The sequence below is a fragment of the Anomaloglossus baeobatrachus genome, chromosome 2 (genome assembly GCF_048569485.1).
Source record: "Anomaloglossus baeobatrachus isolate aAnoBae1 chromosome 2, aAnoBae1.hap1, whole genome shotgun sequence".
Taxonomy (NCBI): domain Eukaryota; kingdom Metazoa; phylum Chordata; class Amphibia; order Anura; family Aromobatidae; genus Anomaloglossus; species Anomaloglossus baeobatrachus.
In genome coordinates, this window is record NC_134354.1 from 333,147,005 (window position 1) to 333,219,093 (window position 72,089).

At 47.1% G+C, this 72,089-nt stretch overlaps 1 long non-coding RNA gene across 1 annotated transcript; it reads left to right on the plus strand.

The window, feature by feature from the left end:
* The first annotated feature begins 14,706 nt into the window (after positions 1-14,706).
* On the plus strand, positions 14,707-53,010 carry LOC142289980 (uncharacterized). Its single transcript, XR_012750194.1, has 3 exons — positions 14,707-14,764; positions 16,270-16,338; positions 52,720-53,010. It is a non-coding gene; the product is annotated as an uncharacterized LOC142289980 (long non-coding RNA).
* The last annotated feature ends 19,079 nt before the right edge of the window (positions 53,011-72,089 follow it).

Below are 72,089 nucleotides of genomic sequence, written 5' to 3' on the forward strand. Positions count from 1 at the left end.
CCTGTTTCTTTCTGTTTAGCTCTTCCAGAGTCTTTCAAGATTCACAATGTTTTTCATAAGTCTTTGTTGAAAAAGTATGTTGAACCGGTAGTTCCCATGACTGCGCCTCCTGATCCTGTGTTGGTTGAAGGGGATCTGCAATATGTTGTGGAGAAGATTTTGGATTCCCGTCTTACTAGACGGAAGCTCCAGTGTCTGGTCAAGTGGAAAGGTTATGGTCAGGAGGATAATTCTTGGGTGTTTCCTTCTGACATACATGCTGATCGCTTGGTCCTTGCTTTTCATCGGGCCCATCCTGACAAACCCGGGGGCTCTGGTGAAGGATCGGTGACCCCACCTCAAGGGGAAGGGAGGGTACTGTTTTGAACACATTTGGACTGGGTTCTGGTTTGGGACTCCCTCTTGTGACCAGTGCTGGTAGTGGAGTTGGTCTGCTTAACAGAAGCCAGACAGCTGATGATGATTGGAAATCAGGTTCTTCAGACTGGGCCTATATAACTGAGTAGTTTTCTCTTGGTTTGGGCTGGTGATCAATGTTGCTTCCTGTGGTGCTGTGACCATTCTGACATCTGCCCTATCTTCTGTTTCTACCTGAACTCCTAACAGATAAGTTTGGTCTTGTACCTCTGCTGGTTTTGTTTCCATTTTTCTGTTGTTTAATTTGGAGGTACTAAGGCTTGTTCCCTGATTTTGCTCGTGGAGTTTTGGGTGGAGTTGGATCATTCCCTGCTGGGAATGTCTGTGTACCTTGCTCCATATTCTGCAATGTATTTGTGTTTTGTCATGCTTCGTATTAATTTTAGTCCTGCCTCTATATTAGTGTTTTGCTTGGATCCCAGTAACACCAGAGTACTGATATAGTGGGGGAGAGGCCGTGTGGTCTCAGCTTTTTTCCTATCAGGTGTGTTGGTTCTTTTAGGGTTTTGCGCGGTTGCAGACAGTATTATTTTCTGTCCTTTCCTATGTAGATAGTTTAGGCCTCATCTTTGCTGAATCTGTTTTCTGCCTGTGTACTGTGTTTCATCTTGTCTCACCGACTTTATATGTTTGGGAGCTATTTATATCTTGGGGATCTGCTCCGAGGCAGATTAGCTTTCCGTGTTTTCTCCCTTTAGGAAGAATTAGTTCTCCGGCTGTGTCGAGGCGACTAGGTCATCGTAGGCTCGTCCCACGGCTACTTCTAGTTGTGTTGTCAGTGTGAGGTCTGCAGTCATCTAATATTCCAACCACTCTGGTGACACTCTAGATTTCCTAGTTTTTGCACTCTTTTTGATCCTCCTCGGTTACTGAATCATTACAGAGGGGCCATTATTTATTCAGGGGCACAGTGTAGGGCAGATATTTTTATATAGGAGTATGCTAATCAATCTGCTATTTTTAAGGGTATCATGCCACGATGTGCTGCAGAAGAGAGGATGGACGTCTGCAGAGACTAGGTGTGGATGGGAAAAGTCATCATGGCGTCAGGACAAGATGAAGAATAGAAAGAAATGACTGCGATCAGAGACAATGTCATCCATAAGATACCTGTATGTAAATGTTTATTTCTGATACTAATTCTCATCATTAGGCTCAGTCCCCCTTGCGTATCACTTTCAATGTGAGAGCATCAGATGCAATATGCTAATGACCCTCGGCTCAGGCTCTGCTCCGAGCGTAATCTGAGTGTCATTCGACTGTGATCCGATCCTGCAGTCGGATTACAGCTGCGGACAAGAGGGAGGGAGCACTTTCTCCCTCTTCTCCCCGGTCTATCTATGCATACATCGCACTGCACTCTGATGACATCCATGTGCAGTGCGATATTTCACACTCTCCCATAGACTTGTATGGGTGCATGTGATCCGAGACTCGTTGAAATTCGCAACATGCTGCAATTCTTTTCTCATGCTAATATGTCATGAGAAATCAGTCGCAGATGGACACTGCCTCCAAAATTTACACCGGTGCTAGTGCAATCCGATGTTTTATTGGATTGCACTTGTGCGTGCATAACACAAGTGGAACTGAGGCCTTACTGTGGGTCCTGTATGGTCCACAGTCTGATGATGACTGATAATTCCCAAGTATCTCCTTACCATTGGTAAAAGGATCTGTCACCAGGTTTTTGCTCCCCCATCTGAGAGCAGCATAATGTAGAGACAGAGATGCTGATTCCAGTGGTGTCACTTACTGAACTGTCTGGCGTATCCTCCACTACAGATCTAGCAATTATACAGAGCTCATGAATATGATGGACTACCTGCAGCACGCCAAGTACTCCTTTATTGATAATCTCCTGCTGATTAATCTGTGATTTTATCAAAACTACACCAGTGACACATCACTGGAATCAAAGTCTCTGCCCAAACATTATGTTACTCTTAGATTAGGTGTTAAAAACCTGGTGACAGATTCCCTTTAAGGATGTTCTGGAAGTTGTACGTATATGTACATGTATATGGGCCTGAAATTACAATTGATGTACCATGTACTCCTTGTCATGCTGATTATGTATTTCTCTACCTATGAGGGTTTTGATGCTGTTTCTGAACTGATGGAGTAATATTGGTGTATTTCTGTACTACTGGTGGTTCTGATGATGAATTTCTGTACTGCTGGTAGTTGTGATGCTGTGTTTCTGTACTGATTGGGATTTTAATTATGTATTTCTGTACCTCTGCTGGTTCTGTTGCTGTTATTACTTCTGATCCTGTACACAAGTAGCAATTCATAAATTGTAAGATTAAACAACCCCTTTACTTAGAATTGGGCTACACTGCTTAATTTTATAATTAAAGGGCTTGTCCAAATTTGAGATGTAAATCTAGGTAACTGCAGGCTTCTGAATTCTCACAGTGCTTGCACTGCACACTTTTAGGACTATTTAATGCCAATGGAGAGAGTGGATGTCCAGGTCATGTAAGCATAAGTATGAGATTTTAATATTTCTGGCCACATTCTGACTAGACGTGCCAGTGCCCGTGGACCCTGTTGGGGTGACGTGAAGCTCTATCCCTTGGTCCTTTTGGGTCACCTTCCAGCGAATTTGTGTTCGGATGTGGCTGCGGTGCTTGAAGTCACCTCAGCCGCTGGTTTTGCTAGTGGAGTACGTAGGTTCTCCTCAAGCCTAGGGACCAGTTCCCTTGTTGCGACCTAGTACTTCCACCCGTAGATTCTATGTGGAACAAGGCCACGGAAGGTTATCTCCCGTGGTCTCTAGGACCCCTTCTGTCTGTGTCCGGGCCGAGCTAAACCAGCTCCAGGCTGCAGGTCTTTGGTCTTCCACTGCTCCTCTCCAACTTCCCGACTCCACACTTCACGCTGTGTTCCCACTTGTACTATTGTGTTCCCACTCCTACGACTCCATCCCCCCAGCCTGGCTTCGGGTATAATCACGCTCTCTGCCATGTCTGATGAGGTGTTTCTGAGCCTGGGTGTTGTGCTTTTATGTCAACCGGTGTTGACCTCCTCCTTACCCAGGATGGAATACCACACCTCTGGATGAGGTGCAGTACCTCTGTGGCGACTAGAGCTTCAGGGGCACCACATCTATCCACACCAGGTGTTTTTTGCATTAAAAAGTCTCAAAAGCTGATGCAATTCATAGTTGCACAAAATATTGCGACCTTTAGCACTTTATCACTTTTTGTTAAAAAAGAGTGTTTGGTTCACAAATTGAGGCACGGCCAAGCACTGTGCAAAAATGTATGATAATGTGTCCTAAAACATAGAACCTGAAATTTATTTACTTGTGCCAAATGTCTTAATAAGTTTTCCACGCCTCACTGCAGCCAGTTTTAATTTGACACTGATGTGAAATGCCAGTCTAAATAAATTTCCTTCACTTATTTTCAGAATATTTACACAAAATTATGTAATTGAAAAATCGAAAAACGGGAACCATAAAAGGAGTGGTCAAAAAACAAAGGTGAAGTTGGTACTAAATGTCAGTTTATTTAATTTAATAATTTAATCACTTTTCTAATAAACTTCAATTTAAAAATTCCCTATTTTTTTTTTTTTATTTCTGATGACGTTTAATTCGAGATTCCCCAGTGAAAAATGGGATACTCACAGGGGCTGGACTAGGCCGTGCTCTACTGAGTATGCGCCAGTTGTCAACTCCTGCACCATAGTCCTTTCAATGCACACTGACAAAACTTAGGGGTACTTTGCACGCTGCGATATCGCTAGCCGATGATAGTGATGCCGAGCGTGATAGTACCCGCCCCCGTCGCACATGCAATATCTTATGATAGCTGCCGTAGCGAACATTATCGCTACGGCAGCTTCACACGCACTTACAGGCCCTGCGACATCGCTCTGGCCGGCGACCCGCCTCCTTCCTAAGGGGGCGGGTCGTGCAACGTCACAGCAACGTCACACGGCAGGCGGCCAATAGAAGCGGAGGGGCGGAGATGAGCGGGACGTAAACATCCCGCCCACCCTCTTCCTTGCGCATTGCTGGTGGAGGCAGGTAAGGAGATGTTCCTCGCTCCTGCGGCTTCACACACAGCGATGTGTGCTACCGCAGGAACGAGGAACAACATCGTATCTCCTATTGGTGCGTCATTATGGAAATGTCCGACACTACACAGATCACCGATTTTCGACGCTTTTGCGATCGCTTAACGGTGCATCTACGTCGTTACTGGCGCCGGATGTGCGTCACTTTCGATTTGACCCTGACTATATCGCAGTAGCGATGTCGCAACGTGCAAAGTACCCCTTAGATCTCATCTCTTTTCTGCAGCACTCTGATGATTTATATTGTGTCTCTTGTTATTATAGGCACCTATTTACATGACCCTCTCTGAATTCATAAGGAGTTTTTTTTATCTGTTGGAACCTTATTCTATTGTCCTCATTATTAATTATCTTAACTTCCTGGAGAAGTCCCCTGTTACAGGTGGAAAAAACGAGTCGGGAGGGTAAACTAAGGACACTTTTTTAGTGGGAAAGAACTACACTTAAGCTGCACATTATATCAGCCCCAGCAAAATGTACAGCGGCGGCTCCCTACACTTAGCCGCATCACCGCAAGTGGCGTCACAAATAACTTTATTCACAAATCCCCTGTAAATATCCCCCCATTACAAAAAGGGCCCAGGGCACGGAACTGGGAACTGCCACCACTGTGACACTCCCAATAGAGACACTGCCCGGAACCGAGTACCCCATATCCCTGGGTGCTACATTATTCTGATACACAACCATGATAAAGCCCGACAGCGGGGGGCTGCAGCTGTGGGCTTTATATGTGCTGGTATCAAGATATGGGGACCCTTCACTGATTCTTTTATTTATTCATTTATTTTAATTATATACCACTATACAGACCCGTAGACAGCTGCACTGCTTTCCCTGCTCACTGGCCTGTGATTAGTTGCAGTCAGCTGACACGCTGACACTCAGGGTGGGGGTGTATCTAACTGCAACCAATTACACGCGCCAGTGGGTGAAGAAAGAGTGAATATTCAATTAGCGTTGTCAGCTCCGGAAGGGAAAGTGTTACCTGGAAGTAGCTTGCCGCCATGACGGAGGTTCAGTGAGTACACTGTGCGCACTCTTACCCCCCTATCCCTTCTACCAACATTTTTAATCTCCGGACTCTGGTTCCCATAGACTTACATGGGTACCAGATTTCGGACCGGATCAGGGTTTTTTCAAAAATTCAGCAGAGACCCACCGATCCCGCTTTTCTGTGAGCTCTACTTATAACGTAGAAAGCAGACAGAATCAAGACCAGCCCAGCACCCGAAACAAACATCACTGACGTGTATTTCAGGGCGCTGCATGTTTCGGACCACCTGTAGAACTTTTAGGTTATATGTTTAAACTATTTTATTGCCATTTGAAAACCTTTTCCCAAAAAGTGTACAGCAAAGTGTAATGTACAGGCCTCGTACACAGACTAAAGTTGTCCAACACCCCTCCACCCTCCAATATCGGCCAACTCTCTCTCAAAAGTTGATGTTGGGGACTTTAAGGATCTGGACTGTTGAATTTCAATAGAAGATTCTTTAATTTTCCTTGGAGAAGTTACTGACAGCGGCTCCCTCATAGAGAACACAGGAGCCCTGTGCAAAGTGTGCCAAGATAGCTATCCCATACTCATCTAATGTGTATGACAACCTTTTAGAACCTGGGAATTAGTTTTTCCATTGTGACAAGCTTTTTCAAGTAATATTATTATTATTTTTATTTATATAGCACCAACATATTCTGCAGAAGTTTACAATTCAGAGGATACTTGTGCAAACTAGATACAGAGTAACAGAGTGACACATAGTCCAGCTCATATCAGCTCATATCAGGTGGAGTGCATATGTGGCGCCCTGGACAAGCCAGGGGCCACAGAGCACAACACCCACACACCCCACACTCCCAGCAAGCACACCGAAGTCAGACACAAAACCCTTGTTGCCTTCCTCCAGGGGCTGATGATCACACCAGGGGGTGGGCCAGGCGGTTGGTCCCGCCCACCGAGGAGTTCACAGTCCTGGAGGCGGGAAAACCAGGCAGATAGAGTTTGGAAGTGAAAGTGAGCAGAAGGAAGTAGTAGTTGAGCAGCCTGAAGTTGGTCCGGGTGTGTGGCCCGGACAGATCAGCAAGGTTGGCAGACGGTGGTGACCGTCTGCAGGAGTGGCCTATCCGAGTTACCGTAAGGACCGTGGACGGGCGGTGGCCCGGCGGTACCAGACCGGTACACAAAGAGAAGCCAGCACCACCTGGCAGGGGCTTTTCGGACCCCGGCAAGGCTAGGAGTCGCCGTGAATTTGCCGAATCCGTTAGTGAAGGGGACCTCCTGGGTTTCCAAACAGTCAAGTCCCGACAGAAGGCAACAGTCCAACCAACAGAGGGAGACACCGCCACCGCCAAGGCAACCGTTTCTCAGGGCCAGCGCCTGCGGGCAAAGAGGGGCTCCTCCAGCCCATATCCAAGCTCGGGAGCGGGTTACCGGTGGGAACCCATCGGAACCATCAACCGTACTTAGGTGCAGGGAAAGGCAGTCACCATCAACCTGCCAGGAGAAACAACACCGCAGCCGTCTGTGGGACCCGTCCATCCAGCCGAGTGTTTTACCGAGAACTGTGTCTTCATCATTGGGCTGAGTGAGTACCACCGTGCCGTGCGGCACAGCGCTGCCCCTGCGACCCTGCACCTCACCAGGCCCCGTAACCCGCCTGCCATCCATCCCTACCCCATCACCGGGCCCCGGGACAACCAACCCCCTACCCACGGAGGGGAGAACTAAAAACAAAGCTGCTCCCTGTCACCGCTCCCGGGATCCCCGTCCAGAGCAGCGGTGGTGTCACCATTATCACCACAGCCGTGGGTGGCGTCACGGACAATAACAAATCCCTACAATCAATCCAATCCCCCCCTTTTCACTCACGGGCGAGGAGCGCCGCTCGAGTCCCCAGGATCCGGCCCACCGCTCGAGCCACCACCGAGCAGCCGCAGCAGCAGCGGCCGGACCCGAGCAGTGGGAGAGCGCAGCGTCCCCTCCTCCACCCGCGACACGTACTCTGCTCGCATGCTTATGTAGCGCCATCATCATGAAGTCATCAGGAGCTACAAGGTACTGCATCCTGTCAAAGATACAGGGCTTACTACCAGGAACCCAGCAGACCAGTGCCAGTAACACCAAAACATGCATATGTGTTGCCCAGGGAAGGGGGTACTCGGTCCCGGGCAGTAACAAATGGGAATGTCACTCTGGTGGCCGTTGCCCGATCCTGTGCCGTGGGAACGCTTAATGAAATGGCAGGGGCTATTTACAAGGGATAATAAAGTTAATGTTCGTGACGCCACCTGCGGTAGTGCGGCAAGGAAACAGGTGCCGCCGCTGCTGCTTATGAAGGACTGGGGCTGATGGAATCAGCAGCGAGTGTGTTAACCCCCTCCGCAGGTAGGGTAAACCCCAGTGTCCTCTAGGTGCTGGATGAGGTGCAGCCTGAAAGGAATGCAAACAGGCAAAGTCCGAGTGGAACAGGGAGTCATTATTATTATTATTATTATTTATTATTATAGCGCCATTTATTCCATGGCGCTTTACAGTGAAAGAGGGTATACATACAACAATCTTTATCTTTACTGATGATTTACTCACAGGTTACACTCCCCTGGTGCTGGGGACAGATTCCTGGTTCCCTTTGTCCCGGCTCTGTCTGTGTAGCCTGGCTAAGGCCCCCTCCGTGCACTTCTCTTGCACAGCTCTGTCAGAGTCCCCTGTAGACCCCGCAGCCAGCTTCTTCTCACATTGGCATCGTGCGATCGATCCTCAGACCTCGCCCCCAGACCTGACACCCAGCCGGGTGTCCTCCTGCTTCCTTTTCCTTCTCTCTCTCTGTCTGGACTTGTCTGATTTTCTCCTCCACTTCACTCACCAACCCTTCCCCTTCCCTCTAGGGACCTAGCTACAGGAGGGTTGCATTTATACCTCCTAGGCAACCTACACTTCCTGGACAAGATTTACACCATAGGACGGCCAACCCTCTTGTGGTTCAGGGTTGTGTGAGTGTTTTAGGTGTGTGCGGGTTTAGCCAGAGCTAGGACTCCAGGAACCAGGTTGCAGATCTTAGTAGCATGACCGCAGGGGCACTACACATATAATCCCTGTTTTTGCCTTCCCCAAAGACTGGTGACAGACTAGGGTTGGACCCAATGGATGGCCACTTAGGGGTGGAGCCGATTTTGTCCACTAGACGATATCCAGAGGAGAAGGGGTCAGACAGTCAGTAAGTGGAAGTGAAAGGAGACGGACGTAACCGTACTGACAAGAGTGTGTAACAGTGACCTGTCAGACATAGGCGTGTGGTTGCCGAAGGAGTATGGTGGATTACTGTCGGAGCCATAGCACTGATGAAGTACAGAGCCCTAGGTCAGGCAAACGCTCCAGGCAGACTTGATAAAATCTGCACAGTGAGGGGACCATCCAGGACCTCACTGACCGTACAGTCCGGGGGCACCAGCAGTGACGGGAGACCCAGGGACCGGACCAGAACACCGACCCTACAGGGTTCAAACTGCCGCCGTACGGACTAAAGACTGAAAGGCTACCAGGAGGGGACCCACAGATGCTCCAAGCCACAGGGACCCACCAACCCACCAAGAAGCCACCAGGTTACCACACCGGCATTGGGACTAAGGGGACCAGTGGTGAGGACCAGCCTTCTTCGGGTTAGGTTGCTTTCACACCCACTTTTTGCCATCAGGCACGATCCGGCGAAAAAACTGATGAGACGGATGCGGTGAAAAAGCGGATCTGTCACATCAGTTTTTTCCGTGCGTTCCTTCTGTTTTTTGACTGATCCGTTGTGATACTGAGCATGCTCAGTTCAAAAAAACTGATCCGTCGTTGGATTCCGTCATATGCCGGATGACGACGGATCAGGTGCCCATATGCTTCCATTATACAACATGCCGGATGGCGTAGTCCGATTTTTTGCCGGAGACAAAAACGTTCCATACTGCGTCCTTTCCGGCATTCGGACAAAGAAATTTCGCCGGATCCGGCGGACACCGCATGCAACGCAAGGCCATCCGGCGCTAATACAAGGCTATGGGGAATAACACAGACGCCGGATCCATTTTATCCACAATTTGCCGGATTGTGCCTGACGGCGAAAACCGGATGTGTGAAAGAGGCCTTACCAGCCATCACAATGCTGTGAGTAAAGAAACCAGTTACACTGCAATCCCTTGTGTGGCCTACTTTATTTCTGCACCTAACTCTATCACCTACCCCCTGGGGCCCTGGCCCTACTTGCGGAGGGCCCAACAACATCAGCTCCAGTGGTGAGAAACTGTGCAGCAGCGGATCCATTTCCAAAGCCGCAACCCGCAAGTGGCGTCACGACAAAAACTTTATATATGCCAATGTGTGTAAAGCACTGTGGAATTAATAGCGCTATATAAATGAATAAATATTATTACTATTACTATTTTATCCCCTGTACATAACCCCCTTCAAGCGACCCCCAGAGTCACGGAACCGGGCAACGACCACCCAGTGAACTGTCCCCGTAAATATATGGCCCGGGACCCCATAGCCCTGGGGCGAGTCACTTACAATCTATGAAGAAGTGGGGGACACAAAAGGTGAAAATAAAGTAACCGTCATGTGACCACGGCACACACCGAAGGATGGTCTAAGCCTGTGACTGCACTACTGATGTCATTCTCTAGTATTGTACTTCAGCCAAATAGAAACATTGGCACTATTATTTGGGGACGTGGGCTCTCCTAAGCACTGTATATGGAGCTTTGTTTCCCAGAGACTGACTGGAGACAGGAGATATACATAGGAAAACATCTATGCCTATTATATGGTTACATTTCCTATACACAAAACATGATGGAGATGTATAGGCTCTGTTATGTAGGGTCACAACCCATAAAGCAAGGCAGAAAGTGTTTGGGGTTTTTTTCCACATCACTAGCAGAATCTCTTTGCATCTGAGTCTTCCCGCCTTCTCTCTCCATCACACTCTCCCTCCTTTCAGGAAACACTGGGTGGGATCAGGACACAGACCACTCTCCCTGGCGTCTCTTATGTCCGGCTCAGACACCATGGCGTCTCCCTGCCTTCTTCCCACTAAAAACCTTATTAAGGATTTCCCAGAATTCAGAAGCAGTCAGCCATGCAGCTGAGAGGAGGGGGTGGAGGGGGGAGTCCCACAACATTCACTACAGCAGTGTACACATGTCATACAGGAGATCTCTAACAACAGCCATTCTGATGCTGTTTGGAGAAAGAGAGTTTACTGATATATTAATCTGTATATAATATTCTATTTTTATATTCCCTCAGATGTGGTAATGCTGAATTTGTCATTAGAAACAACTTGTCAACAGGACTTTTCCAGTGGTCTCCGAGAAAGCCTTATACACAACAGCGTAGCTACCGGGGGGGCAGAAGGATCAGTCACCCCAGGCACCGCGATCAGAGGGGCCCACCCGGAGCCATACCTCCCAACTTTTAAAGAAGGAAAAGAGGGATAAAGTTTGCGGCGCGCGTAGCGCGCCGCGGCAAATTTTTAGGCCACGCCCCCTAACCACACCCATTTCACAGTCACGCCCATATCCACTCCCCATCCACACCCATTCAGCACAAACACGCAGGCAGCCGGCGGGCCTCCAGCACGGACACGCAGGCAGCCGGCGGGCCTCCAGCACGGACACGCAGGCAGCCGGCGGGCCTCCAGCACGGACACGCAGGCAGCCGGCGGGCCTCCAGCACGGACACGCAGGCAGCCGGCGGGCCTCCAGCACGGACACGCAGGCAGCCACAGTGAGGCGGCCGGTCGCCTTCACAGACAGGCGGCCGGCCGCCTTCACAGACAGGCGGCGGGCCGCCCGCACAGAGAGGCGGCCAGCCGCCCGCAGAGAGAGGCGGCCGGCCGCCCGCAGAATGAGGCGGCGGGCCGCCCGCACAGACAGGCGGCGGGGCGCGCCCGCACAGACAGGCGGCAGGGGGGCGCCCGCACAGACAGGTGGCGGGCCGACCGCACAGACAGGCGGCCGGCCGACCGCACAGACAGGCTCCGGCCGGGGGTGAGGGGGGAGGGAAATCAGCGCTGGGGAGATTAGTTTACTGTACCAGCAGCAGCACAGGCAGCGCTCCTCTCTATGCCACGTCTACTAGGATGGTAGGAGGGAAAAGCAGGGAGGCGGAGAGAGAGTGGGTGGGCGGAGCCCGGGAGCCGGCCGTCCCGCCCGTGGCAACGGGACAAACAACGTAAAGCGTGAAAGTCCCGCTGTATCCGGGACGGTTGGGAGGTATGCAGCATGTTAGAATGTGTACATAAGATCCCGCTGGTGGTGGCCGCAGCTTATAGGCCCCAAATCTGGTGACAGGTTCCCTTTAAAGTGAACCTGTCAGGTGCAATCTGCACTCAGAGCCAGGAGCAGTTCTGGGTACATATTGCTAATCCCTGCCTAACCGTCCCTGTATACACTAGCATAGATAAAGAGATCAAGAACAAATATTTTTAAAGATCTTATATCTTATGCTAATGAGCGCGGGGACTAGTCACAAGGGCGTTACTTCACTTGGCTAGTCGGCTCGCATAGCATGTTAGCATGTTATTACGCCCCTGTGTGAGTACTAACACGCTATGTGAGCCGACTAGCCAAGTGAAGTAACGCCCTTGGGACTAGTCCCCGCGCTAATTAGCATAAGATATAAGCTCTTTAAAAATACTTTTTCTATAGATGCCTTTATCTATGCTAGTGTATACAGGGACAGTTAGGGAGGGATTAGCAATATACACCCAGAACTGCTCCTGGCTCTGACTGCAGATTGCACCTGATAGGTTCCCTTTAAAGGGAAACTGTCACCAGAAATTTAGCAAAAAAAATAAAAGATTCCCCTCTGCAGCTCCTGGGATGAATTCTGGAAAGGTTCCTGTTGTTATTGTGCCCACTTTGAGACTTAAAATAATACTTTATGAAGTCTTACCTTTTTGTATGCAAATCTGTTTTTATGGTCACGGGGGCGGGCTGCCTGGCGTCCGTTATTCCCCCTCCTGCCGTTGTACGCCGTCCCCCATTGCTCATTTCCATACATGAGGACGCCTTCCTCATGTAACTGTCTTCCTGAAGTTTTGTGCATGCCCAGTGCCACTCTCGCGGGAGTAAGCACTGTGCAAAGTGTGAACGCTTTTGAGGTGATTGCGCAGGCGCGAGATTATGGGCGGCGCTGTGATTGTCATCAGCAGCGTCATCCAAGTACCTGCCCATAATCTTGTGCCCGCGCTTCTCACTCTGCCTCCACCGTTATGCGCAAGCACTGGCCATATGAACCACGTTACCTATTACCATGGGCGCGAGATTATGGGCGGCGCTGTGATTGTCATCAGCAGCGTCATCCAAGTACCTGCCCATAATCTCGTGCCCACGCTTCTCACTCTGCCTCCACCGTTATGCGCAAGCACTGGCCATATGAACCACGTTACCTATTACCATGGGCGCGAGATTATGGGCGGCGCTGTGATTGTCATCAGCAGCGTCATCCAAGTACCTGCCCATAATCTCGTGCCCACGCTTCTCACTCTGCCTCCACCGTTATGCGCAAGCACTGGCCATATGAACCACGTTACCTATTACCATGGGCGCGAGATTATGGGCGGCGCTGTGATTGTCATCAGCAGCGTCATCCAAGTACCTGCCCATAATCTCGTGCCCGCGCTTCTCACTCTGCCTCCACCGTTATGCGCAAGCACTGGCCATATGAACCACGTTACCTATTACCATGGGCGCGAGATTATGGGCGGCACTGTGATTGTCATCAGCAGCGTCATCCAAGTACCCACCCATAATCTCGTGCCCACGCTTCTCACTCTGCCTCCACCGTTATGCGCAAGCACTGGCCATATGAACCACGTTACCTATTACCATGGGCGCGAGATTATGGGCGGCGCTGTGATTGTCATCAGCAAAGTCATCCAAGTACCCGCCCATAATCTCGTGCAAGCAGTAATAGGTAACATGGTTCATATGGCCAGCACTTGCGCATAACGGTGGAGTCAGAGGGAAAAGTGCGGGCACGAGATTATGGGCGGGTACTTGGTTAACGCTGCTGATGACAATCACAGCGCCGCCCATAATCTCGTGCCTGCGCAATCACCTGAAAAAGCGTTCACATGCGCAAAACTTCGGGAGGACAGTTACATGAGGAAGGCGTCCTTGTGTATGTAAATGAGTAATGGGGGACTGCGTAAAGCGGCAGGAGGGGGAATAACGGACGCCAGACAGCCCGCCCCCGTGACCATAAAAACACATTTGCATACAAAAAGGTAAGACTTCATAAAGTATTTTTGTAGGTCTCAAAGGGGGCACAATAACAACAGGAACCTTTCTAGAAGCAGCCCAGGAGCTGCAGAGGGGAATCTTTTACTTTTATTGTGAAATTTCTGCTGCCATGTTCCCTTTAACTGGTAGAGGAGCAAGGATAAAGCAGAGCTGAAGCTGTTGGGAAGCTAGGACCCAGCAGCTCTGCTCCACAGGCAGGAGACCACTGATCGGTAAGCTAATAGAAGCCTGCAGATGCCACTCTGCATAGGTTATTACTGGCCAGTGCTATCTGCAGGAGAGAGAAGTGCTGATTGCACGGTCTCCTCAGCGTCCTGACTCCCCGCGTGTCTGCAGCAGTGAGAAGCCGCACACGGGGAATCAGAGAGAACAGCTGCAGACAAACGCAGGCTCCGGGACTGGGGGGGTCGGCTCTGGTGCAGGGGGGGGGGCTCTGCTGCAGGGGGGGGTCGCTCTGCTGCAGGGGGTGATTCATACCTCAGCAGCAGTCACAGGAGTAGGTGCGCGCTCGGCTCTGTAATGAATAGAAGGGAGAAACAGCGAGGCGGGGCTACAGTGGGTGGGTGGAGCCGGGATAAACAGCCTCACGGGCGGGACCCGGGATCAAAGGCTCAGAAGAGGGACTGTCCCGCTGTATCCGGGACGGTTGGGAGGTATGCCGGAGCTACTGCAACTGTTAACTATATCGGTGTGTACAGTGCCATATAAAGTTACTCTACGTGGTAGACTAGGGAGACATGATCTCCCTGCACTGCCGTTCTCTGATCTATAGACCGCAGGCCTCTTTAAGCCTGCGGTCTACAGAACAACTGGATGATGGCTCCTGCGCATGCACAGATTGTCAGAGTCCCAGCACAGTGACATCATCATGCCGTGACAGGACTCTGATGTCTTGTGCGTGCAATGACAGCACAATGATCCGCCCGCGCTGGACCAACCAGGCTCCTAGATCCTGGATTGGGTGTGTATTTTATTATTATTATTATTATTTATTATTATAGCGCCATTTATTCCATGGCGCTTTACAAGTGAAAGAGGGTATACGTACAACAATCATTAACAGTACAAGACAGACTGGTATAGGAGGAGAGAGGACCCTGCCCGCGAGGGCTCACAGTCTACAGGGAATGGGTGATGGTACAATAGGTGAGGACAGAGCTGGTTGCGCAGTGGTCTACTGGGCTGAGGGCTATTGTAGGTGTATATGATGTTTCATTTTTATTTAAATGTGTGATAGGACTGTGGGGCATCATAAAGTATGGGGGATCCTAATACAGTGTGGAGGGACCCTGATATGTTGTAGGCAGCACTGTGGGGGTCCTTATACATTGTGGGGGGCCCTGATACATTGTAGGTAGTACTGTGGGGGCCCTTATACAGTATGGGAGATAATGTGGTGGTCATTATACAGTATGGGAGCTAATGATGGGGCCATTATACAGACTATGAGCTAATGAGGGGGCCATTATACAGTGCAGGAGCTAATGTGGGAGTCACTATATAGTGTGGGAGTTTCGGTGGGGTCATTATAGAGCATGGGAGCTTATGCGGTGGTCATAATACAGCGTAGGAGCAAATACAGGGGCCATTATACACTGTGGGAGCTACTTGGGGACCATTAAACAGTTTGTCAGATAATATATGGCTATTATACAGTGTGTAGACCATTGTTTTGGGGGAGCTATGGGCCCATCATACTATGTATAGGGGCATCATTTTGTGTAGAGGGGAGCTGCTGGCTATTATACTGTGTATGTGGAGCTGTGGTTCCATAATACTGTGTATAGGAGATCTTTACATGGGGATGACCTAGGGGGTCATAATTAAATATTAAGTTGACACTTAAAGGAGTTGTCCACTACCAGAACCAGCCCTTCTTATTCCACGTTTTCCCCAGGTAAAATAATAAAGCCCTTCAGCGATTCTGCGCTCGCAGTGCCAGGGCTCACGCAAACCCAGTATCCAATCAGCTACCTTCTCCTCGCCTTTGGACCAAATGAGCAATCAATAGGAAGTGAGTGCAGCTGCAACACTCACTTCCTGTTGATTAACTTGTTTAGTCCGAAGGCGGGGAGACAGAAGTTGGAGCTGATTGGATATGGGGCTCACTTGACATCACAGCTCTATGTAAGCCCTGGCACCGTTACCCCGAACACTGCTGAAGGGCACCGATACGGGAGGTGAGTATAGGCTTTATTATTTTAGCTGGGGGAAATATGTAGAATCAGAAGCAGTGTCCTAGTAGTGGACTCAGAGTATTGTGACCGTCAAAGATGCTCATGGAGCATTATTACTTTCTAAGGGCAAAATGTGGACACTTTTCTAGGGCATTTGCACAGGGCGTTAATATTTTCTAGAGAGCAATTTTACCATCAAAAGGGCATATATGAGGCATTATTGTCATGTAAGGAGCACAGTGGTTGCATTATTATGTCGGACACTAACAAGAGCACTGTTTTTGTGCAGGTGCAGTAATATGGACACATACAGCAGCAGCAGCTCATCGTTGGCGTGTCAGTAACATGTAGTGTTTAGGTAAGTTGGGAAAAGATGGGGACAGTGCTGGAAATGTGAGAAGTCAGATGTGTCTTTGTTGTAAACTCTGCAATTGAATGGTGGCTGGAGAAGTTGTTGTGATGGTCTGGGCCAGATGGAAAATACGGGAAAAGTGAGTGACTCCATCTGAAAGAACGTCATCTATAAGTCACTATCTATGACTGCATTGTAATCTCTGATATGTTCTGCAGGACTGGTATCTACCAATATATTGTCACCATATAGCTTTAATATCAGTGTTGGTCGTTGTAAAGAGATTTATTTTCAGTAATAGTGCGGTCATCTGCTGAGGTTTCCCTGTACCCACGATTGGGCTGTGCCACTGTAGCTGTTACCACGATTACCTGGTTAGGGGCCCACTCAGATATTTCACAACCCCTGAGCTGAACTGCTAGCTTTCCTGTGTTATTGCATTAGGGAATGTGTCATCAAGATGTTTTCTTTCAACAACTGAAATAAAGGTAAAGTATTAATGTTTTATTTTTTTTCAAATATTTTATTTTTTTTAAAGGTGTAAAATATGAAAAATTATTTTATAAGTTTTGACACAGGAAAATTCTTTGCACTATGTTACCCAGTAGTTAGAAAAATATTATAATTTGAGACTTCTCAGTGGTTGATACCTTTAACCCCTTCCCGGCATTGGAAGTACTGGTACATCCTATTTTGCAGTGCATTCCCACAAATGGATGTGTCCTGGGAATTGTGTGAGCACAGGAGCTCTGATTAAGTGATAGTCGAGCTCCAGCTGTCACAGCCAGGGCCACTGCCTACAAAGTCCCTGGCTGTTTAACCCCCCAAATACTGCAATCAATAGCGATTGCAGAGTTTCGGAGGTTGGGAAAGGGAGTGCACTCCCTCTCCCACCTCAGCAATGTGATCACGGAGTCCCAATCATTGCTGTGGCAAATAAAGGTCTAATTATTATTATAGATCACTTGGATGAAAAGAGGATATTGGTGAGATTAATTTTTCACACCAAATGGCCACATTCTCAAAAAAAACATGAAACAGTGATCATGGGAGATTTCAACTACCCAGACATTCAACACAAACAGAAATAAAGTTGAGCTCACCACGCCAGTTGAATGAAGATTTTCACAGCATCCAGCAATCCCAGGGAGGGTGTCAATGTACAGCTACAGGTATAACAGGGGTGAGAGGAATCAGCGGCACATCCATCAGAGTAAAATTTCATAAATGGTAATCATAGGATTAATGGCGCTGTTGGCGCTAGAAACACGTAAGGCTTTATAATTTTACTCTACATTGTCTTACATGAATTTTTGAAAAGATGATATTTTAACTTGGATGGATGTGCCGCTAATTCCTCTCACCCCTGTTATACCCAGACACCCAGACATTCATTAGGAAACCCTCACAGCTAAGAGTAAAGGCTCCCTCCAATTTTTATCCTGCCTTCCAGACAACTTCACCTCCCAGCTTGTAGAAGAAAATACAAGGGGAACAGCCATCTTGGACCTAATCCTAACAAACAATGAGAATATGGTTAAGGGACTAAGGGTAGCATGGAGAATGGGACTCAGCGATCATGCTATCCTTGACTTTGGGGTTGCAAGAGGAGGACGACCTGAGTAGACACAGACTTCAAGGCTTGACTTTAGAAGAGCAGACTTCAAGGGCTTAAAGGCAAAGATTGTTAGAATTGCATGGCACATAATTCTTAAGCACAAAATTGCACATGAAGGATGGGATATCTTCCTTAAGGAAATTCTTAATGCACAAGAACTAGCAATACCTAAAAGGAAGAATAATCGAAAGGACCTAAAGAAACTAATATGGATGACCAAAAAATTACATCACCTGCTAAAAAAGAAAATGTAAACAAATAACAAGTGTAAGGTGGGGATTATATTTCGGGAAGAATACATGGCATTTTGCAAACTCTGCAAGACAAGCGTCAAAGGAGATAAGGTGAACACAAAATTAGGTTGCAAAAGAGGCCAAGAGTAAGGTAAAAGTATTTTGGTGGTATGTTAAAACCAAAGGAAAAGTGAAGATGACAGTTGGAGTCCTGCAGAATCAAAAAGGTGAAACAGTCAACATGGTGGGGCAGCCGGTGGAGGTACTAAATTCGTATTTTGTATCCGTCTTATCCCAAACAACCAAGGCAAGCATCACAATAATCATGATACAAATGATAGTCAGGAGGAGTCCAAATAAGCAAAGGATTGGAAGGAGAACACTTAGCCAAGTTAAAGGAAACAAAGTCCCCAGGTCCAGATGATTTACACCCTAGAGTCTTGAAAGATATAGCTGAGGAAATAATAGTACCACTTGCCATAATCTTCAATAAATCATCGGCAACTGGAGTGGTCCCTCTAGACTAGAAGAGGGCAAATGTGGTTCCTATCTACAAAGAGTGGAAAAAGGAGGATCGTGGAAATTACAGGCATTTTTTCTTACCTCCATAGCTGGAAAAATCTTTGAGCAAATTAAATTTACTTATGTACCTGAATGTGAAGGCATTAATTAACCAAAACCAACACGGCTTTATAACCAATAAAACTTGTCAGACCAGCCTGATTTCCTTCTATAACAAATTCACTGAATAGTTGGATCAGGGGAATGCCATGGATATAGTATACCTTGACTTCAGTAAGGCATTCAATAAAGTATCACATGACATCCTCATTGAAAAAATGATTAAGTATGGAATTGACAAAAAATCAGTTAGATGGATTCATAACTGGCTTAATGATCGTGCACAATGAGAAATACTAAATGGCTACACATCGAGCTGCAGGAAAGAGAAAAGCGGGGTGCCGCAAGGCTCTCTCCTGGGCTAAGTACTGCTTAATATCTTTATAAATGATCTGGACAATGGAATTATTGGGAAAATCAGAAAATTTGCAGATGATACTAAGATAGGAGGAGTAACCAACAAAACAGAGGAAAGAGAGTGTATTCAAAAGGATCTAGACACACTCTAACAATCGGCCGAGGAGAACAGAATGGTGTTTAACAGTGACAAATGCAAAGTCCTACATCTGGGTAAAATAAATGTAAAAAGCATATATAGTATGGGAGGAATTGAACTAGGTGATAGCACCAGGAAAAATGATTTAGGCATAATAGAAGATCCCAGATTCAACATGAGCCAACATTGTGGAGCTGCAGCTAAAAAGACCAACAAAATTCTGGGATGTATCAAGACAAGCATTGAATCTAGATCAAGAGAGGTAATTATTTCCCTATACTCTGCCCTGGTCAGACCCCACCTGGAATACTGTGTACAGTTCTGGGTGCCCCAATTCAAGAAAGACATCGATATATTGGAGCAAGTCCAGAGAAGAGCAACCAAGATGGTAGAAGGTCTGCAAACCATGTACTATGAAGACCTGCTAAAAGAACAGGGAATGTTTAGTTTGCAAAAGAGAAGGCTGTGAGGAGACTTAATAGCGGTTTACCAATATCTGAAAGGTAGTCACATTGCAGAGGGAACTACCCTATTTTCATAAGCACAAGAAAGTACAAGAAGCAATGAGATGAAACTAAAAGGAAGGAGATTCAGATTAGAATTAGGAAAAACTTTCTGATTCAATAATTTTTATTAGTTTTTCAAATTTGTAAATAAAACAGTTATAATAAAAACAAAATAAAACACATTGTATAGCATTACATCATGCTATATCAACCACAAATAATATAGACATATACAATAAAAGAAATGAACAAATAATAAAATATTAAAATTAGTAAAAACTATGACATACAGTCAGATTAAGAATTTCCATAGTATAATATTTTCAAATAATATGTCAGGATATGGATGTAGTCCAACAATTTTCTTATCAAACTAATTGTATAAGTGTCATGTTATATTACTTTTATAACAGAATTTGCACTAGGTTAGATTTAAAATGTTATGTGTAGTTGTTAATAAAGTTAGTCCATGGGTCTTATTTTTTATGAAATCTGTTCCAAGAGTTATTAATCCACACTATAACATGGAGCTCATTCCGTTCTGAGATTTTCACTGTGCCTGAAAAGTAGTTCCCAATTACATGGGGAGTATTCGCGCACTAAGGAGAAACTGTGTGGTCCATTTTTTTCCTTTTAACCATTATAAAAATTAAAAACATTGTAGCTGTAAATATATAATCATTCTTTTTCACCAACCAATGGTATGAAATTCTGTGAGGCACATGTGGTGTCAATATGCACACTGCACTTCTGGACGAATTCATTGAGAGGTGTACTTTGTAAATGTGGTCTCTTCTGGGGTGGTCTGCTTTTCCAGCACCACAGGGGCTCTGCCAATGTGACATGGCAGCCTCAAACCATTCCAGCAAAATTTACCCTGCAATATGGCGATTCTTCCCTTTTGAGATTTCCACCGTCTTAGATGTAGATTTTGACCACATATGGGGTACTGGTGAACTCTGGAGAAATTGTGCAAAACATTGTTTTCTCCTTACCCTTTTGAAAATTACAAACTTGGGGCTAAAGCAACATTACACTAGAAAAAATTAGAACTTTTACTCAGTGCAAAGTTATACAATTCTATGAATCGTATGAATTCCTCAAGAGGAGTAGTTTCCCTAATGAAGTCACTTTTTGTTTTTTTGCGGTTTTGGTATGTCAGGGGCTTTTCAAATGTGACATGGCATCTGCAATCTATTCCAGCCAAAATGGTGCTCCAAAATTCAAATAGCACTCTTTTCCTTCTAAACCCTGCCGTTAGCTCAAACATTAGTTTTCCATCATATATGAGGTATCAGTGTATGCAGGATATATTGCACAACAATTTGGTTAGGCTTTCGAAAACATTTTTTTGGCAAAAGCAACATGGGAAAAAAGTTTTTTTTTCATTTTTACAGTTCAAAGTTAAAAAATTGTGTAAAGCACCTGAGAGCTCAAGTACACCTCTAAATAAATCCCTTCAGGTGTGTATTTCAAAATTGGGTCACTTTTGTGGGGAATTTCTACTGTTTAAAAACATCAGAGGTTTGTCAAAAACAACATGGCATCTGCTATCTATTTCAGGCCAATTTTGCATTCCAAAAGTCAAATGGTGCTCCTTCCCTTCCGAGCCCTGCCGCACGCTTAAAAAGTAGTTTTTTACCACATGTAGGTTATCTGTGTACTTTGGAGAAATTGCATGACAAATTGCATGGTGCATTTTCTCCTGTTACCTTTATGAAAATGCTTAAGCAATATTTTGTGTGAAGAAATAAAATTTTCATTTTTCCCTTCCACATTGCTTTAATTCCTGTGAAGTACCTAAAGGGTTAATACAGTTCTTGAATGTGTAATTTGAGTGCTTTGAGGGGTGCAGTTTTTAGAATGGTGTCACTGTCGGGTATTTTCTGTCAGCTAGGCCTTTGAGTCCCTTGAAATGTGATGTGGTCCCTAAAAAATTTATTTTGTAAATTTTGTTGGAAAAATGAGAAATTGCTGATAAACTTTAAAGCCTTATAACTTCCTAACAAAAAAAAATGGTTCAAAATTTCGCTGGTGTAAAGTAGACAAATGGGTAATGTTATTTAGTAAGTATTTTGTGTGACATAACTTTGTGGTATAAGGGCATAACAATTAAAAGTTTGAAAATTGCAAAATTTAAAAAATTTTCTCCTAAAGTTCCAATATTTTCACAAATAAACATAAAAAAGTTCAACCTAAATTTATCAGTGAGAGCAAAGCTGCATAGGTAGCTCCTTTCAGTGGGGAGAATGATCTGTAGGCTGGCATCAGTAGTACCATGCCACACTGCCCATCCTGTTCTGTCCGCCTCTGCCCAAACCTACTATCATCATCTCTTGCTGCTGAACACTGCAAGTGACAGGGACATTGTACCTCTGTGCATAGCGCTGGGCTACAATAACATGTTGCCTGGCTCCTCACACAGCTGTTATCTGGGCAGCCCAGATGGCATGCACAGTCACGCAGCAGCAAGCATAGGAGATGGGGTTAGCATCTAAATAAGCCTAGTCTTTTATGGCCTGTGACTTGCATATTTGCAGAGTGTAAATGTTGTGCTTGGAAACTTAAACAACAGCAAATAAAAATGTATTGTTTTAAAAATTAACACTTATTAATAGGGATGATCGAATACCTCAAATATTCGGCTTCGCGAATATTTTCCGAATACCTTGCCACTATTCGGCTATTCGTTGCGCAATGTAAGTTTATGGGAAGCCCGAATAGTACCGAATAGTTGTTATTCGGGTTTCCCATAGACTTACATTGCGCATCGAATATTTGCGAATAGTCGAATAGCGGCGAGGTATTCGGAAAATATTTATGAAGCCGAATAATCAAAGTATTCGATCATCCCTAATAATTAATAATTATTAATACAAATAAAATGTGACACATCCCCTTTAAAGAGATTATCCAGCCTAATTAAAAACATTTCCGAGGGTATAAATAAAATCTAACATAAATGACCTGCTGTCCCACCTGTGGTGTATTTGGTGGTCTGTGTGGCACTGGAAGTGTTGACGTCACTATTCCTCTGTTACGGGGCCAGTACGGCCTGTGACTGTTTGCAGCGGTGTGGTGACTTTCATGGCCCATTATTGGGATTTCACCCAATCTTTGACTCTGATATAGTATTTAATTACATCTGAGAATTTAATTTAGTGAGTTACTACAGAGCAGAAAAGAAACAGTTGAATGATAAATTCCGCTCTGCTGCGAGTATAGATGGACAGCGGAGAGGGAAAACAGCTGGTGCATCACTCACTGTACACCACCTCAGGATGTGGCGTTATCCGCAAATGGAAGAATCTGAGTATAAGACAAGAGAGATAACTGTGCATCCGCCCCCCAAACCTACAATCTAAAAATGTGCAAAGACAGATAAAAAGTGCCTAGGAAGCTAAAAATATCTGTTTGTGGTGTCACTTCTGTAGGAGAAAGGAAGCTCCAGATAAGGGGTTAACCGTCCTCAGTTATCAGACCCAACAATAAAGACACATAGGCACTTGCCAAGGGACACAGTTCCAATTGTCATTTCATTATAGGATAAAGAATACTGCAAAACCCCAGTGTAACCTAACCTAGCAGAGCTGGGAACTTCTCATGTTGGAGATTTGCAGCAAGTCTTGATAATTCCCTGTCAGGAACATTAGAAGAAACCTAAGGTTCCCATACCTCTTCAACGGCTGTCACTAGAACGCTGTTCAGACAACTCTGAGCTGTAGATCTCTCCCCAAACTAATTTACGCCAAGCTCAGTATCTGTGTGATCTCTATAGGGAAGGGATAATAAGTTACTGCCAGACACTAATAGCAACAGTTTACCTTCCTTGAGAGCAAAAGGTTCCAGTGTTGAAAGGCCACATGCCCAATACTTCCCACAACATCTTCTACTGCGGAACAGTCATACAGGTAAGTGTACCGCCCCCGCGACAGCCGACGGGCTGCTCGGATCTGGATCCCCAGTGGCTCAAGGGGTCTCTGGACCCGAGGCGGGGTCGCGCGGCCTCTCGAAAATAAAAAGGGGTTAAAAAGGATGGATTTGGGATAATGTTCGTGACACCACCCACGGTTGTGGTAAAAATGGGATACCATTGCTGCTGCGTTTAGGGAAGAGGGGAGCGCCCGGGAGCGATAAATTAGCAGCTGTAGATGTTAACCCCTCCGTGGGCAGGGGAAGGTGTCCCGGAACTTGGTGCTGGCAGGCTGGGTATCTGTGGGGAGCAAAGGGGCACCACGTACTCACACAGTCCAGAGATGCTGACACTGACACCAGGTAAACCAAAGTCTTGAACGTCCTGCAGCCTTAATCCGATCATGTTGGGTCCGTGCCCTTTTGGCGTTGCTGGTTGGTCTGAAGCCTTGTCCCTTGGCACCGTGTTTACACTTGGTGGATCCCTTTCTCCTAGAACTACTCGGGTCCCGCTCACCTGCGTGGCTAGCAGAGTGAGCTTGCTCTCAGGGTTCACGCTTGGGTTTTTCTGGACGGTTTTGAGAAGTCCTATCCCTCCGTTGCGCTAATACCCCGATTTTGGAGCGGGTGGGGAGCGGTTCGTGAAGACTCCATTCCTGTCGGGTGAATTACTGGGCTGCGTGAAGCTACTTCACAGCCTAGGGTCCACGTACCCCGTCGTGCCCTGGCCCCTGCCCGGTTGTAGCACAAGGCTGCCGTTCTGCCCTCCGTGGCAGTACCGTGATCCCTGTCACTACCCCCTGCCACCGGGGTTCCAGCTCCTTCCAGGCCAGACCAATGTCTGGCACCTGGGACTGTTACAGGAGCCCAGCTCCGCAGCGTGACCTGTCCTTTCAATGCTCACTGGCACTTCTTCACTACTCTCCTCTCTTCTCCTGACACTTCTGGCCCTCCTACTTCCTTCCCTCCATCTGGGCGGCCCTATTCCCCTCAGGCTACCAAATGGGTGTCTGGTGGGTGTGATGCAGAATGTTCCTCAGGATTGGTGTATACCTGCTCTTAGCAACACCAAAGGGACAGGACGCGTAACCAAGGAGGAGCGGGTACCATGCAGAAGGGCAGATTGCACGGCACCCTTGTGACGACCTGATAGGCCAGGGCGTCACATAAGATCTTTGGCCAATACCTCCAACATCACTGTGTTCAGCCAACTTTGCTTCCTTAAAGGGAATCTGTCATCAGGTTTTTGCTATTCCATCTGAGAGCAATACCACAAAATTGGTCAAATCCATGTACAGACACTCCAAAAGGCATATAATATATCACAAGAAGGAAATAAGCATATTTTCCTCCCAAAAAAGGAGCACACAAAGTCCCAGTTAATCAATAACTTTATTAATGTCAATGAAAAATATCCACAAACAAACCAACCACACCAGTAAAATAGTAAATTGCAGTTAATGAAACAGAATAAATGGACCAAGCGGTATTATATTGCATATAAATATCAATAAAGTGACCTATGCTGTAAGCCTATTGAAAGGTGTAAGGCTAAATAATCTTATATTGCACATATAGAAGAAGATAAAGTGACTCGTGCTTGAAGCCCTTATGGAGCAACCGTATAAATATGTGCAAAATTGCTATAGATATTATACTATTATGTGAAGTGTTCTTGTTAAAACACCAATTCTATATATACATACGGGCTCAACAAGAGCAACAAAGAAATTTAGTCACAATTAATAGCACAGGTGTTAAATCCTAATCGCTCCATGAGGCATTGCTGTGAAGCAGCCATAACTCTAAAGGCTGCTCGTGACAAATAGGCCTATATATATCCGCAGAATAGCGGTATAATATAATAAACTATGCGTATACTTTAGATCAAAGTATCACAGCGCAAGCCACATGGAGCCATAAAGGATACACAATATAAACTGTAACAGCAATATGGGTCATCTAAGTAAAGTGCGTGCTTCATCCCAGTTACTCAATAGGTCAGTGTTGCGAGATAGTCTCTACTGAAAGAGCTATGCAGGATAATACCAGTAAAATAATTCATTATGCATCCGCAAACAAGCGGTATTTAAACACCAATCGCAACAAGACCGCCAGAGCAGTAATTACCTGGGACAGTGATATACTCCGCAAACGTCCTATTCCCCGACACGTATTTCGCTCCCGGCTTCTACAGGGGGATGCCCCTGTAAAATTATTGATTAACTGGGACTTTGTCTCTACATTATGCTGTTCTCAGATGGAGCACACAGAGACCCTGATTCCAGCATTGTACCACTTACTGGACTGCTTGCTGTACGTTTGATAAAATCGTCCATATTCATGAACTCTGTATAACTACACCTCTGACACTGATTTGCAGCTTTCTGCCTATGCAGGGTGTACACAGAAAGATGTTAAAAGGAGTCTGTCACCAAGTTTTTACCACCTAACCTGAAAGCAGTAAAATATAAAGACAGAGACCCTGATTCCTGTGGTGTGTCACTTACTGGGCTGTTTAAGATAATTTTGATAAAATCACTTTTTAATTATCAGAAAATAATTATTAGAGTACTACTTTGCCTACTACAAGGTAGTCCGGCATAATCATGAGCTCTGATTAACCCTGCCCCACTACTGATTGACAGCTTTCTGTGTACACGGTATATGGTCAGAAAGCTAACAATCAGTGGCGGGGGCAGGGTTATAGACCTCTATATCCAAATAACTGCTAGATCTGCAGCAGAGAAAACAATGATTTTTATCAAAATGACAGCAAATAGCTCAGTAAGTGACACATCGCTGGAATCAGGGTCTCTGTCTCTACATTATGCTGCTCTCAGATGGGGTAGCAAAAAATGGTGACAGATTCCTTTTAATCAGTAGTGTGGATTTGATTACAGTGCTGGCCAAAAGTATTGGCACCCCTGCAATACTGTCAGATAATACTCAGTTTCTTCTTGAAAATGATTGCAATCACAAATTCTTTGGTATTATTATCTTCATTTATTTTGCTTGCAATGAAAAAACACAAAAGAGAATGAAACAAAAATCAAATCATTGATCATTTCACACAAAACTCCAAAAATGGGCCAGACAAAAGTATTGGCACCCTTAGCCTAATACTTGGTTGCACAACCTTTAGCCAAAATAACTGCGAACAACCGCCTCCAGTAACCATCAAGTTTCTTACAATGCTCTGCTGGAATTTTAGACCATTCTTCTTTGGCAAACTGCTCCAGGTCCCTGAGATTTGAAGGGGGCCCTCTCCAAACTGCCATTTTCAGATCTCTCCACAGGTGTTCTATGGGATTCAGGTCTGGACTCATTGCTGGCCACTTTAGTAGTCTCCAGTGCTTTCTATCAAACCATTTTCTAGTGCTTTTTGAAGTGTGTTTTGGGTCATTGTCCTGCTGGAAGACCCATGACCTCCGAAGAAGACCCAGCTTTCTCACACTGGGCCCTACATTATGCTGTAAAATTTGTTGGTAGTCCGCCCATGATGATGACATACACCCGCCCACGACGCCCACCAATCAGATCATGAACTATCCCATTGTTCAACCCACCGGCCAATGGGCATATCTGAACATGCATACTACAGAGCAAACCACGCCCCGTAGCCTAGTTTATATAAGCTTCTCTGATCAAGGAAAGATTCACATCTGACTGCGTGTGTCTGGTGTAATTCTTTCATGCATGCACTTGATCCACACCAATTAGGTCAGGAGCAGGCAACTGCTAAACTTTCTAGAGTGTTCACCCTAACAGAGCAATTCCAACCCACCCAACCCGATCATCAAGGAGAGACAGAGGGAGGAGTTTGCCACATGGAAACCAGGGACACCAAACGCCCACCCATCCTCATAGAGATGCTGGGGAAAACACGGAGAACGCTGGCCAGACAGAGTGCAGGCCCACCGCTGCTCAGGACAGGCTGGACCCATTCCCAGGGCTAGGAGTGACTCTCAACAGTATCACATTAATCTCAATCACCCAGTGAACATTCAGACCAATAATACATCAATGCGAAACTAGAGACATCATATATCCATTTACAGATTCCATAACTTAGCATAAATCTTCGTGTCACAAATAAACCGAGGTGATGACTAATCCCTTGTTATAAAAGGTCAGAATTTTACCTTAAGTGACAATGTAGTGTGGTCAATATAAACATATATATATATATATATATATATATATATATATATATATATATATATATATATATAAAAGGGACATGGTCAGGAGTTGATAGAGGATGGGACCGAGGGTTCAATAGTCAGAACAATTGAAAGACCGACTTCAAGAGGTCCTATAGTCATAATATAAACACAGATTTCAGAAAACAGCAATACCATATTTGTACAATATAACACAAGACAAGAAATCATTGAGACCGCAAAATTTAGGGCCTCATTTAAACCTTTAGCGGTCATAGTATCCAAAGTAATGATCCATTTTACTTCTAGCTGGGTTCCACACAAAGTCAAGGTATGATTTTTACATGGTTTCATAACGTAACTTGGAAGCATGCTAAGCTGCAGATAATATAATACAGAGCGGCATATAATGTAATATCGCGTATATAGTAATAAGCCTACAAGCGTGCATTGCATTCATTTATCTTAATTCCTGAGTCATTTTTACAGCTGTCATGTGTCAATGTTTGCGTGTCTTCATTCTAATCTGTATGCTGAGAGAATGGTTTTTTCTAATATTTACCTAGTGTCATGCATATATCACCTACAGATAGTAATGAGCTTGTATCTATATAGCATGATGTGTAAAGCTGTGCACAAACACAGAGGAAGCATCTTAAGCAGGTAATGGAGTTTACACAAATCATCCTTTTACATGTCATCAATATTTGAGTCTTTTAATGAGTACAAGTAGGATAAACCTTAATGCCTGTTGTATGCTAAGAGGTTAAAATGGGACTGTAAGCAGGTGACCCTGCAATTAGGGCACACACGAGACATGCAGTCCCATACACTAGTGTAGATATAGGACATGCAGTGGTCCGGACAGGCCCTTGGTACTAAGGGCATATTCAGTCATTCGCGTCATACCAATGTGTTCAGTCTGGCTTTTTTAGAAATAGAACATGTATGCATTATGGTCTATGTGGCTGTTCACATGTGCGTTTTCTTCACAGACTACGTGGCTGTGCAAAACTCACGGAAACGTGTTAGTTTTTACCGGCACCACAGATGAAAAAGTTTGATGCATCCATGTATAGTATGTGTGGTGTCACGACCTCCATGACTTCGGCATTCTCACGCAAAGTATCGCAAGAGCCCGCAATGTCACAGTTCGTCACAGGCATGGGCTGCCCGAGATACTTGATATGAGAATGCGGTGGTCATTTAACTCAGTGACAAGCGCTTTGTCACAAGTTCAGCAGAGTTCACCGCTACATTTAATGAACTGAGCTAACCTCATGACGGCACTGCTCCTCATGGTCGCAACAGCTCACACACTGCTGTGTGAGCCCCTGCGGAGACCTGGGCTTACCTCATGAGGTCATCTCAGATCAGTACATAGCAGGGTATGAGTGTAGGCACTGCTCTCCCAGCCAATGTGAAACATTCTGTTCTTCATTGACTGGGACATTTGAGTATGAACTGTCGTGGGAACACCTCATTGGATTACGCCGGACCAGGATTAGGAATTTGCCTACATTATATATGTCTTTCTTATATATCTATCTATCTTTCTATCTGTCTATTTATCCAGCTACTTAGCTAGCTTTTGACTGTATGTAAAACACCATGTTAAAAATGCACGTCCGTGTGCAGTCCATGTGCTGCGCGTTTTTTTTCACATCCATTGACTTGTATTGCCGAGGTACGGAGCCACTCAAAGGAGGCTGCGATTTGCCCCGCAAGCAGGAGATTTCAAGAGATAAAAGTAGCAGATGAGCTCTGCTCTATTGGTTAACATTGGTGAGAATGTAATGCGATGTTTTCTCACATTGCACTCGCAGATTTTATATGGAGATGTGACTGCACTCTAATACGCTCGTGTGAGCGAGGCCTAAGGGAATATTGCTCTTATTCTTGCAGAAAACACTTTATGCCCTTGTATCAACGAGCTTTCTGCTATTGTAGGAAACCGTATACGACCAGAAATAATAATGATCACATAGGTAACAATGTTACACAGGCATGGAGTTTATGATCTGATCTGATTGGCGGTTACTGATGAGATTCTATGATGACAGGAGGAGGGAGGAGCTAAAGGCAGAGGGAGGAGCTACAGGTAGAGGGAGGAGTTAGATGCAGAGAGAGGAGCTATAGGCAGAGGGAGGAGCTAGAGGCAGAGGGAGGAGCTCAAAGCAGAGAGAGGAGCTAGAGGCAGAGAAAGGAGCTAGAGGCAGAGAGAGGAGCTAGAGGCAGACGGCGGAGCTAGAGGCAGAGAGAGGAGCTAGAGGCAGAGAGGAGGGAGAGGCAGAGAGAGGAGGTAGAGGCAGAGGGCAGAGCTAGAGGCAGAGAGAGGAGCTAGAGGCACAGAGAGGAGGTAGAGGCAGAGGGCAGAGCTAGAGGCAGAGGGAGGAGCTAGAGGCAGACGATGAGCTAGAGGCAGAGGGATGAGCTAGAGGCAGAGAGAGGAGCTAGAGGCAGAGGGCAGAGCTAGAGGCAGAGAGAAGAGCTAGAGGCAGAGGGCAGAGCTAGAGGCAGAGAGAGGAGCTAGAGGCAGAGGGCAGAGCTAGAGGCAGGGGGCAGAGCTAGAGGCAGAGCTCCACCTTCTATTTCCATAGAATCTCATCAGTAACCGCCATCTCCTATCTCAGTAATGGGAAAGTCTTCACTGAACACAGATTTTCCCTCAGAATTGTGAATTTTGATAATGACTGATCAATTCTGGCAAAGAAAGAAGAAGATTTGTCTGATAAGAAATATTACAAAGTTGGTTATTTCCATGTGTACTATTGATTTATGAAATAAAAATTAAGACAATGGTTCCACTTTGATTAACTTTGTCACATTACAACTATACTCATAGTTTAGTAGCTCACTATTACCATTTTCTTTACTGCTCATTATTTATGACTTCATATTTCTCTTCATTATGTTGCCCATTGTACATGTATGCTTTACACCATGTGAACGGGAACGTATCTGATCTTTTGTAAGTGTAAGAATTGTCAGTATCTCTTCCATTTACTCTTGATTCAGTGAAACATTGTAAAGGAGCACAGCTGGCCTGGTGGCTTTAGTGCTGGATCTGGGAATAGGGGTTGTCAGAAAGTGACCTGAAATGCTTAGCATCCATAAGGGCCCCATATGAAAAGGTTGTTATAACAAGAGAGTGATGTAGTGCCACTCTACAGCAGCAGCTGTGGACCCCCTGAGCCCTTGTACAAATGGAGTGTGAACTGGTGGCATTGTTATGGAGATTGTCCTATTATCACCTCCTTTCCAGACAATCCAGTCACTGCCCCTTCCCGCACAGCAACCTGACACACTGACATAAGCAGAATGAGCTATGCTTCAGGAGTTCTGCTGCTTCCAGAGCAACCCACACAGAATAGGAGCTATGGGAAATGAATGCTGCCACTTGTAGGTTATCTTATAGAAAAGGGAAGCATCAAAATAGGCGGCTGACAGAAGGGACCAGTGCAATCCTCTGCATGATGTTGACACAGATGTGATAAGTATCAGTAGTATGCAGAATTAAATCTGTCCCTCCCAAGATGAGATAGAAAAGAGCATAGTCCAAGGCATTGAAAGATATTAGTGCACCAAGGTCAAAGATCACAATAGTTAACCCTATGCCCCCCTGTGAACCAAGAAGCATTGTCTGCGCCTCAGTATCATGAGAGCTGTGCAACAAAATCAGATGTATGTCTTTATAGGGTTGTTCCAGGGTTTTCCAAATTAAACTACCAGTACCTGTGTACCGCCCCGCGCTCGGCTACCGCCGAGCTGCTCGGATCCGGGCTCATTGGTGGGTGGCTTGAGCGCCTCCGGACCCAGGGTCAATTCGCTCTGAAAGGGTGCTGGCGCTACTTAAGGGGGTGGTAGGTAGCTATACGGCCGGAGCCGTGTTTGAGATCGTGACGCCACCCACGGGATGTGGTGAAGGTGTAGACACCACCGCTGCAGTTACTGGGCACCCGGGGATGATGGTTATACAGCAAGATATTAACCCCTCCGTGGGCAGGGATGATGGCCCTGGGACCCGTTGGGGAGAGTAGCTGGGCGGTGCAGGACGGTGCGCGGCCAGGTGGCACTGTTGTACTCACTGTTATTGACACACACAAGTCTCTGGTAAACAAAGTTGATGGTGGTCGGTGCCCGCAGCCGGCTGCGTCTGGTCCCCCACCCGGTTCGGTGGTCTTGGCCTTTCTCCTGCACTGTGCAGTGTATGTGTAGACTGCCTGCGCTTCAGCGACGGGAGTCCGCTCCCCGGCATTGTGTATGTCGGAGGATCCCATTTGCCTGCAGACGCTTGCCCGTGGGATCTCTCTGCCTGTGTGGTGGCTTTCTATCCCCCTCGGTGGGCTGTTGTCTTCAGTCGGGACTTGGGTGGGAAAGAACCTAAAGTCCAGACCGCAAATCAGTCAATTAACTCATTTCAGTGGCTTCTGGACCTCGTTTCAGGGTCTGAGTACCCCCCTGTGTGCTCCGGTTTCTGAGTCGGTTCCCCAGGTCGGTACCGGTGGGCCACTACCCTGTCCCGGTCCACAATGGTTCCACCGAGCCGTCTTCCCGGCTCCTGCAGGCTAGGCCACCGTCTGCCTCTCAGATTGACAGCACCTGTCAATCTGTCACAGGCCTGTACTACCGGCCTGACCTCCTCCACTGCACTCTCAAACTCAACTACTCCTCTCAGACTGAACTACTCCTCTCAAACTGAACTGCGTTTCCTGCCTCAGGCCCTCTGAACTCCTCGGTGGGCGTGGCTAGCCACCTGGCTCCGCCCCCCTGGTGTGTCCATCAAGCTCTGCGTGAGGTGGCTAGGGTTTATGGTTTGGCTGGTGTTACCTTGTGAGGGACTGGTGTTGTGCGGGGCACTATCTGTGACTACCTGGCTAGTCCAGGGCGTCACACCTGCAATATTCAAGAGACCATAACAACATAGATTACTCCCGATTTTCTGGCGTTACCAAGCTTTGCTTCTTTCTGTGCAGTATGGCATACCATACAGTCCCGTTATTGCCAATCACTTTGCGTTTTGGTGCCATAGTATCATTCACTGCAACATTTGCGAAGATGTGTTACGTCCTGAATCATATATTTTTTTTTTAATTAATGACAAGTATTAGATATCTTGCAGGATACTGGTTGGTGTAGTATGATGACTGACAATGTCTATTCAGAGCATTTCTGTATTGGATCCCAATGATTCTCTTATGCAATGACCATAGCCAGACATACAGGTACATCTCAATAAATTAGAATATCATCAAAAAGTTAATTTATGTCAGTAATTCAATACAAAAAGGGAAACACATATATTATATAGAGTCATTACACACAGAGTGATCTATTTCAAGTGTTTATTTCTGTTAATGTTGATGATTATGGCTTACAGCCAATGAAAACCCAAAAGTCATCATTATCTCAGAAAATTTGAATATTAGATAAGACCAACTGAAAAAATGATTTTAAACTCAGAAATGTTGGCGCCTACTGAAAAGTCTGTACAGTAAATACACTCAGTACTTGGTTAGGGCTACTTTTGTATGAATTACTGCATCAATTCGGCGTGGCATGGAGGCAATCAGCCTGTGGCACTGCTGAGGTGTTGTGGAAGCCCAGGTTGCTTTGATAGCAGCCTTCAGCTCATCTGCATTGTTGGGTCTAATGTCTCTCATCTTCCTCTTGACAATACATTATAGATTCTCCATGGGGTTTAGGTCAGGCGATTTTACTGGCCAATCAAGCACAGTGATACTGTGGTTATTAAACCAGGCATTTGTACTTTTGGCAGTGTGGACAGGGGCCAAGTCCTGCTGAAGAATGAAATTTCCATCTACAAAAAGCTTGTTGGCAGAGGGAAGCATGAAGTGCTCTAAAATTTCCTTGTAGACGGCTGCGCTGACTTTGGTCTTGATAAAACACAGTGGACGTACACCAGCAGATGAAATGGCTCCCCAAACAATCACTGATTGTGGAAACTTCCCACTAGACTTCAAGCAGGATTGTTTTGTGGCCTCTCCACTTTTCCTCCGACTCTGGGACCCCGATTACCAAATGAAATGCAAAATTTACTTTCATCTGAAAACAACACCTTGGACCACTGAACAACAGTCCAGTTCTTTTTCTCCTTGGTCCAGGTAAGATGCTTCTGGCATTGTCTATTGGTCATGAGTGGCTTGACACAAGGAATATGACAGTTATAGCCCATGTCCTGGATACGTCTGTGTGTGGTGGCTCTTGAAGTACTGACTCCAGCAGCAGTCCACTCCTTGTGAATTTCTTCCAAATTTTTGAATGGCCTTTTCTTAACAATCCTATCCAGGCTACGGTTATCCCAGTTGCTTGTGCACCTTTTTCCACCATACTTTTTCCTTCCACTCAACTTTCCATTAATATGCTTGGATACAGCGCTCTGTGAACAGCCAGGTTCTTTAGAAATGACCTTTTGTAGCTTAGCCTCCTTGTGTGTGTCAACATCTGTCAAGTCATCAGTCTTTCCTATGATTGTGAAGCCAACTGAACCAGACTGAGGGTCCATTTTAAACATGTAGGAAGCCTTTGCAGGCGTTTTGTGGTAATTATTCTAATTTTCTGAGATAATGACTTTTGGGTTTTCATTGGCTGTAAGCCGTAATCATCAACATTAACAGAAATAAACACGTGAAATAGATCACACTGTGTGTAATGACTCTATATAATATATGCATTTTCCTTTTTGTATTGAATTACCGTACTGAAATAAATTAACTTTTTGATGATATTCTAATTTATTGAGATGCACCTGTAAGGGGGAAGGGGGGGGGATTAAAATACAGCATAACGCAAACTGTCATTTTTTTCCTATTGATTCCTAAGGGTGTGTGACTATAAGTATAATTGAGTAAAATAAATACACATACATATAGGCACTGAGATGTGTACTTGTGCTCTAATATAGCTCCATGTGTGGAAACCCCAAGTGTAGGAGACTAAAACCATGGGCATCCACAACAGTAATGACTGACTACATACCATTTTAACATGAATGAATGTATTTCAGTGTCCAGTAATATGTTAGGGCCAGATGGACGGGTAGACCCTGGAGGTGGATCCACTGGGCCGAACTCCCGGATGAGGGAAAGGAGTCCGGTAGCCGGAGCACTTTAGGTAGCAGGGCAGTCCGTGCACTGGGAGAAAATGGAGACGTCCCTGGGACCACGAGGTCACTGATGGTGGTCCGGGTGACGGAGCTCAGGTTCGGAAGCCGTGATGGTGTCAGGCAGGGTCCGGAACCGTTGGAGCGAGATGACGGGTCACCGCAGGGATCCGAGATGGTACGGACTGTCAGGATGGCAGATGGGCAGCGTTCGGGGTTCGAGGTACCGCAGGACCGGATGGCGATGCAGGATCGGCTCTAGAAGACAGAGAGGTAAGTATCTCACAGAGTACAAGGAGACCTGACTCCTAGCTTGGGAAAACACGAAGAACAGGCCCCGCTCCCTTGGACATTAACCCCCTATATACCCTGTACCTGTGTGCATCATTTCCTGTTAGTGGACACTGGCCCTTTAAGAAAGGGTCAGTGACCGCGCGCGCGCCCTAATGCGCATGCGCGCGGCCCGGGTGCCAGAAGCCAGGGAAGGAAGCTGAGAGGAGGATGCAGGGGAGCCGGCCAGGACCTGGGAAGCCGTCGGGCGCCGGGAGCGGAGACCAGGGGGCCTGGGAAGGACGGGCACCGGAGGCTGGAGAGCGGGGAGCGTGGCAGGTGAGCCGGGGAGGGGAGCTGAGGACCCGGGGAGCGGAGCAGAGGACCCGGGGAGGGGAGGCGAGGACCCGGGGAGCGTGACAGTACCCCCCCCCCCACGCCCCCCTCCCCGCAACCGGGACATGAAGGCACGGATCAGAGGAGTGCCCACGTTCTCCCTGGGCTCCCAGGACCTATCCTCAGGACCATACCCCTCCCAGTCCACCAGGAAGAACTGCCGACCACGTACGGTCTTCATGGCCACGATATCTCTTACCGCATAGATGTCGTCCTCAGCAATAGGAGGAGGAGCCGGACTGGCGGCAGCGGAGAAGGGACCAAGGACAACCGGCTTGAGCAGAGAGACGTGGAAGGAGTTGGGTATTCTCATTGTGGCCGGGAGCTGCAGTTTGTAGGAGACCTCATTGATCTTGCCGAGGACTTTAAACGGCCCGATGTAGCGAGGTCCCAGCTTGTAGGATGGTATCTTCAGTCGGATGTACTTGGAAGCAAGCCAGACGAGATCTCCCGGAGAGAAACACGGAGGATCTAGGCGTCTCTTGTCCGCGTGTCTCTTCATCCGCAGGGTTGCCCGTGCAAGGGACGCCTTAACTGAGTCCCAAATGGTAGTAAAGTCACGGAGTACTGCATCAGCAGCAGGGATGTCCGAGGACGAGGATACAGGCAATGGGACAGACGGCTGAAGTCCGTAGACGACATGGAAGGGAGAACTGGAGGAGGACTCACTGACGTGGTGATTATGGGAGAATTCTGCCCAAGGAAGAAGCGTGGACCAATCGTCATGATGGGCGTTCACGTAGTGACGTAAGAAAGAGGTCAATATCTGATTGATCCGTTCCACTTGGCCGTTCGACTGAGGGTGGTAGGCCGAAGAGAAGTCCAGGGTCACTCCCAGATGTTTGCAGAGAGCCCTCCAGAAGCGGGAGGTGAACTGAGTTCCTCTGTCGGACACTATATGTGATGGAAAGCCATGCAAGCGGAAGATGTGCTGTATATAGGCGTCCGCGAGTTCCTGAGCAGAGGGCAGTCCAGCCATAGGAACGAAATGGGCCATTTTAGAGAACCGATCCACCACGACCCATATGACTGTGTGTCCGGAGGACAAAGGCAAGTCCGTAATAAAGTCCATCGCTATGTGTTGCCAGGGAACTGAGGGTATGGGCAGAGGCAGAAGACGGCCGTATGGCAGGTGTTTGGGTGTCTTGTTCCTGGCACAGGAGGAGCAGGCAGAGACAAAAGAGGCGACGTCCGTGCGCAGGGATGGCCACCAGTAATGACGTACAATAGCGCTCCATGTTTTCTTCTGACCTGCATGACCGGCTGTTTTCGAGGCATGGCCCCAGTGTAACACTTTTTGCCTGTCAGTCTCAGAGACATAAGTCTTCCCAGGTGGTATCTGGGCCAGGGTGACAGGAGCCACCGGGATAATCTTACTTGGACAGATGATGGGTTGAGAAGTCTCTTCCTCCTGTTCCACGGGCACGAAAGACCTAGACAAGGCATCAGCGCGTACATTCTTGTTCGCGGGTCGGAAATGAAGCTGGAAGTCGAACCGGGCAAAGAACAAGGACCACCTGGCTTGCCGTGGGTTCAGTCGCTGAGCAGTCCGCAGGTATTCCAGGTTTTTGTGGTCCGTGTAAACAATGACAGGGTACACTGCTCCTTCCAGAAGATAGCGCCATTCCTCCAGAGCCAGTTTGACCGCCAATAGCTCTCGGTCACCGATGGTGTAATTGCGTTCAGGCGCGGAGAAGCTCTTGGAGAAGAAACCGCACGTCACCATCTTCCCGGAGGAGGACTTCTGCATGAGCACTGCTCCGGCTCCCGAGGAGGAGGCATCCACCTCCAAGGTGAATTGGCGGTTTAACTCTGGACGGTGGAGTACAGGAGAGGAGGCAAAGGCTCGCTTTAGAGCGCCAAACGCGGCGTCGGCCGCAGGTGACCAGTCCTTTGGATTAGCCCCCTTCTTGGTCAAGGCGGAGAGAGGAGCAGTCAGAGCCGAGAAGTGAGGAATGAACTGGCGGTAATAGTTAGCGAATCCCAGAAAGCGTTGGATTGCCTTCAGTCCAGAAGGAGGAGGCCAGTTGAGAATGGAGGTGACCTTCTTGGGATCCATCTGCAGTCCGGTTTCGGTGATGAGGTACCCCAGGAAGGGGAGAGAAGACTGTTCGAAGACGCACTTCTCCTACTTGGCGTACAGACGATTCTCTCTCAGTCTTTGTAGAACCAGTTGCACGTTCTCTCGGTGGGTCTGGAAGTCCGGAGAGAAGACAAGGATGTCATCCAGATATACCACCACACAGACGTAGAGGAGGTCCCGAAACACATCGTTCACTAATTCTTGGAAGACTGCTGGTGCGTTGCACAGGCCGAAGGGCATCACGCAGTATTCATAGTGCCCATCGCGAGTGTTGAACGCGGTCTTCCATTCATCTCCTGAGCGGATACGGACCAGGTTGTAGGCACCCCGAAGATCCAACTTGGTGAACACACGAGCTCCTCTGAGCCGATCAAACAATTCGGGGATGAGCGGCAGGGGGTACTTGTTTTTCACGGTGATTAGGTTCAGTCCCCGGTAGTCTATACATGGGCGTAGGTCACCCTCTTTCTTCTTTACGAAGAAGCCTGCTCCAGCAGGAGAGGAGGATCTCCGGATGAATCCCTTAGCCAGGCTCTCTGTGATGTACGTAGACATGGCCCTTGTTTCGGCTGGAGACAGTGGATATATCCGTCCTCGAGGTGGTGTAGTTCCCGGGAGCAGGTCAATGGCACAATCGTAAGGACGATGTGGCGGAAGTACTTCGGACTCCTTCTTATCAAAGACGTCCACGAAGGACCAATAGGCTGAGGGCAGTCCCGGTAGGGACTCGGGAACCGGAGGTCGCCGGATAGGTTGTATGGTCTTCAGACACCTCTCATGGCAAGAAGACCCCCATCGAGTGATATCGCCAGTGCCCCAGCTGACTGAAGGCTCGTGTGTCCGCAACCAGGGAAGACCCAGCAGGATTTGATGTGACATATGTGGGAGGACGTAGAGAGCGATGTTCTCGGTGTGCAGAGCATCGATACGCAGTTCAAGCGGCTTGGTGATCCAGGAGATGGTGTCAGAGAGGGGTCTCCCATCCACAGAGGCAATCACCAGAGGTTTGGCGAGTGGAGTAACAGACACCTGATACTTGTCCACCGTGGCCTGCTGGATGAAATTGCCTGCTGCCCCAGAATCGAGGTACGCCTCAGCCGTAAACCGCGTCTCTCCCGTTGTCACTTGCACAGTCCATGTAACTGGGTCTGAGAGAGTCCCAGCACCTAGGGTGGCCTCTCCTACCAACCCTAGGCTTTGGAGTTTCCCGGCCTCTCTGGACAGGCGCGTAGCAGGTGTGTGCCCTCTCCGCAATAAAAGCAGACACCCTTGGCGAGCCGCTCTGCTCGACGTTGCACACGGTCGATCTGCATGGGCTCATGGACGGAGACACCAGAGGCCGTTGACTGGAGTACGGCGGGCTTCTGTGGAGGAGAGGAATGCCGTACCGGACGTCTCTCACGGGACACCTCTTTGGACCGCTCCTGAAAGCGTATGTCCACTCGAGTCGCTAGGGTAATCAGGGCGTCCAGGGTGGACGGTACGTCACGTCCAGCCAGCTCATCTTTGATTCGACCCGATAGTCCTTCCCAGAAGGCGGCGGTTAGGGCCTCGTTATTCCACCCGAGTTCTGAAGCCAAGGTGCGGAAACGGATGGCGTATTGACCCACCGTCAGTGTTCCCTGACGTAACCGGAGAAGAGATGACGCAGACGCGGAGGCGCGTCCGGGTTCGTCAAAGGTGCTGCGAAAGGCCTGCAGAAACTCCTGGAGGTTCTTGGTCATAGGTTCCTCCTTCTCCCACAAGGGGTTCAGCCACGCCAGTGCCTCGCCCTCTAGGTGAGACATGATGAAGGCGACCTTGGCTTGGTCGGAGGCAAACAGATGTGGCAGCTGCGTGAAATGGAGGGAGCATTGGTTTATAAACCCCCTGCAGGTCTTGGGATCTCCGGCGTACCGGGGTGGTGAGGCCAAACGCAGTCTGGAAGCATCCGAAGAGGCAGCCACGGGAGCGGGGGTCGTGGCTTGACTAGTGGAGGCCCGGGTCGCTGCAGATGTGACCGAGGCTTGTAGCGTGTTCAAGCGGGCGTCCACGGAGGTCATAAAATTCAGCATGCGGGTCTGGACTTCACGCTGGCGTTGGAGTTCCTCCTGCAAGGCCGCTAGTGCTTCGGCGGGATCCATGGCCTGTTCTTACTGTTAGGGCCAGATGGACGGGTAGACCCTGGAGGTGGATCCACTGGGCCGAACTCCCGGATGAGGGAAAGGAGTCCGGTAGCCGGAGCACTTTAGGTAGCAGGGCAGTCCGTGCACTGGGAGAAAATGGAGAAGTCCCTGGGACCACGAGGTCACTGATGGTGGTCCGGGTGACGGAGCTCAGGTTCGGAAGCCGTGATGGTGTCAGGCAGGGTCCGGAACCGTTGGAGCGAGATGACGGGTCACCGCAGGGATCCGAGATGGTACGGACTGTCAGGATGGCAGATGGGCAGCGTTCGGGGTTCGAGGTACCGCAGGACCGGATGGCGATGCAGGATCGGCTCTAGAAGACAGAGAGGTAAGTATCTCACAGAGTACAAGGAGACCTGACTCCTAGCTTGGGAAAACACGAAGAACAGGCCCCGCTCCCTTGGACATTAACCCCCTATATACCCTGTACCTGTGTGCATCATTTCCTGTTAGTGGACACTGGCCCTTTAAGAAAGGGTCAGTGACCGCGCGCGCGCCCTAATGCGCATGCGCGCGGCCCGGGTGCCAGAAGCCAGGGAAGGAAGCTGAGAGGAGGATGCAGGGGAGCCGGCCAGGACCTGGGAAGCCGTCGGGCGCCGGGAGCGGAGACCAGGGGGCCTGGGAAGGACGGGCACCAGAGGCTGGAGAGCGGGGAGCGTGGCAGGTGAGCCGGGGAGCGGAGCTGAGGACCCGGGGAGCGGAGCAGAGGACCCGGGGAGGGGAGGCGAGGACCCGGGGAGTGTGACATAATAGTGCCTCAGGAATAACACAATCACTATAAACCTAGGTTTGCATAGAGCAGTTGGTTAAAGTAGACAGGGGTAGATCCCTAAAAAGGTTGTCTGTATTTGCATAGTTTTTAGTTCACAGGCTTATTCGATTCAAAAATAAGCAAAAAGAGAAAGGATGCACAGCCTGCAGATAATAATGCTAATAGTGCTGGAGAGTGCTATAATACCAAGCAAAATATAGAAGCAAGGAAGCAACAAAGCGCTCGGTTTATAATAATAGCACTTAGAATAAAGTTACATCATTTTTATTTGTGAAATATATTAAAATCAGCCCATGAAGCGCACATCCATAGTGCAATGATTACAGAAAATACCAAGCCCAATCCTTAAAAAAAGTAAGATCTGCGATCCGACAAGGGCAGGAAAAATGAGTTTAGCGTGGCCCTCGACAGCCATGCTGAGCTCATTGTTCCAACCCTTAAACAACCTGTGCAAAATGAGCAGTGGGCAAAAACATACGGTAGATAAATTCATACAGCTATACAAAACACAGTGTGAAACTATAGGGGATAATAATTAAATTCTGCCAGTAGTACAAGTCTAGACCACGAAAAAATATACTACTCAAAAAAAAGGGAACACTTAAACAACAGAATGGTATTTTAGTGTTCCCTTTATTTTTTTGAGCAGTATATATTCAAAAACCCACATATAAATTCAGTATACACTCACTTAAATAATAACATGGTTAATGTACATTGAACAGAGGTGGATAAGGTTCATGCAACCTGACCCACCCCTATATAATTCATGCAAAAGTGAGCAGAAGGTAATTAACACAGACTATTTTACCAATAGTACTTATATGGATTCCAAACAGTAAAGTATCTACATAGAAAATCCTATGTAAAACGGCTAGGGGAGACAGTGGTAGTTGTCTGCAGGGGATACCAGGCCGCAGTGCAGCCGCCCGGTAACCCCTTGGCTCTTGGTTGCCGCTGCACTGCAAGGATGCTTTCGCCGCAGTCCATTCTTTCTCTGAGTTAATAAAGCAGACACCAGTATATTTTCTTTAAACAACCAAACTTTACTGTTCTTCAATACAGGGATTTATTCCATTCGCATAAGATGGGCACCGCTTCTGGTCACGATCGAGTTCCCTCCAAACTCCACTTCAACAGTTAATTTACTGGCCGACCACTTTCCTGGCACCTGGGCTCCATCGGACACCCCTAGGTCCCTCATTCTCCCGTCTGACGTCACGCTACACAAACCAATTCAAATAGTCCTTAAACCTATCCTTCCACCCACAGGGATTAGCTTGCGCTTTGGAAGGACTACGTACGACATCAATCCTCTGTTTGTGCTTTTGGCTAGGACCCACCCTCCTCTGTTAAGGGCCCACTGATCTTCAGTCACGCAGAGGATTTCTTTAGGTTTCCTTATCCAGGAAAGAACGGACGCTACCCCAACCAACTGGACTAAACCCAGCTTCTGGGGAAACACAGTCCTCTTAAGAGCAGGACCCAGCCTGTCCGGGATCAAAGGGTTGACCCTTAGGATCTAGAATTAATAGAATATTAAGGCCTCTTGTCTCTATTTCCTCCTAGGGACTCTCCTACCCTCCTTCTGCATCCTGTCTTATTTATACCCTATCCCCCTCCCTTCACTTAACCCTTGTTCTGCCTAACCAAGTGCCAGGGCAGCCGTCACAGACCCTCATTGCCACCTGGTGGCCATTTACAAAATACACAATACATTTTACTACAGCAGATAAACCTTTCTGTGTGCCGGCTACTTCTGCAGGGGGTGGCGTAGCCTTGACCCCCCTACACCTACATAAACTTAATTAAATGATAATGGCATGGCTAAAGGTCCAGTCACACTAAGCAACTTACCAGCGATCCCAACAACGATAGGGATCGCTGGTAAGTTGCTAGGAGGTTGCTGGTGAGATGTCACACTGCAACGCTCCAGCGATCCCACCAGCAACCTGACCTGGCAGGGATCGCTGGAGCGTCGCTACACGAGTTGCTGGTGAGCTCACCAGCAACCAGTGACCAGCCTTCAGCGCCGCGTGGAAGATGCTGCGCTTGGTAACTAAGGTAAATATCGGGTAACCAACCCGATATTTACCTTGGTTACCAGCTCACGCAGCTACACGTGCAGAGAGCAGGGAGCAGCGCACACTGAGCGCTGACTCCCTGCTCTCCTAGTACAGCACACATCGGGTTAATTACCCGATGTGTGCTGCAGCTAAATGTGCACAGAGCAGGGAGCAGCGCACAATGCTTAGCGCTGGCTCCCTGCTTTCCTAGCTACAGCACACATCGGGTTAATTAACCCGATGTGTCCTGCAGCTACATGTGCACAGAGCAGGAGCCGGCACTGACAGTGAGAGCGGCGGAGGCTGGTAACAAAGGTAAATATCGGGTAACCAAGGACAGGGCTTCTTGGTTACCCGATGTTTACATTGGTTACCAGCCTCCGCAGAAGCCGGCTCCTGCTGCCTGCACATTTAGTTGTTGCTGTCTCGCTGTCACACACAGCGATCTGTGCTTCACAGCAGGACAGCAACAACTAAAAAATGGCCCAGGACATTCAGCAACAACCAACGACCTTACAGCAGGGGCCAGGTTGTTGTTGGATGTCACACACAGCAACATCGCTAGCAACGTCACAAAAGTTGTTCGTTAGCAGCGATGTTGCTAGCGATGTTGCTTAGTGTGACAGGGCCTTAATACATACAGGATACAGGTGGACAAGGTGCATATAACCTGACCCGACGAGCGTCTTTTAGAGCAGCTTCATCAGGGGTAAAGGCACCATTGTAGGATGTTTTACGTAGATACTTTACACCCTTTACTGTTTGGAATTCTTATAAGTACTAACTGGTAAAATAGTCTGTTTTAATTACCTTCTTAATGGGTTATATAGGTTTGGGTGAACCTTATCCACCTCTGCTTAATGTGCATTAACCATGTTATTATTTAAAGTGAGTGTATATTAAATTTTGTATGTGGGTTTTTGTATATATTTTTTTTTGTGGTCTAGAATTGTACTTCTGACTGAATTTGATTACTATTACCTATAGTTTCACACTGCTTTGTATGCTGTATGAATTTATTACCCACTGCTCATTTTTGACAGACTATTTAAGGATTGGACTTAGTATTTTCTGTGATCATTGCACTATGGATGTGCCCTTCTTGGGTTGATTTTAATATATTTCACAAATAAAAATTATATAATTTTATTCTTTGAGTGAATGCTATTATTATATACCAAGCACTTTGTTGGTTCCTTGCTGAACAACATAAGAACATCAGCTTAGTTATAAACCTGTACACCAATGAAATTTAAATTTAACACATAAGGGAAAAAGTAGAAGAGTTTTTTTTTATTCTATTTCCAAATTAGTTCAAATAAAATATTAAAATGGCAGTAAGAAGAGTCATTTACTATTCTGAAGATAATTCAAACTTCTCTCCTGCAGCTTTTTGAAAGGCCTAGACCTTGTACTTTACCCTGTGGGTGATACTACAGAGCATGTATTAGGCTGGGGCCACACGAGGATTACTGCAGTCCCCTCGCCTGACACTCGGCAAGTACAGCAGAGCCGAGTGTCATGCAAGTGTCCCTGCGACTGAGGTCCGATCGTGCGAGCGGACCTCATCTGCAGGGGGTGGGCCAGCGCTGAGGAGGGGCTGGTCGGTGCTGCGGATGGGAGGACCGGCACGGAGGAGGGGAGGGAGGGATTTATCTCCCTCTCTCCTCCGTAGCTGGCTATTGCCATTCTCGCACTGGTGTACCGCGAGTGCAGTGTGATTTTTCTCTCGCCTCATACACTTGAATGGGTGAGAGAGAAAACAGGATCGCATTACAGTCGCAGCATGCTACGATTGTTTTCTCGATCCGATTAGGGCTGAGAAAATAATCGCTCATAGGTGCTGACACACAGGCTAATATTGGTCAAAGTGGAATGCGATTTTTTATCGCACTCCACTCGCATCGATTTTCATGCCGTGTGGCTTAGGCCTTATGCTACTTGTAGTGTCAACATAGTCTGCAGCCTTTTACAGACATGATCATCACTGTCCCTATGAGGGCTCACAATCTAAATTCCCTATCAGTAGGTCTTTGGAGTGTGGGAAGGAACCCACAAAATCATGGGGAGAACATATAAACTCCTTGCGGATGTTGGCCTTTGTGGCATTTGAGATCAGAACCCCAGTGCAGTAACACAACAGTACTAACCACTGAGCCACCATGCACAATATTTACATATAGACCAGAGGACTCAAACATGCGGCCTACAGGCTGCATGCAGCCCTCAGGCACTTGCCCCCTTGATCACGGTTGGTGCAGGGCCCACAGCCATCACTGCTTTCTTTCAGTTTAACGTTTTAGCAACACTGCGCAAAGTCAAGCTCTCTCAGCACTATTCCAATAGAAGCAACTGGCCAGTCAGAGGCAAGCAGCTGATGCGTATAACGTCACCTACTTGCATCTGATTCGTCAGCGGCTGCCATTGGAATAGTGCACAGTGAGCTTGACTCTGCACGGCGGCAGCAAAACGTTCATCTGAATTTTAGATGAAATGCTGACAGCAGCCGTGATCGTCAAGGGGGCTCATGCTTACGGTCCATAAGAAGCAGGGTAGAGAACGCTGAGGGAATGCAGGACAGGGGAGAAGAATGTGTGATAAGAAAGTGTGTGTGTAGAATGGCACAATAGGGGACCAGGATGGGAGATTACTAGTGTGTGTGTGTGTGTGTGTGTGTGTGTGTGTGTGTGTGTGTGTGTGTGTGTGTGTGTGTAGAATGGCACAATAAGGGACCAGGATGGGACATTGCTAGTGTGTGTGTGGAATAGCACAATAGGGGACCAAGATGGGACATTGCTCGTGTGTGTGTATGTGTGTGCGTGTGTGTAGAATGCCACAATAGGGGACCAGGATGGGACATTGCTACCAGAAGAGGATCAGTAAAGGGGACACTACTAAAAAAAAAGAGGACCTGGTTAGGCGCAAAAGTAAAAGGGGACAAGGACTGGCATTACTACAGGATGGGACACGGACACAGTACTACAGGATGGGAACACGGATGGGTACATTACTACAGAATGGGGACCAGGATGGCAACATTAGTTCAAGAAGGTGAACAGGATGGGGCACATTACTAAAAGATGTTAGCCTAAATTACTATATGGGGCTAATTGTAAAACGATATTACTTACAAGAAAGGGATAAAATGTAAACAAAAAAGTAAATAAAGCATTACATTTTTTTACCATCATAAATAATATATATGTATATTTAAACGAAAAAAATGCCCGTTTGTTATAATAAACGAGCACAAAAATTTCAAAAACAGCGATCCAAAGGCGTAGAGAAAAAAATATGGTACCAATAAAAGTGTCACTTTGTACCCCCCAAGTTATTTTTTTTCTATGTGCGGCCCTTATAACCAGCTGAGTTTGAGACCCCTGATATAGAATGAAGGTATAAGAAATGATGTCATGTAAGTTTACTGTGCCTGTCCCATTCGGGGTTTACACAGAGAAGTATTATTCTTATTGACACTGATTCTAACAGCCTGTGTTATAGCTGTGAGCTGAATTCATAGTTCTTCAGGCTTCAGAAATGAAATCTCCCAGCATTTCCTGCTCATCAAGAGCTTTACATTCTGGAGATGTTTTGTCTTTCAGCATCTTTCTATCCAAATAAGTGAATAACTGGAAAAGGAAAGGGTAGCACATATGAGAAGCACCCGTGGGCTGGAATTATTAATATAAATGTGTTTTGCTCACCTGATGAGGTTGTGCGCCCCCACACAACCCCGGTGGTAGGTGGATAGAAATCCCTCCGGAATGGGGGCTGTCACTGCTGGCGTTGCCGTTGAATAGATCCGGATTGAGAATCGCTGCTGGCTCCTAGGATTCTCCGGCACCTAAGATCCTGGGGCACCTGTGCGATCCTCCGTCCTTCAGGTTTGACTGATTCAAGTTTTGCCGGGCAGGTCCTGTTCCTCAAAGCAGCTCTGGCCGAATTCCCTTGATGGGAGCGTGGATATAGTAGATTAAAATTTCGGTCTGGTTGAGCGCTAATGAGTGGGCTGCCAGCTTAGTAGATGATTTATTTTATTGATAATAGTATAAAAGGATTAAACTCCTGTTTTATACAACGCGTTTCAGCAAAGTCTCTGTTGCTTTCCTCAGGTAACCTGAGGAAAGCAACAGAGACTTTGCTGAAACGCGTTGTATAAAACAGGAGTTTAATCCTTTTATACTATTATCAATAAAATAAATCATCTACTAAGCTGGCAGCCCACTCATTAGCGCTCAACCAGACCAAATAAGTGAATAAGACATTTTAATGATGTCACACTCGTGAGTCAAATGGATTAGCACCATAGGTAAAAATGGCACCCTGGCTCAATGGATATGTGGCGCCCCTGAGGCTCTGGTCGCCACAGGGTACTGCGCCTCAATTAAGGTGCAGTATCTATCTCAGGTAAGGGGAGAGTTAATCACCGGTGTTCCACATTCACACACAACATACAGCTTAGGAGCCTTCACACAGAGTGAGATGGCTCAGGGTAGGCAGGGGGTGGCCATCACGATCATGGGACTTTCCCGGTCACTGAAGCCAACTACCTGGGGGGGCGGGTTCCACCTGGGGGTAGAAATAGGCGCAACACACTCAAACAAACAGATCTGTCGGGACCATAGTTCTGGCAAGACATCTCTGGAAAACTTGGACTTTACTAGGCCCAGGGCTTGGAGTTGGAGCTCAGCCAGGTTACAAAACTGCTAAGGGGGACATTCCCTCTCTCCTTCTCTTTTCAAATACTAGTGGTGGCCCCTTGCTTGCCTGGGATTGACCGGAGCCCATCACGGCAGTGACCAGTACTACTGGGCTGGCGACCGATGCCGTGAGTAAAGGACACCTTGAACCCACAGAGACTGTGTTGGCTTGTCCTTACCGGCGTCGCTGTCTAACGCTTAGGCGCCGACTGCCATCAACTCCCCTCTTCAACCACCCAGGGCCCGCTCCGCCTGTGGGGATCGACACCATCCCGGCTGCCTTAACACCTGCCCCGGCAAGGAATTTGGCAGCGGCGGCTACTACTGGCCGCATATGTGGCGCCCTGGACAAGCCAGGTCATCACAGAACTATACCAATACACCCCACACCCCGGTTAGGCACACCAAAGCCAAACACAAAAATCCTTGTTGCCTTCCTCCAGGGGCTGATGTCCACACCAGGGGGTGGGCCAGGCGGTTGGTCCCGCCCACCGAGGAGTTCACAGTCCTGGAAGCGGGAAAAGGAAGCAGAGCAGATAGAGTTTGAAGTTTGAGAAGTGAGGAGTGAAGTGGTAGAGGAGCAGTCTGACGGCGTCCGGGTATGTGGCCTGGACGGTGCAGCAAGGTTGGCAAACGGTGGTGACCGTCTGCAGGAGAGGCCGATTGGAGCGAACCGTAAGGACCGTGGACGGGCGGTGGCCCGACGGTACCGGATCGGAGAGCAAAGAGAAGCCAGCACCATTCGGCAGGGCTTACGGACCCCAACCAGGCTAGGAGTCGCCGTAAAACCGGTCAAATCCGTTAGCGAAGGGAACCTCCGGGGTTTCCCAGCAGTCAAAACCCGATTGAAGGCAACCGCTCACACCGTAAAGGGAAACACAGTCACCGCCAAGGCTACAGTTCCCAGGGCCAGAGCCTGCGGGCAAAAGGGGCTCCTTCAGCATCCATTCAAGCTGGGGAGCGGGTTACCCGTGGGAAGCCATTGGAACCGTAAACACAACACAGGTGCAGGTAAAGGCAGTCACCATCAACCTACCGGGAGAGCTACCGCAGCCGTCTGTGGGACCCGTCCATCCAGCCGTTTGTTTCACCGGAGACTTTGCATTCATCATTGGCTGAGTGAGTACCACCGTGCCGTGCGGCACAGCGCTGCCCCCGCGACCCTCCACCTCACCAGGCCCCGTAACCCACCTGCCATCCATCCCTACCCCTCACCGGGCCCCGGGACAACCAACCCCCCTACCCACAGAGGGGAGAACCAACATCCAAGCTGCTCCCTGTCATCGCTCCCGGGATCCCGGTCCAGAGCAGCGGTGGTGTCACCAACCTCACCACAACCGTGGGTGGCGTCACGGACAATATCCCTAAACCAAACCACCCCCTTTCACTCACAGGCGAGGAACGCCGCTCGAGTCCCCGGGATCCGGCCCACCGCTCGAGCCACCACCGAGCAGCAGCTGGACCCGAGCAGTGGGTGAGCGCAGCGTCCCCTCCTCCGCCCACGACACATACAACAGGTGGCGTCATGACAAACTTTCCCAAAATATCCCGCTTCCTCCACCATTCACTGTACGCCTCAGGGCAACGGAACCGGGCAAGGCCACCCCGTGACATCGCCTGACCCGACCCATAATGGCCCGGCAACAAGTAGGTTAACCTCCTGCCCCATGGGGCGCTACAGATACAACCAATGGTAACGTCTGTGCAACACTTGTATGTTCTTGTCTTATTTCTGTGCGATTCTTCTCGATTCCCTTAATACTGCCTACACTCTAAGCATGTAATGATCAGCTGTAATCAATATGTGGTGAGATAGGGAAATTACGAAGTAAACCTAATTGGAGCCAGTGGGAAAGAGTGCGACCAGTGCACAGCGCTGCAGAATGTGAGCTGAGGATTCCCACTATTGACTGTGTACTGCCATGTTGGAGTCATGAATGTTACGACAGGTATGTTTGTGGTGACATTAATAAATATTACTATATGATATCTAATGATTATTATGGGTTACCTCTTTTGCCCCATAACTTTCCCCAGATGGTGTCCAGCTGCCAGTCTTGGGGCGTGAGAAAGATCACGTAACCCACAAAGTTTCTGCAGGAAGAACTGTGCTCTATGTCCCTCAAGGTGACATCAGGCGGCAGGAAACAGCTGTCACCAACAGCAGCCTGGGAATCTGACCCGTGTGCTCGCTATCTGTACAGTACAGCATCACTGGAGAGATGAATTATTCTATATAGCAGATTCTTCAGGGTGACTTACCATGCTTGTATATACACCTATCTCTACACTGCGTAAGGGTGTTTTCTGACTGATGACTATTATGGCATGTCCATATCTGTTTTCCTGGCAGAGAAGTAGCTGCACCTGCATAGCTACAGTCCAATAAAGTATTTCGAAGATATGGGAAATTTATGGAAGATGTGGAAAAGTTCAGATGTTTCCGTATCTCACATAGACTTAAAAGTGACAAAGCATTGCACACTCCTGTTCTCAATAGGAATCCCAGTGGTTAGAACTCACCAATCTGATTTTTGATATGTATCCATTTTACGGTATGTCCATATGGTAACTTATTTCATTAGTTGTAAATGGGACAAGTTATTGCAATATCTTTCTCAGGCTTTGTTTACTAGTAGTGATGGGCGGACCCGGATTGAAAAAGTCCGGATCCACGCAGTTTCAAATGTACCTGAGTACTGGAGCCGGGCCCCGAATTCTCAGCAAATTCCGGCTAATGATCCGGGGAAATATAAAAAAATAAAGAAAATAAGAATGAAGCAAGCGCTTCATACTTACCGAGTCTCCGGTGCGACTGTAACTTATTCCAGGCCCTTCATTCTTCTTCCGGGGCCACGCATTGTCGCTACTCCATATGCACTGCTTTCCCCACCAATGGGTAGTCCAGGCATCTGTAATTAGTTGCAGTCAGACGCGCCCCCATCCTATGTGATAGTGTCTGACTGCAATTAATTACAGATGCCAGGACTACCAGAATTAATTGCAGTCAGACGTGCTCAATTCCTATGTGATAGTGTCTGACTGCAACCAATCACAGATACTGTCTGTGGGTCACTATCGTGATAGAAAAATAAATCAATTAAAAAAAAAATTGTATAGGTTCCCCCCCATATTATGATAACCAGCACAGATAAAGAATACAACTACAGGCTGCAGCCCCCAGCCATGCGCTTATCTTGGCTGGGTATTAAAATAAGAGGAACTGCATGTAGCTTTTTTTTTTTCTTAATTATTTAAATAAATAATTAAAAAAAAAACTATTTTGATACCCAGCCATTATAAAGCCCCACAGATGGGGGGCTGGTATACTGAGGTTGGGGAGACCCATGCTTATTGGGGTCCCTACAGCCTAAAAATAGCAGCCTGCAGCTGCTCAATATTGCCGCATCCATCGGATGTGACAATCCCGGAATTATACCCGGCTTTTCCCGATTGACCTGGTGCAGTGGCAATCGGGGTTAATCGCAGCTCACAGATGCCATTAACCCGTAGATTAGTAATGGGAAGAGTCTATAAGACCCCCATTACTAATCTGTAAGTGAAAAGAAATAAACACAAACATTGAGAAAAATCCTTTATTTGAAATAAAATACAGAAAACCACAGAAAATATGCGGTCCCTCTTATTTTGATACACAGCCAAGATAACCACACGGCTGGTGGCTGTAGCCTGTAGCCATGGGCTTTATCATGACTGGTATCATAATATGGGGGAACCCTATGCCAATTTTTTTTATTTATTTATTTTTAATCCAATCTACAGTGACTGGCAGACAGGGTCTGTGATTGGTTGCAGACAGACGTTGCACCAAAGGCTGGAGTGTGTCTTACTGCAACCAATCACATATGTGGGGACTGCCGGTGGGTGGGGAAAGCAGTGAATATGGCCTAGCAATAATGCATGGCCTCAAATGTGGAATGATCAGCCAAGGGAGCAGTTACAGTCATGCTGGAGACTCAGTAAGTATAGTGCGCTTGCTCCAATTCCCCTATCCCTTCTACCACCATATGCACCATATTCTGGTCCCCATAGATTAATATGGGCTAGAACCGGATTTTTTTTTTAATCTGCCAGTCACGGTTTTCTGCAAGTCTGCCTATCACTATTTTCAAGTCCAATAGTTATTCCCATGTTGGTATCTGTTTTGGAATGGCAAAAATGGACATAAAATGATCCGGTCCAGCAGAGCTGTGGAGTTGGTAAGCCAAACCTCAGACTCCAACTCAGACTCCAACTCAGACTCCGATTCCTCAATTTCCGTGATTCCGACACAAACTCCGACTCCACAACTCCAACTCCCTCATACAGTTGAAACCAGAAGATTCCATCCACTATCTATAAAGACACATCTGCAGATTTTTCTCACTATCGGACATGAAATCAAAATAAATCTTTCCCCCTTTAGGTCAATTAGGAACCAACATTATTTATATTTGCTAAATGCCAGAATAATGAGAGAATGTTTTAAGGCATATATATTACTTTCTGCAAATTTCCATCCATTTCATTAGTATTTGGTATCATTGCCCTTAAACTGTATGAGTTGGGTCAAACATTTTGGATCTCCTTCCACAAGCTTGTCACAATAGTTGGTAGGAATTTGAGCTTATTCCTCCTGACAGAACCGGTGTAACAGCCATAGTTGTAGGTCACCTTGCTCGCACCGGCCTTATCAGCTTTGCCCATAAATTTTCAATAGACTTGAGATAATAATATAAAATATTTATTCACTTATATAGCGCCATTAATTCCACAGCACTTTACATACAGTACATCAGCAATCAGGGTTTTGTTATGGCAGCTCCAAAACATTGACTTTATTATCCTTAAGCCACTTTGTAACCAGTTTGGCAGTATGCTTTGGGTCATTGTCCATTTGGAAAACCTAATTTCTGCCCAAGCTTTAAGTCCGTGGCTGATGTCTTGAGATGTTGCTTCAGTATTGCCACATAATCTTCTTTCCTCATGATGCCATCTATTTTCTGACGTGCACCAGTCCCTCCTGCAGCAAAACAACCCCACAACATGATGCTGCCACCCCCTGTGTTTCACAATTGGGATGGTGTTCTTAGGCTTCAAAGCTTCTCCCTTTTTCCTCCAAATGTTGCAATGGTCATTATGGCCAAACAATTCAATTTTAATTTCATCAGACCACAATACATGTCTCCAAAATGTATTGTTTTTGTTCCTGTGTGCATTTGCAAACATTAATCTGTATTTTTTTATGTTTCTTTTGCAGTAGTGGCATCTTCCTGGCAGAGTGGCCTTTCAGCCCATGTTGATACAGTACTTGTTTCACTGTGGATGACACAATCTTACCAGCTTCCACCAACATCTTCACAAGGTCATTTGCTTTTGTTCTTGGGTTGATATGCACATGTCTGTCCAAAGCTTGTTCATCTCTGGTACACAGAACCCATCTCTTTCCTCAGTGGTATGATGGCTGGATATTCCCATCTTGTTTGTACTTGCGTGTCATAGTTTGTACAGATGAACGATGCACATTAAGGTATCTGGAAATTGCACCCAAGGATGAACCAGATTTGAGCAAGTCCACAATTCTCTTCCTGAGATCTTGGCTGATTTCTTTTGACTTTCCCATGATGCTACACAAAGAAGCAGTGTATTTCAGGTGTGCATTAAAATACATCCACAGGTGTATCTCTAATTAACTCAGGTGTATCTCTAAGTAACTCAGATGTTGCCAATAAACCTATCAGAAACTTCCAAAGACATGACATCATCATGTGGGCTGTCCTATATTGTTTAAAGGCATAGTATTCTTAGTGAATTTAAACTTTTGTCTTTGCAGAAAGTAATAAAAATGCCTTAAAACATTCTCTCTCTCCCTCATTATTCTGGCATTTGGCAAATATAAATAATTTTGGTAATCCTATTGACCTAAAACGGGAAATTTTTATTCTGATTTCATATCAGATAGTGAGAACAACATGCATATGTGTCTTTTTAGACAGTATATACAAACATCTGGTTTCAACTGTACAGGACTCATGTTTGTGATAAATCTACTGTAGTAAAATGGTAATGTAGCACCCACGGGGCAAGGGGTTAAATACTCGTCACCGGGCTCGATGATGTCAGATCTGGGGGCCACGAAACAGGGTGAATGGCCACCCTTGACATCCCGAGGTGTATAATAAAGGAGGGGAGAAGGGTGATGATGGAGGATTGTTTCGTGACATCACCTGCGGTACGCGTCCAGGGAATAGCTGCCGCTGCTGTTGCTGTCTTCCGGGGCTGATAGTAGCAGCTAAGATGTTTCTGCTCCCCAAAGGTGGAGCGGCCCCGGGGAGGATGATGAAGGGAGTAGTAATGGTGGGCGCCGAAGCGTGGGGCGCTGGCAAGGACAGGCGGACACAGTCTCTGCGGGTTCAAGGTTTTCTTTACTCACAGTCCTGGTTTTACCCGGAAGATGACGGTCCGGAGCAATTCAAGGTCACCGCTGGTGTTCCCACTGTGAGTCCTTTCTGGTCGGAGTCCCTCCATTCCCGGTGTATGTGGAATGTGGAATGGGCTGCGGGTGTTTTCTGCACTCTCTGCAGACCCTGGAATCCTGTGTAGCTGTGTAGAATCGAGGCTGAGCTGTATGCTCCAAGCCACGGATCCTATGGCGCTCCCAGAAGTGTGAGGTAAAATAAGATTGAACCGAGGTCCCAGTGTGTTCCTTACCCCAAGCTGTGCCTGGGGCTAACTAACTATGTGTGAAGATGCTCCTTCCTTTTTCCCCAAGTGGTGCCCGCCCCCCAGGTAGTTGTTTTAGTGATCGGGAAAGTCCCATGCTTCGTGATGGCAACTCTCTATCTACCCCAGGCTATCCCCCAGTGGGAAAACACCTAACTGTGTGGTTTGTGAATGTGAGAAACACCAGCGATTAACCTCTCCTTACCTGGGATGAGTATTACATCTTAAAGGAGATGCAGTATCCTGTGGCAAATGAAGCCTCAGGGGCGCCACAGTAACATCACTACTTATATCATGTAGCTGAAGTGCAGCACAGATTCTTCTCAATGAAAAACCGAGCTCATCAGATCAGGAATAGAATAGACATTTATAGGACATTTCATAACTTTCTCAAATTTGTTTTTAAAAAATATTCAGCACATTCTGCATTGAACCGCTGTATCCAATTTATTATATATTTTAGGAATCAGAGGCGGTCCATTTTTTACCGACTGCACCTCCGACTCCACCAAAATGGACACGACTCCGTCTCCAATTTCACTGCCCTGCGGTCCAGTATCCATTCATTAAAATGGAGACGTAAATGTCCTAAAAGGTCTTCTGTTTGCCTCCTGTCCAGCTACAATTTGTTTTTGAGCTGAATCAAAAACATAGTCTGCACATTTGAGCCCACCCTAAAAAAAAAGATAAGAAGTGGATGAGTTTTTTACATTGAAATCTATATACAGGAAATGCATCATAATGGAAGGCTATCTGTTATGTCATCAATTATAAGCATTGCGCCCGCTTAGAACAAAATAAAAGCGCATTTGTTACAGATGGAAATCAATGTGTGCGTCCATATTTGCTCTGTCTGTAACTGGACATGTGAACAGAGCATTTCCAAGAAGTTGAAACAATTCTGTATGACAAGTGCAGGCCAAGTATTTCACATTTGCAGCAATGTAAAGGCGAAATCAATTAATATTTACTAAGATTGGAATGTTTGTATTGGAACACTGATTGTGGCCAAATCTTTAATTTTTTGATCACCCAGGGGTCCAAGGAAAAGCAGACGCCTCAGTGACACCAGTGATCACATTCTGCTTTCCTATAGCCTGTATAAGAAAACTGTCATGTATGTGACAGTCTCAAAACAAGATCTTGATATCTTGAAGGGCCAGGACTGACTGAACACAGGATCTGTGTGAATTTACACACAAGTGCATGGTCTATAGATGAACATTGAACATAAACCTTAAACATACACTACAGAGCTGTGTGTAATTGTACCGCCCCCACGTCACTAGCAGCCGGGCTGCTCGGATCCAGATCCGCAGTGTGGCTCGAGGGATTCTCCGGACCCGGGGATCACGCGGACACTTCAAATAAAAGGGACGTTGTTGTACGGGAATTGCTGTAGACACTCTGTGACACCACCCACCGTGTGTGGTGAGGTGTGGCCAGACCGGGGGATCTCAGTTTACTCACAATTGAATGAATCACACAAGTCCACTGGTTAACCAAGGTGCTGGTGGCCGGCCGCCGCGGATGGGTGTATTCTGGTCCCTCACTCGGGGTGATGATCTGTGTCACTTTCCTCTGCACTCTGTTTTGGTGTTGTAGACTTCCCTGTTATGATCCGGAACCATGGAAGATCACCATATATCATTGGCAAAAAGGTGACAAGAGTATTGGCAACTAATCTGGCCGCCATCCCCTTACTAACCATCAACACTAGAAGTAGCTGAGGGGTGAACTAACATCCTATGTACCGCGAACCCAGCCGGAGAACTAGCTATCCTAAAGGAAGGAAAGATGAATAACTCTCTGCCTCAGAAATAGACCGCAAAGGTATAGCAAGCCCCCCACATTCAAAGACTGTGGTGATATAGGAAAACAGAATACACAGTTAGATGATAGGTTTAGCAAAGGTGAGGCCCCATTGACTAAATAGGAAAGAATAGGAAAGGGGCTGATGGTGGCCAGAGAAAAACCCTACAAAAATCCAAATATCTGATAGTACAAAAAGTCCTCAGATCACTAGATCTGAACTCCGTCCTATATCAGGCGCTCTTGTCATACCAATGAACAGAAAGCAGGAACCATTACAAATTCAAGAAGCAACAAACACATGGACTTATAGGAGCAATACTCCAAACATAGCTGCAGGGAGCTTCCCAGCTAAGCAACTGAGAGGGAAGATTCCTGCATGCAAATAAACTGACAATAACCACAGAAAATGACAAACCCAGATAAGAGCAAAAATAACATAAGAAAGAACCAAGCACTTATCTGGGGTAGATGTGGTCTGGAGCAAGATGAGAAGGGTGGAAAACCAAGGAACAAATGACAACCGGCTCAGCCTGCTAGCAGACCAAGGTTTAAATAGGCAGAGAGTTAGCAATGGAAACGCCCATTGCTCCAACACACCTGGTCTCTGTCCAAACCAGTCCTGGCCAGAAGAGGGAGCCTCACAGCAGCAAAAGCATAACTGACATTCACAACACTTCCCGGTGTGGAACACGGGAGTCCGCTCCCGGTACTTCTGTTGGGAGCCTTGCCCGTTGACGCTAACCCTTGGGATCTACCAGGCCCTGGCGGATGCCCTATCACTCTCGGTGGGTGGTTGTCTGTTTTTGGTACTTTGGTTGGGACAGGACCTATAAACCTGCCCTCAATTGGTTAATTAGCACTCTCTCCACTCAACTACTCCACTCCCCTAGACTGACATCTTTCCACTTGAATGTCAACTTTCAACTCCTGCTTGTCCCGCCCCGGGTTCTCTAGAACCCTAGGTGGGCATTCTCCATCCCTGGTCCCGCCCACTGGTGTGCCTTTCCTACCCTGGGGGAGGACTAGGATTTTGTTGGCTAGGTTTAACCCTGTGAGGGAAGGTGCTAGGCGGGGGGCCTACTCTGTGTGACCACCTGGCGGTGCCAGGGCGTCACATACTCCATTAGATCTAGAGAACCCCCAAACCAACATCCTTCTTCATGACAATTTATTGCCATGCACGATGGGATCCTGTAGTGATATCATGAAGTGTTCACGGCTCACCGTAGCACATATTTACACCAACCAGAGATGATTATTTTAATTAATTAAAGGGAAACGCAAGTCAATTTCAGAATCCTGTGCACACACAGCGTTTTTGCTGCAGAACTGCTGCAGTTTTTGCAGTCCTTCCCCAGCAAAGTCTATGAGAAATCCAAAATGCTGTGCGTACCTTGCTTCTTTTTTCCTTACAGATTTTGCTGCAGATTTTCTGCAGCAAAAAAAAGCAGCATGTCACTTCTTTTCTGTGTTTTTCTGTGTTTTTCCTTGTGTTTTGCCATTGACAATGTTAAAAAAATGCAGGGACATAATGCTGAGAAAAAAACAATCCGCCGTAAAACCTCATGCGTTTTTTTATACGTTTTTCTGCCAGAGGGTGCGTTTTTGCTGAAGAAACATAACTTTTGTGTGCGCACAAGGCCTTAGAAGTACCCATCAGGGAATCATTCAGCCACCTACTCAATTATTGTTTGGCCTTGCTGTTTGCTCAGAAAGCAGCTAGATTGTCCTCTATGGAGCTAGCTAGGACGCCCATGTGTAGATATCCATGCTCCTGAAGACATCTGTGGCAACCACATTCACATGAAGTACTGCAAATGAGTATTCGTGCATGGTCAAAACCAAAAAGGAGCAATATAGCTACACTCTGTGTGACGCCCCTGACTCTATCAGGGTGTCACAGGGAACTGCACCCCTTTCTCCTATGTTACAGAACTCACCCTCTGGGTTCCTACACACTGGTATTGCTTCGATCAGCACTCAAATCCTAACCATACCTCACACCACACCCTGTCAGGCACACCAGTGGGTGGTCTAGCTGGAAAAGGGCCACGTGCCTAGGGGTCAAGCAGACTGGTGGGAGGGAGGAAGTCAGTTCAGCAGTAGCTCCCAGAGAGTGAGGAGCTGGGAGTAGCAGCTCCCTGGAGTTCAGTAGTAGCCCTCAGAGAGTGAGCAGCTGAGGGAGTTAGAGCTCCCTGTGTGACCTTGGTTGGGTCGCAGATGGTGGTCGGAGACCCAGTTGCAGGGTATTGGAAAAGGGTGTACTGACTTACTTTTGAAGAATGGTCGGCACCGGAAAGTCCAGTAATTGGACCGGTACCAAGCACAGCGGGGTACATGACCCTAGATCGGGAAGTAGCTTCACGCAACCTGATAATTCCCCTGTGGAGGATAGTCTCTTTATGAACTTTCCCCAAGAGCTCAGAGATGGAAGGCACCAACACAACGAGGGGGATAGGGCTTTCCAGCTTATGCGGCCTACAGAAATCCCAAATGTCAGCCATCGAGAGCATAGCTCCACTATAAAGGCCCCGTCACACTAAGCAACATCGCTAGCAACATCGCTGCTAACGAACAACTTTTGTGACGTAACAGCGATGTTGCTAGTGATGTTGCTTAGTGTGACATCCAGCAACAACCTGGCCCCTGCTGTGAGGTCGTTGGTTGTTGCTGAATGTCCTGGGCCATTTTTTAGTTGTTGCTGTGAAGCGCACATCGCTGTGTGTGACAGCGACAGAGCAACAACTAAATGTGCAGGCAGCAGGAGCCGGCTTCTGCGGACACTGGTAACCACGGTAAACATCGGGTAACCAAGAAGCACTGTCCTTGGTTACCCGATATTTACCTTCGTTACCAGCCTCCTCCGCTCTCACTGTCAGTGCTGGCTCCTGCTTCTTGCACGTGTAGCAGAGTACACATCGGTAATTAACCCCATGTGTACTCTAGCTAGGAGAGCAGGGAGCCAGCGCTAAGCAGTGTGCGCGGCTCCTGCTCGGTGCACATGTAGCTACAGCACACATTGGGTAATTAACCCGATGTGTGCTGTAACTAGGAGAGCAGGGAGCCAGCGCTAAGTGGTGTGCGCTGCTCCCTGCTCTCTGCACGTGCAGCTGCGTGCGCTGGTAACCAAGGTAAATATCGGGTTGGTTACCCGATATTTACCTTAGTTACCAAGCGCAGCATCTTCCACGCGGCGCTGCTGGCTGGGGGCTGGTCACTGGTTGCTGGTGAGCTCACCAGCAACTTGTGTAGCCACGCTCCAGCGATCCCTGCCAGGTGAGGTTGCTGGTGGGATCGCTGGAGCGTCGCAGTGTGACATCTCACCAGCAACCTCCTAGCAACTTACCAGCGATCTCTATCAGGTTGGATCGTTGTTGGGATCGCTGGTAAGTTGTTTAGTGTGACTGGGCCTTTACACTATAGGGAGCGTGACCCTGACAGCTTCAGGCCGAATGGTCACTTAGGAAAATCTACATAATTGTGCATGGAGGCAGGCTCCGGACCACTAAGCAGTACCAGTGGGGACAGATACCCGGATGAGCTCCCCCGAGTGGGAGCAGCGCCCAGAGACTTGGTTTACTTCTGTGTCAGAGTCTGCTTAATGATTGCACCAACGTCTACTCAACCTGAGTGAGTACACTGCACACCCTGCGTCCTGCTTGCCCGCATAGCCTGCACAGCGCAATCCGCCACTTATCTCCAGAGTCCCGGGGTCTCCCCTACCAGTGGAGGGATCACCATCTGGCTGCCCCACTCTATCTCACCCGGGTACTCCCATTGGCAGCGGCGGTACTCCCCTTACCATGCACCATGGGTCGCCTCACGAACTCTCCCTTGTATACCGCCCCACCGCCGAGCCGCTCGGATCCGTGCTCGTACTGTGGGTGGTGGCTCGAGCTTCTCACGGACTCAGGGGGTTACGTCGCTCTGCAAGGGAGTTGGCACTACACGCGGTGATTTGGGTGTTTGATTTGGAATGACAGTTCGTGACGCCACCCACGGGTTGTGGTGATTATGGATACCATCGCTGCGGTGAAGGTGCGGGGATCCCGGGAGCGGTGTAATGGCGCAGCTAGGTGTTGACCCCTCCGTGGGTAGGGGTTGTTTGTCCCGGGGCCTGGTAGGAGAGAGCCGGGGTGCAGGGTGAAGTGTCACGGTGCGGTGCGGTGCGGTGCCTGATGGCACTGGTGTACTCACTCTGACACAAGACACTGGAGTCGCTGGTAAACCAAACGGAGTGATGAACGTGGCCCGCAGCCGCCTGTAGCTTCTTCCAGATTAGGTTGGTGGTCTCCACCTTTCTCCTGCACCTCTATGTAAATGTTCTGACTCCTGTGCCTAGGCACCGGTAGTCCGCTCCCCGACTGGTATTTGCCGGAGGAGCCCGTTTGCCCGCAGACGCTGGCCCTTTGGGTCTCTATGCCTTGGCGGTGGCATTACCCGGTATGGTTGGGCTATTGTCTTCTGAAACTCGCTGCCTCAAACACGTCAGAGTATCTACTACACTTGCAAACTTCAAACGGAACCTAAAGACTCATCTGTTCAGAAATGCCTATAACCTTCAATGACCTCACTGCTTCACCACTGTGCGGAGCTGCCGCCCCACCACCGTGCGGAGCTGCCGCCCCACCACCGTGCGGAGCTGCCGCCCGACCACCGTGCGGAGCTGCCGCCCGACCACTGTACGGAGCTGCCGCCAGACCACCGTGCGGAGCTGCCGCCCGACCCCCCACCCCACCTACTGTCTCCTCCCCAAAATCCTTTAGAATGTAAGCCTGCAAGGGCAGGGCCCTCTTCCCTCTGTACTAGTCTGTCTATTGTAACTTGTATATGTGTTCTGTATGTAACCCCCTTCTCATGTACAGCACCATGGAATCAATGGTGCTCTATAAATACAGTTAGGTCCAGAAATATTTGGACAGTGACACAAGTTTTGTTATTTTAGCTGTTTACAAAAACATGTTCAGAAATACAATTATATATATAATATGGGCTGAAAGTGCACACTCCCAGCTGCAATATGAGAGTTTTCACATCCAAATCGGAGAAAGGGTTTAGGAATCATAGCTCTGTAATGCATAGCCTCCTCTTTTTAAAGGGACCAAAAGTAATTGGACAAGGGACTCTAAAGGCTGCAATTAACTCTGAAGGCATCTCCCTTGTTAACCTGTAATCAATGAAGTAGTTAAAAGGTCTGGGGTTGATTACAGGTGTGTGGTTTTGCATTTGGAAGCTGTTGCTGTGACCAGACAACATGCAGTCTAAGGAACTCTCAATTGAGGTGAAGCAGAACATCCTGAGGCTGAAAAAAAAGATAAAATCCATCAGAGAGATAGCAGACATGCTTGGAGTAGCAAAATCAACAGTCGGGTACATTCTGAGAAAAAAGGAATTGACTGGTGAGCTTGGGAACTCAAAAAGGCCTGGGCGTCCACGGATGACAACAGTGGTGGTGATCGCCGCATACTTTTTTTGGTGTAGAAGAACCTGTTCACAACATCAACTGAAGTCCAGAACACTCTCAGTGAAGTAGGTGTATCTGTCTCTAAGTCAACAGTAAAGAGAAGACTCCATGAAAGTAAATACAAAAGGGTTCACATCTAGATGCAAACCATTCATCAATTCCAAAAATAGACAGGCCAGAGTTAAATTTGCTGAAAAACACCTCATGAAGCCAGCTCAGTTCTGGAAAAGTATTCTATGGACAGATGAGACAAAGATCAACCTGTACCAGAATGATGGGAAGAAAAAAGTTTGGAGAAGAAAGGGAACGGCACATGATCCAAGGCACACCACATCCTCTGTAAAACATGGTGGAGGCAACGTGATGGCATGGGCATGCATGGCTTTCAATGGCACTGGGTCACTTGTGTTTATTGATGACATAACAGCAGACAAGAGTAGCCGGATGAATTCTGAAGTGTACCGGGATATACTTTCAGCCCAGATTCAGCCAAATGCCGCAAAGTTGATCGGACGGCGCTTCATAGTACAGATGGACAATGACCCAAAGTATACAGCCAAAGCTACCCAGGAGTTCATGAGTGCAAAAAAGTGGAACATTCTGCAATGGCCAAGTCAATCACCAGATCTTAACCCAATTGAGCATGCATTTCACTTGCTCAAATCCAGACTTAAGACGGAAAGACCCACAAACAAGCAAGACCTGAATGCTGCGGTTCTAAAGGCCTAGCAAAGCATTAAGAAGGAGGAAACCCAGCGTTTGGTGATGTCCATGGGTTCGAGACTTAAGGCAGTGATTGCCTCCAAAGGATTCGCAACAAAATATTGAAAATAAAAATATTTTGTTTGGGTTTGGTTTATTTGTCCAATTACTTTTGACCTCCTAAAATGTGGAGTGTTTGTAAAGAAATGTGTACAATTCCTACAATTTCTATCAGATATTTTTGTTCAAACCTTCAAATTAAACGTTACAATCTGCACTTGAATTCTGTTGTAGAGGTTTAATTTCAAATCCAATGTGGTGGCATGCAGAGCCCAACTCACGAAAATTGTGTCACTGTCCAAATATTTCTGGACCTAACTGTAAATAATAATAATTATAATAATAATAATAAAGGGACTTGTGTGGAGTAGGTCCTTAAGTCCAGCCTGCAATCAGTTGATTCGACTCGGCCCTGTCGGTTCAGGGCTTTGTACTGGGTCTGAGTACCCTGCCTGATGCTCCGGTATCCAGTTGGCTCCCCGGCTCGGTTCCGGCGGGCCACTACCCTGTCCCGGTCTCTTACGGTTCCACCGGTCGTATTCCCGGTCTCCTGCAGGCGGCCACCACCGTCTGCCTCTTTGCCAATGGTGACTGGGCTCCAACCCAGCCACCGGAGTAGTCTTTGGCAGGCCTGAGCACAGGTCTGCTTCTGGACTCAACCTCCCTCCTTCACTGTCCAAACTCCTGTGTACTTCAACTTGAACTTGACTACTTAGGTTCCCGCCTCCAGGCCTGTGAACTCCTTGGTGGGCGGAGTCAACTGCCTGGCTCCGCCCCCCCTGGTGTGGACATCAAACCTGGAGGGTGGTGACAAGGGTTTTGGTTTGGCTGGTGTTACCTAACTGGAAGGGGCGTGTGGTGTATGACTACCTGGGATGACCTGGATAGTCCAGGACGTCACACTTGTAAATAACCCACCCTTTACATTTGAAGTGGTAAGCCACAGCAACCCTGGATCCAAGCAGTTCGACTGCTGCAGGGGCGGCACACCTTCAGTGTGGGAGTGATTTTATCATGGTATAAACAGTGGCATGTAAAAGTTAGGGTACTCCTGGTCAAAATTACTGTTATTGTGAACAGTTAAAGGGAACTTGTCAGGTGCAATATGCACCCAGGACCACAAGCAGTTCCGGGTGCATATTGCTAATCCCTGTCCAACCATCCCTGTATACACTAGCATAGATAAACAGATCTTTAGAAAAAGTATTTCTAAAGATCTTATATCGTATGCTAATGAGCACGGGGACTAGACCCCTGGATGTTAGTTCCCCTGGCTTGCTGGCTCCATTAGCATGTTAGTATATCCCTGTGGGAGTGCTATCATGCTAATGAATGCACAGCGTCAGAGGATTATCTCACTCACCTCTGCGCTGCCATCGCATCAGACACTAGATTTCGGCTCAGTGTGCATGACCCCGGAGTCTCGATCATGCGCACTATGAAGATGGGTGTACGCATCCTGGCTTCAAACTGAAGTAGTACGCATGACCCAAACTCCGGGGTCATGCGCACGGAGCCGAAATCCAGCATCAGACGCGATGGCGGCGGAGAGGTGAGTGAGATCATCCTCTGACTCTGCATATTTGTAGCGCCCCATGGGGTAGGTGTTTTAATCTACTCATTGTCGGGCCGGGGGTGCAGATCCTCTGCGATATCACAGGGTGGCCTGGCCCGGTTCCGTTACCCCGAGGCATACAGGAGTGGAGGAAAGGCAGTGGACGGGAGGCAGGAATGGAAGATGGGGGTGATAGTGACAGTTAGGAAAGTCTAATAGATACACGGCCAGGGATGGGGGGTGCCCCTGCAAGATCTCTCACCAGGGCAGATATTGGGTGCACCCGGGATGGTGTCGCTCCCCACAGACAGAGTGGGATTACCTCGGGGAGGATGAAGGAGGACGGGGGTGGTGGTAGTCCCCTTTGGCACCTCAGTGTTGCGTGCCGATAAAGGAGAGGCAGAGACAGGGGCTGCGGTTCCAGGTCTTTTTACTCACAAGTAGTTCAAGCGCTGCCCCAGAGTACCGTTCTCCGCCACGATGGGCTCCAGCTGATCCTGGATCCGTGAAAGGTCAAGTCCAGTGTGTGTGTCAGCCTGTGAGCCCTTTCCTCCTTTGCTGCGCTAAGAATCGTATCCCCGTGGCGTGAAGCACTTGGGGATCCCGGTGTCAGTAAAGTGTCCCGTTCTGTATGCTGATAGCACGGTTCCATTGTGGGGCCGGTCCTCAACCTCGGATCCTATATGCTATTTGCTGCAGACTCGATGGGATGGGTCTAGTGACTGTTCTAGCCGTTCCCCACGACTCTTGCAGAGTTGGTAGACACCGTGAAGTATATCTGGCCTAGGATTCTGTATCCCGACAGCGCCGGTCCTGTGGAAGCAGCCGTCTGGTTCTCCCCAGCGACCGTGTTGAACACCCTGGCCCACAGAGCTGCTCGCGGCATGTCCGCTCTGCTCTGTGTCTGAAGCTGTTCTTTCCTCTTGTAGTTGTGTTGTGTTTTCTGAGCTGTTGCCCCCAGCCGCTACCATCGGCTGCTTCACTACTCTCACTAGGTCAACCTGCTCTTCCCACTGTGTGCTGCTGACTCCAACTGGTGCTTGCTTCTCCCTGACTCTGAATCCCTGGTTCCAGTGGATTGGGGAGCCCCTGGTGCTGTGGCGTCCTGTAAGCCCCCTACTGTGATCCGTCCTTGGCCCGGTCCCCATTGGAGAGGGCAACCTAGTGTTACTGCATGTAGGTGTAAGTGGAAACCGTTACTGACCTTCCCTGGACCCGGGATAAGTACCACACCTTAATGTAGGTGCAGTACCCTGTGGCACCTGAAGCCTCATGGGCGCCACATATTCATTAACATGATAGCACGCCCACAGGGGCCAACAGGGACGTACTAACATGCTAATGGAGCCAACTAGCAAGGGAACTTAAGGTATCGTCACACTAAGCAACGTCGCTAGCAACATCGCTGCTGAGGCACAACTTGCTAGCGATGTTGCTGTGTGTGACATCCAGCAACAACCTGGCCCCTGCTGTGAGGCCGTTGGTTGTTGCTGAATGTCCTGGACCATTTTTTAGTTGTTGCTCTCCCGCTGTGAAGCACACATCGCTGTGTGTGAGAGCCAGAGAGCAACAACTGAATGTGCAGGCAGCAGGAGCCGGCTTCTGCGGACGCTGGTAACCAATGTAAATATCGGGTAACCAAGAAGCCCTTTCCTTGGTTACCCGATATTTACCTTCGTTACCAGCGTCCGCCGCTCTCAGGTGTCAGTGCTGGCTCCCTGCTCCCTGCACACGTAGCTGGAGTACACATCGGGTAATTAACCCGATGTGTACTGTGGCTAGGAGTGCAGGGAACAGGGAGCCGGCACTGGCAGTGTGAGAGCGGCAGACGCCGGTAACAAAGCTAAATATCAGGTAACCAAGGGAATGGCTTCTTGGTTACTCGATGTTTACCGTGGTTACCAGTGTCCGCAGAAGCCGGCTCCCTGCTGCCTGCACACGTAGCAGAGTACACATCGGGTAATTAACCCGATGTGTACTGTGGCTAGGTGTGCAGGGAGCCAGCGCTAAGCGGTGTGCACTGGTAACCAAGGTAAATATCGGGTTGGTTACCCGATATTTACCTTAATTACCAAGCACAGCATGCTTCCACGTGTAGCGACGCTCCAGCGATCCCTGCCAGGTCAGGTTGCTGTTGGGATCGCTGGAGCGTCGCTTAGTGTGACATCTCACCAGCGACCTCCTAGCAACTTACCAGCGATCCCTATCAGGTTGTATCGTTGTTGGGATCGCTGGTAAGTTGTTTAGTGTGACTGGGCCTTAACACCTTAAGATCTTTAGAAATCCTTTTTCTAAAGATCTCTTTATCTATGCTAGTGTATACAGGGACAGTTAAGGCCCTGTCACACACAGAGATAAATCTGCGGCAGATCTGTGGTTGCAGTGAAATTGTGGACAATCAGTGCCAGGTTTGTGGCTGTGTACAAATGGAACAATATGTTCATGATTTCACTGCAACCACAGATCTGCCAAAGATTTATCTCTGTGTGTGATGGTGCCTTTAGGCAGGGATTAGCAATATGCACCCAGAACTGCTCATGGTTCGGGGTGCATATTGCACCTGACAGGTTCACTTTATGCCTTTTAATGAAAATTTCATCTTCAACTTGTTTAAAGTTAAAGATTACACATTTCCTTTGAATTTTAGACAAAAAAAATACATTTTCATTTTTTACGTTATAAAATTAACTAAAAAGGAAAATGGGCAGATGCAAAGGTTTGGGCACCCAGCATGGTTGGTATGTAGTAACATTTGTTTCAAGCATCATTCAAAGTAACCTGTGGCAAGTAACAGGTGTGGGTAATATGAAAATCATACCTGAAAGCAAATAAAAAGGGGAGAAGTTGACTCAATCTTTGCACTGTGTGCCTGTGTGTGCCACACTAAGCAGGGAAAACAGAAAGAGAAGAAGAGAACTGTCTGAGGACTTGAGAACCAAAATTGTTGAATAATATCAACAATCTCAAGGTTACAAGTCCATCTCCAGAGATCTTGATGTTCCTTCGTTCACAGTGTGCAATATAATCAGTAAATTTACAACCCATGGCACTGTAGCTAATCTCCCTGGATGTGGACGGCAGAGAAAAATTGACGAGAGAAGGAACGCAGGATAGGCTGGATGGTGGATAAGCAGGTTTGTCTCTTCCCAGGTCTGTCTCTTTCCCCATCTATTTCCCTTTCTTTTTACCTGTCTGTCTTTGTCTGTCTCTCTGTCTGTCTCTTTTGCTGTCTGTCTCTTTCCCTGTCTGCCTGTCCCTGTCTGTCTCTATCTCTGTGTCTCTTTCTAGGTCTGTCTCTTTCCAGGTCTGTCTCTTTCCCCGTCTGTTTTTGTCTGTCTCTCTCCACGTCTGTTTCCCTTTCTGTTTTTGTCTGTCTCTTTCTCCGTCTGTTTCCCTGTCTGTTTTTCTCTCTTTCCCCGTCTCTGTCTCTTTCCCCGTCTCTGTCTCTTTCCCCGTCTGTCTGTGCCTGTCTTTTTCCTTGTCTGTCTGTGCCTGTCTCTTTCCCTGTTTGTGTCTGTCTGCCTCTATCTCTTTCCCTGTCTGCCTCTTACTCTGTCTGTGCCTATGTCTGTCTGTCTCTGTCTGTCTCTATTCATCTCCCCACCGATATTATATTACCTCACACTTACGCTTGTTATACTATGAATAACTTTCGTTCCTATAGCAACCAATTACAGCTGCTATTAATAACCTGTGGCTTGCAGCTCCATTGACTTTAATGGAAGCAGGTTTTTTGGAGAGTAACTGTAAAGCACGGGCTTAAATTTTCCCGTCAAAACATAGTCTATGACGTTCCCGGAGTCACATGGGGTGTCTGTGCAAAATTTCGTGATTGTAAATGCGACGGTACGGATTCCTTTAGTGGACATAGACACATATATACACACATACATACATACACACATACATACACACACACAGCTTTATATATTAGACTAGCTGTAGTACCCGGGCGTTGTCTCTCTTTGAGTTTCTCTGTGTGTCTGTCTCTGTCTGTATCAGTTTCTCTGTCTGTCTCTGTATCAGTCTGCCTGTCTCTCTCTATCTCTGTGTCTGTCTGTCTCTCTCTATCTGTCTGTCTCTTTCCCCGTCTGTCTCATTCTAGGTCTCTGTCATTCCAGGTCTATCTTTTTCCCCGTATGTCTTTTTCCCCGTCTCACTTTCCCCGTCTGTCTCTTTCCCCGTCTGTCTCTTTCTCTCTGTCTTTCCCCATCTGTCTCTTTCCCCGTCTGTCTCGTTCCAGGTCTGTCTCGTTCCAGGTCTGTCTCATTCCAGGTCTGTCTCGTTCCAGGTTTGTCTCGTTCCAGGTCTGTCTCTTTCACCATCTGTCTCTTTCCCCATCTGTCTCTTTCCCCATCTGTCTCTTTCCACATTTGTCTCTTTCCACATCTGTCTCTTTCCACGTCTGTCTCTTTTCCCATCTGTCTCTTTCCCCGTCTGTCTCTTTACACATTTGTCTCTTTCCACATCTGTCTCTTTCTACATCTGTCTCTTTCTCCGTCTGTCTCGTTCCCCGTCTGTCTCATTCGACGTTTGTCTCTTTCCCCGTCTGTCTCTTTCCCCATCTGTCTCGTTCCAGGTCTGTCTCGTTCCAGGTCTGTCTCTTTCACCATCTGTCTCTTTCCCCGTCTGTCCCTTCCCACATTTATCTCTTTCCACATCTGTCTCTTTCCACGTCTGTCTCTTTCCCCATCTGTCTCTTTCCCCATCTGTCTCTTTCCCCGTCTGTCTCTTTCCACATTTGTCTCTTTCCACATCTGTCACTTTCCATGTCTGTCTCTTTCCCCGTCTGTCTCGTTCCCCATCTGTCTCATTCAACGTTTGTCTCATTCCCCGTCTTTCTCTTTCCCCGTCTGTCTCGTTCCCCGTCTGTCTCATTCCCCGTCTGTCTCGTTCCCCGTCTCTCTCGTTCCCCATCTGTTTCATTCCAGGTCTGTCTCGTTCCTTGTCTATCTCGTTCTAGGTCTGTCTCTTTCCCCGTCTGTCTCTTTCCCCGTCTGTCTCTTTCCAGGTCTGTCTCTTTCCCCGTCTGTCTCTTTCCCCGTCTGTCTCTTTCCCCGTCTGTCTCTGTCTCTTTCCCTGTCTCTTTACTTGTCTGTCTCTTTACTTGTCTCTGTCTCTTTCCTTGTCTCTTTACTTGTCTGTCTCTTTCCCATCTGTCTCTTTCCCAGTCTGTCTCTTTCCCTGTCTCTTTCCTTGTCTCTGTCTCTTTCCCTGTCAGTCTCTCTGTCTGTCTCTTTCCCTGTCTGTCTGTGTCTTTCCCTGTCTGTCTGTGTCTGTCTCTCTCTCTCTCTGTCTCTTTCCCTGCCTCTTTCCATGTTTGGCTATCTCTTTCCCTGTCTTTCTCTGTCTCTCTGTCTCTTTCCCTGTCTGGCTCTCTTTCCCTGTCTGGCTGTCTCTTTCCCTGTCTGTCTCTGTCTGTCTCTGTCTGTCTCTCTGTCTGTCTCTTTCCCTGTCTGTCTGTGTCTTTCCCTGTCTGTCTGTCTGTCTGCGTCTGTCTCTTTGACTGTCTGTCTCTCTGTCTCTTTCTGTTTCTCTGTATCCATCTCCCCACCGACATCTTATTACCTCACACATAAGCTTCTTATACTAACAATTAATTTTGTTGCTATAGCAACCACTCACAGCTCCTATTAATAACCTAATAGCTCGCAGCTCCATTGACTTTAATAGAGGCAGGATTTTTGGAGAGTAAAGGCTGCTTTACATGCAGCGACAGATGTTGCTGGTGAAAGCAGCCACCCCCGTCGGTTGTGCGTCACGGGCAAATCGCTGGCCGTGGTGCACAGCATCGCTAGGACTCGTCACACGGACTTACCTGCCTAGCGACGTCGCTGTGGCCGGCAAACTGCCTCTTTTCTAAGGGGGCGGTTTGTGCGGCGTCACAACGACGTCACACGGCAGCCGTCCAATAGAAGCGGAGCGGCGAAGAGCAGCCGAAAGAAAGTGACGCCCACCTTGTTGCCGGAGGACGCAGGTAAGGTGTTGTTCGTCATTCCTGGGGTGTCACACGTAGCGATGTGTGCTGCCTCAGGAACGACGAATAACCTGCGTCCTGCAACAGCAACGATATTTGGGATTAGAACGACGTGTCAACGATCAACGATTATGTGAGTAATTTTGATCGTTAACGGTCGTTCGTGCGTTTCACAAGCAACGACATCTCTAACGAGGCTGGATGTGCGTCACGAATTCCGTGACCCCAACGACATCTCGTTAGCGACGTTGTTGCGTGTAAAGCCCCCTTAACTGTAAAGCGCAGGGTGAAATTTTCCCGTCCACACATAGTCTATGATGTTCCCTGAGTCACATGGAGTGTCTGTGCAAAAACTCGTGATTGTAAATGCGACGGTGCGGATTCCTTTAGCAGACATACATACATACACACATACATACATACACACATACGTACATACACTCAACTTTATATATAGGATTACAGACCAGTCCATATGACTGTATATACATTATATTAAAGACCTGTCCATATGACTGCATATACATTATATTACAGACCCGTGTATATGACTGCATATACATTATATTACAGACCTGTCCATATGACTGTATATACATTATATTACAGACCAGTCCATATGACTGTATATACATTATATTACAGACCAGTCCATATGACTGTATATATATTATATTACAGACCAGTCCATATGACTGTATATACATTATATTACAGACCTGTCCATTTGACTGTACATACATTATTATTACGGACCAGTCCATATGACTGTATACACATTATATTACAAACCAGTCCATATGACTGTATATACATTATATTACAGACCAGTCCATATGACTGCATATACATTATATTACAGACCAGTGTATATGACTATATACATTATATTACAGACCTGTCCATTTGACTGTATATACATTATTATTACGGACCAGTCCATATGACTGTATATACATTATTATTACGGACCAGTCCATATGACTGTATATACAATATATTACAAACCAGTCCATATGACTATATATACATTATATTACAGAAGTCCTTATGACTGTATATACATTATATTACAGACCTGTCCATATGACTGTATATACATTATATTAGAGACCAGTCCATATGACTGTATATACATTATATTACAGACCAGTCCATATGACTGTATAGATATTATATTACAGACCAGTCCATGACTGTATATATATATATTACAGACCAGTCCATGACAGTATATACATTATATGACAGACCAGTCTATATGACTGTATATAGTACATTATATTACAGACCAGTCCATTTGACTGTATAAACATTATATTACAGACCAGTCCATATGACTGTATAGATATTATATTACAGACCAGCCCATATGACTGTATATACATTATATTACAGACCTGTCCATTTGACTGTATATACATTATATTACAGACCAGTCCATGACTGTATATACATTATATTACATACCAGTCTATATGACTGTATATACATTATATTACAGAACAGTCCTTATGACTGTATATACATTATATAACAGACCTGTCCATTTGACTGTATATACATTATATTACAGACCAGTCCATATGACTGTATATACATTATATTACGGACCAGTCCATATGACTGTATATACATTATATTACAAACCAGTCCATATGACTGTATATACATTATATTACAGACCTGTCCATATGACTGTATATACATTATATTACAGACCAGTCCATATGACTGTATATATATTATATTGCAGACCAGTCCATATGACTGTATATACATTATATTACAGACCAGTCCATATGACTGTATATATATTATATTACAGACCTGTCCATATGACTGTATATACATTATATTACAGACCAGTCCATATGACTGTTTATATATTATATTACAGACTAGTCCATATGACTGTATGTACATTATATTACAGACCTGTCCATATGACTGTATATACATTATATTACAAACCAGTCCATATGACTGTATATACATTATATTACAGACCAGTCCTTATGACTGTATATACATTATATTACAGACCTGTCCATTTGACTGTATATACATTATATTACAGACCAGTCCATATGACTGTATAGATATTATATTACAGACCAGTCCATATGACTGTATATACAGTGCCTACAAGTAGTATTCAACCCCCTGCAGATTTAGCAGGTTTTCACATTCGGAATTAACTTGGCATTGTGACATTTGGACTGTAGATCAGCCTGGAAGTGTGAAATGCACTGCAGCAAAAAAGAATGTTATTTCTTTTTTTATTTTTTTTTTTAAATTGTGAAAAGTTTATTCAGAGGGTCATTTATTATT